General features: G+C 46.2%; 1 protein-coding gene and 1 long non-coding RNA gene across 2 annotated transcripts; both read right to left on the bottom strand.

Annotated features, from left to right (window-relative positions):
* Positions 1-15,657: 15,657 nt before the first annotated feature.
* On the bottom strand, positions 15,658-52,859 carry LOC116969476 (vespryn-like). The gene is made up of 5 exons (XM_033016364.1): positions 52,840-52,859; positions 52,649-52,767; positions 27,446-27,728; positions 19,658-19,690; positions 15,658-15,679 (listed from the first exon to the last, which is right to left on the bottom strand). Exons 1-5 carry the CDS (start codon positions 52,857-52,859, stop codon positions 15,658-15,660), a joined length of 477 nt encoding a protein of 158 aa, XP_032872255.1.
* Positions 52,860-62,552: 9,693 nt separating this feature from the next.
* Positions 62,553-65,504, bottom strand: LOC116969473. Its single transcript, XR_004410773.1, has 3 exons — positions 65,449-65,504; positions 65,263-65,358; positions 62,553-62,612 (listed from the first exon to the last, which is right to left on the bottom strand). It is a non-coding gene; the product is annotated as an uncharacterized LOC116969473 (long non-coding RNA).
* Positions 65,505-72,089: the final 6,585 nt, after the last annotated feature.

The raw sequence follows: 72,089 nt of genomic DNA, 5'->3' as shown, positions 1-72,089 counted from the left end.
GACTCTGCCCCAGGTCTCAACTCTTGCTGTGTGCCAGTTCCACACTAGGCCCCAATTCTCCAATATTACAACCAACATCCTGCCTGCCTTTATAAATACTTCCTGTTACGATTTATCTCAATCCGCTACTTGATAATCTGATTCCCTCTCCACCACCTAACAGCGAGAGCTCACAAAACCCTGTCCAACAGCTCCAAATGCCCACCCGCAATCTCTCTCTCTCTCTCTCTCTCTCTCTTTCTCTCTCTTTCTCTTTCTATTTACACACACAATTCCCACTCCGCCGCCCGACCCGCTCCTGCAATCCACGAGCCTCCCCTTTCCTTGGAGTGAAACGCGGTGAAAGGGTTGTGTGGTCCATCTCACGTGATTGGGTGGCACCCTGGGCAATGTTTCAGGTGTCCGCCCACCTGTGCCCGAGTCTCCCCCCCGACCCCCGGGGACTCTCTGATTCTCTGCTTCTCCCCCCAGTCTCCGTCACCCTGGATGTGGAAACAGCGCATCCGCTGCTCGAGGTGTCTGAGGATCGGAAGACGGTGAGATGGACACAGACCCGGAGCAGTCTCCCTGACACCGGGAAGGGGTTTACACACTGGGCATGTGTGCTGGGATCAGAGGGAAAGGTGGCGGGGAGTGAGCGGTGGAGTCTGGGAGTCGCCGTAGAGTCTGTGGAGAGGAGGAGACGGGTCGACCTGACCCCAAAGACTGGAGTCTGGAGAATCAGGCGGATTGATGACATGTTTGAAGCAGTCACCTCCCCTCCATCCCCTCTTCCCGCCCGTCCCATCCCCGGGAGAGTGGGAGTTTATCTCAGTTACGAGTCCGGGACAGTTTCATTTTACGACGCGGACACCAAGTCCCATCTCCACATCTTCACTGGGAATAAATTCACGGAGAAACTGTATCCTTTCTTCAGGACTTGGACTGTGGGGCAGAAACCCGGTGAACAACAGGGCGGCGCTGACCGGCTCCTATTTAAACCCCCAAATTCCGCTTCGTGAAACCCCAGTGAGCGCGGAAATAAATCCAGGGGGAATGTAAATGTGTGAAGAGTGAAATAAACAGCAACTTACATCAGAGCTGTCTGTCAATCCGTTCATTTTTATCAGTTAACCGCGTCCGGCAACAGAACAGAAATTACTTTTGTGAAAATATAAAGATTGAAACAATCTCCCTTCCCGCGGGTTCAGCAGCAGCCGCGGGCGGCGGGTCCTGAGCTCCGGGCTTCACCGGGTCCTAAAGTTCGTCGAGATAACGCGTTTACATTATGTCTGCAGCATTTCCACTTTCAACACCAGATACATTTACCTTGGAACGGATGTTTCCAAGAATAGGTGTGTAAGAAGTTCCAGGTTCCCGGTGAAAACCCGCAGAAATTCCAGGTTCGAGGAAAACCCGCAGCTCCGCCTTCCATGTGTCTATCTTCAGTCTGAAGCAGCATCTGCAGATCCTTCCTGCACATTGTGCCCAGTGTGTGTGGGGTGTGCAGTGTGGATGGAGGTCTCTGTGGTTTCCCTGTTTACACAGTCTGTGTTTGTCTCCCACAGACCCCGGTGCTGCCTCCCACCATCACCGATCAGGTGCGGCTCTGGGAACTCGAACATGACCGGCTACAGTTCAGGGGGGGAGAGGGAGGAGGGAGAGGGAACAGGGAGGGGGTGTCATGTTGAGGGATGGGGGGGAGGAGAGAAGGGGACGGATGGAGAGAGGGAGTGGGGAGGAGATGGGGATGGGGAGAGAAGGGAGGGCAGAAAACATCCTCAAGATCTCACGGTCAAGTTTAGGGTGATCTCCCCCTTCTCATTGTACCTCTCCTTACTTCCCCCCATCCACTTCTCCCCCCCTCAACCCCCCCCCCCCCCTCTCTCCCCCCACTGGTGTACTGTACAACCAGTTCATAGAAACATAGAAATTAGGTGCAGGAGTAGGCCATTCGGCCCTTCAAGCCTGCACCACCATTCAATATGATCATGGCTGATCATCCAACTCAGTATCCTGTACCTGCCTTCTCTCCATACCCCCTGATCCCTTTAGCCACAAGTTCCACATCTAACTCCTTCTTAAATATAGCCAATGAAATGGCCTCAACTACCTTCTGTGGCAGAGAGTTCCAGAGATTCACCACTCTCTGTGTGGAAAAAAAAAATCTCATCTCGGTCCTAAAGGATTTCCCTTCTATACTTAAGCTGTGACCCCTTGTCCTGGACTTCCCCAACATCGGGAACAACCTTCCTGCATCTAGCCTGTCCAACCGCTTAAGAATGTTGTAAGTTTCTATAAGATACCCCCTCAATCTCTTAAATTCTAGCGAGTACAAGCCGAGTCTATCCAATCTTTCTTCATATGAAAGTCCTGACATCCCAGAAATCAGTCTGGTGAAACTTCTCTGCACTCCCTCTATGGCAACAATGTCCTTCCTCAGATTTCGAGACCAACACTGAAAGCAATACTCCAGGTGTGGTCTCAACTGCAGTAGAACCTCCCTGATCCTATACTCAAATCCTTTTGCTATGAACTGCTAATGTTCCTGTTGCAGGTGGATTTTGAGTTGCTGCATGACTATGCGCGGGACCTGGGGGTGCTGGTGTGGGAGAATCCCCCCCATGCGGCTGATGGTGGTCACCCCCACCGGCCACCCTGACGTCAAACGCTTCAGGAAACGGCAGAAATACAACTGACCACCCGGGGAATCTCCCCCCTTCCCGCCCCCCTCACTCTCCCCCATTCCTGCCCTCCCACCCCCACCACCCCAAAACCCAGACTGGAGTAACCCTCACTGCTTTGTCTCCCCCTCCCGCACATTCAGTCTGATGAAGGGTCTCGACCCAAACCGTCACCTGTTCCTTTCTCTTCAGAGATGCTCGCAAGATATAGGAGTAGATTTAGGCCATTCGGCCCATCGAGTCCACGTCTTTGGAGTGTGGGAGGAAACCGTAGATCTCGGAGAAAACCCACGCGGTCACGGGAAGGTCGTACAAACTCCGTACAGACAGCGCCCGTAGTCGGGATCGACCCCGGGTCTCCGGCGCTGCATTGGCTGTAAGGCAGCAACTCTACCGCTGCACCACCGGGACCGATTTGTGGAATTCTCTGCCTCAGACGGCAGTGGAAGCCGATTCACTGGATGCGTTCAAAAGAGAGTTAGATACAGATCTTAGTGCTGGTATATAGAATAGAATAGAATAGTTTCTTTATTGTCATTGTAACATGAACCATGTACAACGAAATTGTAAAATGTCAGCCAGTCAGTGCACCATTCAACATTTCTAAAAGCTAACGATACATACAAGGTAAAATATTTAAAAAAAGATAAACAACTAAAATAAATATCATAAAAAATAGCACGCATAAACACCCAGCCCTACATCCTTCTGTTGATTTCACAGTCTCTTAGTACGTATCGCCCCTGCGTTCCTTGGCGGCTACATTTAGTGCCTTTATAGTGGACGACAGATGGCACAATAGGCTAAGTGTTCGGCTGGCAACCGGAAGGTAGCTGGTTCGAATCCCGCTTGGAGTGCATACTGTCGTTGTGTCCTTGGGCAAGACACTTCGCCCACCTTTGCCTGTGTGTGTCCTTGGGCAAGACACTTCACCCACCTTTGCCTGTCTGTATGGAAGTAATTGTGTGAAGCACTTTGGGGTCAATGCAAGTTGACTAAAAATGTGCTATATAAATAAAGACATTATTATTATTATAGCAGTGGGGTAAAAACTGTTTTTAAGTCTGTTTGTCCTTGTCCTTGTAGATCTGTACCGTCTGCCTGACGGTAACAGTTCAAACAGGGAGTGTCCGGGGTGGGAAATGTCCTTTATAATACTCTGGGATTTTTTGATGCAGCGGGAACTGTGTAGGTCCTCCAAGGTAAGGAGAGGGCAGCCGACAATCCTCTGGGCGTTGTCAATGGCCCTCTGGAGCGCTTTCCTCTGAGCCGCTGTGCAGCTGGTGTACCACACGCATACACAGTATGTTAGGAGGCTCTCAATGGAGCACCGATAAAAGGACAGCAGCAGTCTCTGAGTGATGTTATTGGTATTTGTAGATGGGACATTGAAACATGTGAAGCTCCCACTGTCGGTCCCAGCTTTGGTTGCGTCACCAAGTCACGGGTTCCCAGGAGGAGAAGGCAGGAACGGGGAACTGATTGTGGATGATCAACCATGATCACATTGAATGGCGGTCCTGGCTCGAAGGGCCGAATGGCCTACTCCTGCACCTATTGTCCATTTATCGATGTATCCCATCTTGCCCCGCCCCTAAACCTTTCCTCTTCCCCCCACCCCTCCTCCCCTCCCCTCTCCGCTTCCCCACCCTCCTCCCTTCCCACCCCTCAGCCAACCCCCCTTCCCTTCCCCTTCCCCTCCCCCCCCTCACCTCCCCCCGTTTCCCTTCACTTCTCCCCGCCCCCGACACGTGACACCAGACCGCCATTCACCCGCCCCCGACACGTGACCTCCATTCACCCGCCCCCGACACGTGACGGCCGAATGACGTAACTCACGGCGCTCCCATTGTCCTGCCCCCCCCCCCCCCCGACACGTGACAAGGGCCCCGCGCCCAGCATCATCCCGGCTGCAAAGATTGGCAACTCTGTGAAGCTTTGGTCATGGGGGTGACACAAGTTACAGAAGTGAAGATCCAGGAAGTTATCCACAGTGACATTCAACAAAACTGTTGTGTTTAGTTCTAAATCATTCTGTTCAGTCAAAAGGGACAGACAGACAGACAGACAGCAGTGTTTAAACGTGTTCATTCATTAATTTCAAAATTCTCCTGGGAACCCGTGACTTGGTCACCCAACCTAAGCTGGGACCGACAGTGGGAGCTTCACATGTTTCAATGTCCCATCTACAAATACTACAACACTCACTTTGTCCAACTCATTGGTGAGGCTGCACTCGAGAATATTATGTGTAAAAGGACACAAAGTGCTGGAGTAACTCAGTGGGTCACAAGTGATAGGAGCAGAATTAAGTCAGAAGGCCCATCGTCTACTCCGCCATTCAATCATGGCTGATCTATCTCTCCCTCCTAACCCCATTCTCCTGCCTTCTCCCGATAACCTCTAATACCCATATTAATCAAGAGTATTTCTATTTCTGCCTCAAAAATATCCACTGACTTGGCCTCCACAGTCTTCGGTAGGAAAGATATCCACAGACTCACTTCCCTCTGACTAAAGAAATTCCCCCTCGTCTCCTTAAAACAATGTTCTTTAATTCTGAGGCTATGACCTCTAGACCTAGCCTCTCCCACTGGTGGAAACATCCACTACACTCCTTTCGTTATTCACTACGTTTTGATGAGGTCCCCCCACATTCTTCTAAACTCCAGCGAGCACAGGCCCAGTGCAGTCAAACACTCATCATGCAGCATCTCTGGAGAACATGGAGAGCTGACGTTTCGGGATGGGACCCTTCAGACTCAATCCAAAACATCAGATATTGACGTTCTCCAGCGATGCTGCCTATTCAATTATTGAAATATTCCTTACACCAAGATGTTAATTTTGGTGTAAGGCCTGATGCAGCAATTAAGTCATAGTGTGGAAACTGGGCCTACAGCCCAACTTGCCCATCCCAACCAACATGCCCCGTCTACACTGGTCCCACCTGCCCCACATTTAGCCCATAACCCTCTAAACCTTTCCTGTCCATGTACCTGTCCAATTGTCTTAAATTTTAGATTTACAGCGTCAGGGTTCAATCCCGACTCCGGGTGCTCTCTGTACAGAGTTTGTACGTTCTCCGTGTGACTGCATGGGTTTCCCCCGCGTGCTCTGGTTTCCTCCCACACTACAAAGACGTGCAGATTTGCAGTTCAATTGCCTTCGTTAAGAATTGTAAAACGTCCCCAGTGTGTATGATAGTGCAAATCTCCGGGTTGATTGACAGTCGGCACGGTCTAGGTGGGCCAAAGGGCCTGTTTCTGAGTTGTATCTCTGAACTAAACTAAACTATACAAAACTAATTCCATCCAATAGAGCAGATGCCACTGAGTTTAACAACTCAAGTTCAAGTTCAAGTGAGTTTATTGTCATGTGTCCCTCTATAGGACAATGAAATTCTTGCTTTGCTTAAGCACACAGAAAAAATAGTAGGCATTTACTACAAAACAGATAAATGTGTCCATATACCATGATATAAATATATACACACATGAATAAATAAACTGGTAAAGTGCAAATAACAGAAAGTGGTTATTAATAATCAGAGTTTTGTCCGAGCCAGGTTTAATAGCCTGGTGGCTGTGGGGAAGTAGCTATTCATGAACCTGGTTGTTGCAGTCTTCAGGCTCCTGCACCTTCTACCTGAAGGTAGCACTATCGACCAGTGGCACTAACGCCGGTGGTGATGAAGTGCTTTGAGAGGTTGATCATGGAGCAAATCAACTCCTACCTCGACAAAAACCTGGACCCACTGCAGTTCGCGTACCGCCACAACAGATCAACGGTGGATGCGATCTCGCTGGCCCTCCACTCTGCACTGGACCACTTGGACAACAAAAACTCATATGTCAGGCTGTTATTCATTGATTACAGCTCGGCATTTAACACAATCATCCCCTCCAAGCTGGTTACCAAACTCGCAGAACTGGGTCTCTGCGCACCCCTCTGCAACTGGATCCTCGACTTCCTCGTCCACAGACCACAGTCTGTTCGTATTGGTGGAAATGTGTCAGCCTCGATAACAATCAGCACGGGAGCACCTCAAGGCTGCGTGCTCAGCACCCTGCTGTACTCACTCTATACCCATGACTGCGTAGCGAACCACAGTGCGAACTCCATCATCAAGTTCGCTGACGACACCACTATTGTGGGGCGTATCACTGATGGGGATGAGTCAGAGTACAGAAGAGAGATCGAGCAACTGTCCATATGGTGCCAGCAAAATAACCTGGCCCTCAACACCAGCAAAACCAAGGAACTGATTGTGGACTTTGGAAGGAGTAGGAGGGGGACCCACAGCCCCATTTATATCAACGTGTTGATGATTGAAAGGGTCAAGAACTTCAAATTCCTGGGCGTGCACATCTCTGAAGATCTTTCCTGGTCCGAGAACACTAACGCAATTATCAAAAAAGCTCATCAGCGCCTCTTCCTCACCAACAGATCACAGAGGGTGTTAGTGAACCACACCTTGTCCGACACCCTCTTCACCTTCACTGGCTCTCCACAAGGCTGTGTCCTTTCCCCACTTCTCTTCATTCTCTACACTGATGACTGCAGATCCACCCAGCCAAACTGCCACTTTGTAAAATTTGCTGATGACACAGTTCTCCTGTCTTCTTCCCAGCCATACACAACATCACAGCTCAGCCCTGCAGGACTTTATAGTATGGTGTGAAAAGTCTTGTCTTGAGCTAAATATAAGCAAAACCAATGACATGATTGTGACTTCCCCCCCCCCCCCCCCAACAGAGACAGATGGCTGAGGCAGCCACCACTATCATCCAGCAGGAGCCAGTGGAGATAGTGGAGGTATACAAATACCTGGGAACAGCCTTCGACAACCTGCTAAGGTTTTCCTCTAACATAGAGGAAATCCTTAAAAAGTGCCATCAGAGACAGTATCTACTCAGGAAGCTGAAGTCATTTGGGATTAACAAAGACATTCTCACCACATTCTACTATTCATTCATTGAAAATGTAATAACCTTCTCTTTCACTAGCTGGTTCCACTCCATCACCCTGCAAAACAGAAACCGCCTGTTGAATGTGGTCAAGGTCAGCTCAAAAATCATTGATCAGCCCGTCCGAACTCTCACTGCCCTATGCGACCAACAGTCTGTAAAGTTAACACGCAGGATTCTTCACGACCCCTCTCACATCCTGTTTCCTGAGTTTGAGTGGCTCCCCTCAGGACGCAGACTCCGCTGTCCGGGTTGCCGGACACAGAGGAGGAAGGCAACCTTCATCCCCAGGGCTGTCCAGCTTTTTAATGCTGATCACTGACTCATGAACATATGAAATGAAATAACCTTCTATATGCACTTTTTAATTGAAGCACTTAGGAAGCATTTTAAAAACTATTACTATGTGTTGAATGTTGATGTGCGGTGTGTGTTGTGTGATTGTGCAGTGTGTCTGTGAAATGCGTGTGTTGTGTGATTGTGCAGTATGCGTGCTGCTTATGTTTGTTGATTGTGTCCCTTTTTAAAAAGCTACTGTAATGCGCCCTTTTAAATTGCCCCTCGGGGACGAATAAAGTGCTTTTAATTGAATTGAATTGAATTGAATATACTCCCTGAGAAGATTACGGACAGTCGGATTGTCAAGGAAGACTCTCTCTAACTTCTACAGGTGCACAGTAGAGAGCATGCTGACCGGTTGCACCGTGGCTTGGTTCGGCAATTTGAGCGCCCTGGAGAGGAAAAGACTACAAAAAGTAGTAACCACTGCCCAGTCCATCATCGGCTCTGACCTTCCTTCCATCGAGGGGATTTATCGCAGTCGCTGCCTTAAAAAGGCTGGCAGTATCATCAAAGACCCACACCATCCTGGCCACACACTCATCTCCCTGCTACCTTCAGGTAGAAGGTACAGGAGCCTGAAGACTGCAACAACCAGGTTCAGGAATAGCTACTTCCCCAGTTATTTATTCATGTGTGTATATATTTAGATCAGGGTATATGGACACATTTATCTGTTTTGTAGTAAATGCCTACTATTTTCTGTGTGCTTAAGCAAAGCAAGAATTTCATTGTCCTATACAGGGACACATGACAATAAACTCGCTTGAACTTGAACTAGCAGGGAGATGAGTGTGTGGCCAGGATGGTGTGAGTCTTTGATGATACTGCCAGCCTTTTCCTCCTGGTTTTATTTCCGCGCTCACTGGGGTTTTACGGCGCGGAATTTGGGGATTAAATGGGAGCCGTTCAGCGCCGACCTGTTGTCCACCGGGTTTCTGCCCCTGAGCCCCTGAGCCCCGCTCCTGACGCCGGTCCCGGGACCCGACCCTTTTATACATCCGGAGCGGAACCGGAGCAGATTCTCAGCCACTGGTTGTAATCCCGAGTCCAGAAGAAAGGATAAAGTTTCTCCGTGAATTTAATCCCAGTGAAGGTGTGGAGATGGGACTTGGTGTCCGCGTCGTAAAATGAAACTGTCCCGGACTCGTAACTGAGATAAACTCCCACCCTCCCGGGGATGGGACGGGCGGGGAGAGGGGATCGAGGGGAGGTGAGTGCATCAAACCCGCCAACCCACCGCCTGATGCTCCAGACTCCAGTCACCGGGGTCAGGTCGCCCCGTCTCTTCCTCTCCACAGACTCTGCGGCGACTCCCAGCCTCCATCACTCACTCCCCGCCACCTCCACCTCCCAGTAATGTCTCCCCGATGTGAATCCCTCTGATCCCAGCACACCCGGACTGCCTGTAAACCTCTTCCCGGTGTCAGGGAGACTCCACACGGTCAAGGTCCGTCTCACCGTCTTCCGATCCTCAGACACCTCGAGCAGCGGATGCGCTGTTTCCACATCCAGGGTGACGGAGACTGGGGGGAGAAGCAGAGAATCAGAGAGTCCCCGGGGGTCGGGGGGAGACTCGGGCAGCGCGGCCCCGGGACCGGGGGAGAAGCCGCTCGGCCTCAGGCACAGGCGGGCGGACAACTGGAACATTGCCCGGGGTTTCACTCCAACCACATCGGTGAGTTTTTATCCAGGGAAGGAGAGGAGAACTTTGTGAGGTGGGGGAGGGTGGACGGGGAGGACGAGTGCGGAGAGTGAGGAGGATTGCGAGATTGCGGCGGGGATGGAGGAATGAAGCGGGCTATTCAAATATGGAGGCAGATCGGAGAAAGAGGATATTGAGGTGAGTGGTAGTTTGAGGTTGTTAAAGAGGAGGTAGAGGTGTGGGGTGGAGTCGCCATGACCATAGTGAATGGGAGGGAGAGACATGAGCGGCCAGAGAACCTGCCCCTGTTTCTTTGAGTGGAGGGTGAGAGAGACGGAGGGGTGGCTTGGACCATGGAAGGAAGCAGAGGTTGAATGATCGGGTGTTAGACAGAATGAGTGGGGACTTGTGGTTGTAGGGTCGCTGAAAGAGAGGGGATTCACGGGTGGATTTGATGGGTGTGTACAACCAAGAACACACTGAACTCATTGTGAACCAATATATGAACTTCACTGAGGGACTTGACAATGTTCCACATGTAAGGCTGGTCCAGAAAGTGAAGGCAGGTGGGATCCAAGGCGAGCTGGTGAAATGGATCCACAATTGGCTTGGTGGTTGGAGGTAGAAGGTAGCGGTAGAAGGATGAGTTTTCTGCTTGGAGGTCTGTGACTGGTGGAGTGCAGCAGAGATCAGAGCTGCAGCAGGGATATCAAATCAAGAGTACAGGTTTATCTTGAGAGCAAGGAATTTTAAAGTGGATCTGAGTAGGAAGTTTTCTTTACACTGAGAGTGGGTGATATCTGGAACATGCTACAGAGGAGGCGGTGGTGAGATCTACTCATTATATTTGAGGCACTTATCTAGGTGAGGTGCAGAAGAATACCAATGTAATCTGGGCAAATCGATTAGTAAAGATGGGAAATAGGTGGACATGGACATGATGGGCCAAACGGCCCGACGCTGTAATGTACAACCATGGCTGTCAGCTCCAAGAGCACTGAATGACCGAGTCTCCACAGCCCCCTGTGCAGGGAATTCCAAAGGTTCCCTAGTCTCTGCGTGTAGTAATGTCTCCTTATCTCTGTCCTACATGTTGCAGCCCACATTCTGAGAGGGTGCCCATTCTCCACACCCCACAGACAGGGGAAACATCCTCCCTGCATCCAGCCCACTGAGCCCTGTAATAACTTTGTGTTTCACTGAGATCTCCTCCTATACACCCAAATTCTCGAGTACATAGGCCTAGTCTACTCAATCTCACCCCGCACAACAAAATCATTGTTCCAGGAACAAGTATTGTTAATCTTTGCTTCAATTCCTCTGTGTCAAGTCTGTCAATTTATCGGTACACAGGAGCATAGGAACACAAGAAAACAGGAGCAGGATTAGAATCCGCTCCTCAGGCTTGCCCCTCCATTCAATGTGATCATGGCTGATCTAAGCTGGCACCAATTCCTCTTCTGTGTGAGTTCCCCATAATCTTAAATATTCGATCTATCAAATATTTATTTGTAGCCAAGTTGCACATATCCAATAACGCAGCTTTTTACCACCACCTTGGGCACAACATCCTAGTTATTCACTGCCCTCTGAGATGCATCTTCTACACACCGCATGAGAGGCCGCTCTGGAAGGTTGGATCTCATGGAATCCGGGGTGAATTAGCCGATGGAATACAACATTTACCTGAAGGTCGCAGACATAAGATGTTGGTAGAGGGTCGTGTTTCAGACTGGAGGCAGAGTCCACTGTTGTTCCTTATTTATATACACGATTAACCATATAACAATTACAGCACGGAAACAGGCCATCTCGACCCCTCTAGTCCGTGCCGAACACATAGTCTCCCCTAGTCCCATATACCTGCGCTCAGACCATAACCCTCCATTCCTTTCCCATCCATATAACTATCCAATTTATTTTTAAATGATAAAAACGAACCTGCCTCCACCACCTTCACTGGAAGCTCATTCCACACAGCTACCACTCTCTGAGTAAAGAAGTTCCCCCTCATGTTACCCCTAAACTTCAGTCCCTTAATTCTCAAGTCATGTCCCCTTGTTTGAATCTTCCCTACTCTCAGTGGGAAAAGCTTTTCCACGTCAACTCTGTCTATCCCTCTCATCATTTTAAAAACCTCTATCAAGTCCCCCCTTAACCTTCTGCGCTCCAAAGAATAAAGCCCTAACTTGTTCAACCTTTCTCTGTAACTTAGTTGCTGAAACCCAGGCAACATTCTAGTAAATCTCCTCTGTACTCTCTCTATTTTGTTGACATCCTTCCTATAATTAGGCGACCAAAATTGTACACCATACTCCAGAATTGGCCTCACCAATGCCTTGTACAATTTTAACATTACATCCCAACTTCTATACTCAATGCTCTGATTTATAAAGGCCAGCACACCAAAAGCTTTCTTTACCACCCTATCTACATGAGATTCCACTTTCATGGAACTGTGCACAGTTATTCCCAGATCCCTCTGTTCACCTACATTCTTCAATTCCCTACCATTTACCATGTACGTCCTATTTTGATTTGTCCTGCCAAGATGTAGCACCTCACACTTATCAGCATTAAACTCCATCTGCCATCTTTCAGCCCACTCTTCCAACTGGCATAAATCTCTCTGTAGACTTTGAAACTCTTCTTCATTACCCGCAACCCCATCTATCTTAGTATCATCTGCATACTTACTAATCCAATTTACCACACCATCGTCCAGATCATTGATGTACATGACAAACAACAGTGGACCCAACACAGATCCCTGTGGCACCCCACTCGTCACTGGCCTCCAACCTGACAAACAACCATCCACCATTACTCTCTGGCATCTCCCATTCAGCCACTGTTGAATCCATCTTGCTACTCCACCATTAATACCCAACCATTGAACCTTCTTAACCAACCTTCCATGAGGAACCTTGTCAAAGGCCTTACTGAAGTCCATATACACAACATCCACTGCTTTACCCTCATCAATTTCCCGAGTAACATCTTCAAAAAATTCAAGAAGATTAGTTAAACATGACCTTCCAGGCACAAATCCATGTTGACTGTTCCTAATCAGACCCTGTTTATCCAGATTGTGTGTGTATGTAGGTTGCACGGTTAGTCAGTTTGCAGAGGGAACTAAAATTGGTAACATTGTGGAGAGTGAAGAAGGTTATCTGAGAGTAAATGTGATCCCTGTGAATGGGGCCAATGGGCTCAGGAACGGCAGGTGGGATTTATTCATGTGAAGGTGAGGTGATGCACTTTGCATCTTTGCACTTTGCTGAGACAAACCAGGGCAGGACATACACAGTAAACGGGGAACTTTATAGAACTGAGAGATCTCGGGCTGCAGGTACACAGTGCCATGGAAGATGCAACAGTGACAGGCAGGGTGGTGAAGATTGTGTTTGTCACTCATGCTTTCATAGGTCAGGATATTAAATTTGACACAATATGGTTGTTAGTAAATTAGAGAGGGTGCAAAAGTATTTACGATAATCTCATCAGGTCTGAAGGGCTGTGTTATAAGGAGATGTTGGACAGGCAGGAACATTTGTCTTTGGAGCCCGTCCGGGTGTCTTTATAGATGTGTATAAGATCTATATAAGGTACACAGATAGGGTGAATAGCCACAGTATTTCACCCAAAGCAGGAGAGTATGAACGTCTGACTCGGTGATGCTTCCCAGCTGATGGGTTTAGTGGTAGATCCAATTTCCCTTCAGTCCAAAAGACCATTAATGTTTTCATCTAGGAATTGCTTAAAGATATCAGAAACAAGAATAATGGTGAAGGTACAAGCTTTACCTCGTTTGAAGTCATCAGATGTTTCTCTGAATGCCGTGTTGAACGAAACAGGGCAATGAAACTTTTCAATCGGCAAGGCTTCATCTACCACCGACAGTGGTTTGGCTTCATCACTAACCCTGCAAATATTGAACAGCTGGTTATAAACTGATCATTAGAAATGTTTTAAGGTGTTCCACAAAACACTTACACTGTTTCCTTCAGGACAATGTCCTACCTTCGCTTGCGACCAGCTTCCCCCTGAAAGAAATAAAACACAAATCTCAATTGACTGAGATGGACCGTCCTCATCCCGACAGCAGGAATTTCACCAAATTTCTACAACGCTCTGATAATTCCCATTTCCCAACTCTTATCACCACTGTCATGCAGAGAGAAAGCGGATATTGCCGCAGAGATGTAGAACGATGGGGGAAAGCACAAGGAATGTTCATGAGAATGACGCTATAACTGAGAGGATGGAACTTAATGAAAAGACTGGGCAGGTCATGGGATTTCATCTGGAGAAGTTTTCAGGAATGATGAGAGGGAATTTAATATTATTGGTGGATTTAAATGTGTGGGGATGAAATAATATCTCAAATTGAAGGGGAGACTAATAATCAAAGTTGAAATGTAACGTGGTCTTCAATAAATACCTAAAGGAATGCAGTCATGAGAACATGGACCTCACTTGCATTGGAGGGGCTGAAGCCAACAGCAGAGATACATTTAAATGCAAGCGGTGATAATTGCTCGGTTCTAAGCTTCCCCCCAGTCTAGTTTCAGTAAAAGCACTGAATCAAGCACTTGAATCAATTAATTGTATTCTACCAAAAGCGAGTCACAGATCACACACTGTACCTATCCCACCGTGGGTTTGATCCCTGCTTCTATCTGTTCAAGCCCTCTAGGCCTCGCACAGTCAGAGGCACTCCAGAAGGGTACCTGGTCCTGAGCGCTCTTCCAGAAGATGGGCCCTGAGCCTCGTGACCAGGGACTTTTATATGCCCCGCAAACTCGGGGGGCCGAACCACACGGGGGTTGTCTCTTAATCACCCAATTACAAATATCGATTAACCCCATACATAACAGGCATTTCCCTAACCCAATGATACAACAATTCAATACATTGTATTCACAACCGACTTCAAGATGAAGTCAACTTGGAAACATTTACCCTGATGAACAGAACTCTCAGACAAGGCTCAACACCCCATCCAATCAACACTTAGCAGAGTCAGACTCTGCAACATTATTTACAAGCTATTTACAAGGTATATGTCTGGTTAGCAGCCATCCAATCCATTCTATGCATTTTGTACCAGATTGACAGGATTTGCAAGGCTTCCCATTCTTTGCTTGCAAATTGTATCTAAGTTCCAGACGTCCTGGCATCTCTCGCAGCCAGTCCCAGAGAGCAATTCCAATTTGACCAAATCTCCCAGCAAACCCTGAAACTGAGCCCCATTTTGAAGTCCTGGCTGGTCCAATTTAGCCAGGATTAACAGTGGGGTAAACACATTAGGGCTCATGGAATTTGGGATATAGTTGTGGAGAATAGATAGGAGGGATGATGAGCGGAGCAGAAATCTTGACTGGATAGGATGGGCCAAATGGCCTGTCTATGATATAGAATGGGATGTCATTCTATGGTGAAACAAGGTGGACAAAACAAACAGAGGAAATTCCCTCAAGGTGACCACCCACTGCTGATGGGAACTGGATATAGATGATGTGGGCGCCACATTTTAGATTTCAATGTTAATCCCCACAATGTGGTCATGGCTGATCTAGCCCAGGACTGAACTCCTCCTCTTTGCCCCATTCCCTTCAATTACAATCCTCCGAATTTTCAAAAATGTATCTGCCTCTGGTTTAAATACGTCTTACATAGAAACATAGAAATTAGGTGCAGGAGTAGGCCATTCGGCCCTTCGAGCCTGCACCGCCATTCAATATTACCATGGCTGATCATCCAACTCAGTATCCCGTACCTGCCTTCTCTCCATACCCTCTGATCCCTTTAGCCACAACGGCCACATCTAACTCACTCTTAAATATAGCCAATGAACTGTGTGGCCTCGACTACCCTCTGTGGCAGAGAGTTCCACAGAAAAAGTTTTTCTCATCTCGGTTTTAAAGGATTTCCCCCTTATCCTTAAACTGTGACCCCTCTCAGAGTCTCTTGGTTGGAGAATCCCAGAGATTTACTGCCCTCTGTCCATTCGTGGTCCTTGGGATCAGATATAGGATCACCAGTCGTTGTTCCGAACGCTACAGAATACAAACACCTCTCTACATTCCGGCCAGGCATTCCTGAGATCCCATAGATTATACGGGAGGCCAATTAGTTTGGGAATAACAACAGCTGGAACAGATTAAACATTTACCCAGTTCTCAATTACTGGTAAATGCAGCATTTATTTCTGAAATGTCACCCACCATTTTGTGACTGCACTTTCACTTCACCAAACTGTAGTGTAACCCCTCACCTTCAGAAACACCACACTGTCTTTTTGATCCATCTGTTGCTGCAACTTTAACAGTTCCTCCTGAATGGATTTTAAATTCTCTTGAATGTTTCCAAGATTTGTCTCCATTGTATTTAGAATCTTCCTCTCTTCCTCCCGGATATCTGCCAGTGTGCGCTGCTCTTTCTCAGTGAGAATCTGGTGCAGTTCAGCATACTGGGATGTGATCTTGGACTGAAGGTCGTGTGACTGTTCCTATGAAATAAAAGGTGAAGATTAATATATAATGTCACTGGTTGTGTTTCCTCACGACTTTAACGGTGACATTTGGCCTGTGCATGTTTTATTTCCTTTGGCAATTCAATAGTTTGTCTAACGTAGACAAAAATGCTGGAGGAACTCAGCGGGTGATGCTTGAGACCCTTCTTCAGACTTCACGAAATGTCGTGAGGGTAATGTTATAACCCATCAATCCTCTACCCCCAATACAATTCCCTGCTGCCTATTCCTTTTCACCTGCCCATTAATTCCCATTTATCCATCCACCACCCACTTTCCCAGGGATTATAACAGTCACCGATTGACCATTGAACCAGCGTGTATTGGGGACGTGGAAGGAATCCGACGCGGTCACAGGGAGAAGGCATGAACCACACGGGCAGCACCCGAGGTCAGGATCGAACCCGCTCACCAGAACTAGGAGACAGCAGCACTACTTGTGTCACTGCGCTGCCCTATTATTACACGCATCACAGGGATCAAATCTACACAAGATCAGGAAATCGCAACTTAAAAGCCTCACCAGAACTCCAGAAATCTTCTATTTCTGTTGCTGCTCCATTCGCTGGATCCCTGATTTCTTTTTTGTAAGAGACTGGATGGAAGATTTCGTCTGATCCTGGGATTGTGATTGAAAATCAGAGAATAAAAGTGTTAGATTATAAAGATGGAATTAAACAATGATGCGATCAAAATCGGTTTGCTTTTACCTTGTAGGTTTCAACAGCTTCTTTAACCGGCATGAAGTTGTGAGACTTGTGTTCCCGCCCAGCTGCACAAATCACACAGATCAGCTTCTTGTCAGTTTCACAAAACAGCTTCAGTTCTTCCTGATGTTCCTCGCACTGAAGTTTACTTTCCTTCTCTGTCCGATTCAGGCTCAGTGTTCGAGCTTTCTCAGACAGTCTCGCCAAGGCCCGACTCACCCTGAGGGTGCGGTCTGTAAACTGCTCTCTACATTCCGGGCAGGAGTTTCTCCCCTCCCTGTCCCAACTCTGTGTGATACAGGAGCGGCAGAAGTAGTGCCCACACTCCAGTGATACCGGATCGGTGAAGAAATCCAGGCAGATGGGACAAACTGCCTCCTCGGTTAAACTTTCGACCGGGTCTTTCGCAGCCATTTTAACTTTTGATTTTAACCATCCACTGGTTGAAAACGCATTCCCATTTGCTGAAACTGCTGACGCCCTGCAGTAATTGATTGGAGCGCCGGAGGCTGAAGTGCATGGGATCAAGAGGTGAATGGATTGGGTAGTTTTCCACTGAGCGCGCTGCCGTCTCGTGGAATTAATGTTATTTAGCTGCAAGTGTTGAGTGTTCAGTGGCCTGGCCGCTCTCAACTAATCTCACATGAGGGAGGGGTCAGATAAACATTAAACTGCATCTGCCCACTCACCCAACCTGTCCTAGTCACCCTTCATCCTCGTAGCATCCTCCTCATAGTTCGCACTGCCACCCAGCTTTGTGTAATCTCCTTTATTTCTCACCTCCTATCTCTCCTAGGAGTAAACGGGTCCTTTTCACAATGGCAGGCAGTGACTAGTGGTGTACCGCAAGGCTCAGTGCTGGGACCCCAGCTATTTACAATATATATTAATGATCTGGATGAGGGAATTGAAGGCAATATCTCCAAGTTTGCGGATGACACTAAGCTGGGGGGCAGTGTTAGCTGTGAGGAGGATGCTAGGAGACTGCAAGGTGACTTGGATAGGCTGGGTGAGTGGGCAAATGTTTGGCAGATGCAGTATAATGTGGATAAATGTGAGGTTATCCATTTTGGTGGCAAAAACAGGAAAGCAGACTATTATCTAAATGGTGGCCGACTAGGAAAAGGGGAGATGCAGCGAGACCTGGGTGTCATGGTACACCAGTCATTGAAAGTGGGCATGCAGGTGCAGCAGGCAGTGAAGAAAGCGAATGGTATGTTAGCTTTCATAGCAAAAGGATTTGAGTATAGGAGCAGGGAGGTTCTACTGCAGTTGTACAGGGTCTTGGTGAGACCACACCTGGAGTATTGCGTACAGTTTTGGTCTCCAAATCTGAGGAAGGACATTGTTGCCATAGAGGGAGTGCAGAGAAGGTTCACCAGACTGATTCCTGGGATGTCAGGACTGTCTTATGAAGAAAGACTGGATAGACTTGGTTTATACTCTCTTGAATTTAGGAGATTGAGAGGGGATCTTATAGAAACTTACAAAATTCTTAAGGGGTTGGACAGGCTAGATGCAGGAAGATTGCTCCCGATGTTGGGGAAGTCCAGGACAAGGGGTCACAGCTTAAGGATAAGGGGGAAATCCTTTAAAACCGAGATGAGAAGAACTTTTTTCACACAGAGAGTGGTGAATCTCTGGAACTCCCTGCCACAGAGGGTAGTCGAGGCCAGTTCATTGGCTATATTTAAGAGGGAGTTAGATGTGGCCCTTGTGGCTAAGGGGATCAGAGGGTATGGAGAGAAGGCAGGTACGGGATACTGAGTTGGATGATCAGCCATGATCATATTGAATGGCGGTGCTGGCTCGAAGGGCCGAATGGCCTACTCCTGCACCTATTTCTATGTTTCTATGTATGTTTCCCCTTCCCCCACTGACACATCGCCTCCACCCCTGACTCATCCGCCCCGCCCCTCTCCCCGCCTCCCTCGCCACTGCTTCTCCCTCCCTCTCCCCGCTCTTCCCCCGCCCATCTCCCCGCCTCCCTCGCCACCGCTTCTCCCTCCCTCTCCCCGCCGCTCCCCGTCGCTTTCGCCGCTTCTCCCGCCCCTCTCGCCGCATCTCCTTCCCCTCCCCGCTTCTCCCTCCCCTCTCCCCGCCTCTTCTAGCTCCTGTCCCTGCTTCTCCCGCCCCTCTCCTACTAGGGACAATTTATATATTCACCAAGCCAATTATCCAACAAACCTGCACGTCTTTGGAGTGTGGGAGGAAACAAAAGATCCCGGAGAAAACCCACGCAGGTCAGGAGGAGAACGTGCAAACTCCGTATGGAGAGCGTCCGTAGTCGACCCCGGGTCTCCGGCGCTGCATTCGCTGTAAGGCAGCAACTCTACCGCTGCTCCACCGGGACCGATTTGTGGAATTCTCTGCCTCAGATGGCAGTGGAGGCCGATTCACTGGATGCGTTCAAAAGAGAGTTAGATAGAGCTCTTAGTGCTGGTGAAATCAAGGGATATGGGGAGAAGGCAGGAACGGGGAAGTGATTGTGGATGATCAACCATGATCACATTGAATGGCGGTCCTGGCTCGAAGGGCCGAATGGCCTCCTCCTGCACCTGTTGTCCATTTATCGATGTATCCCATCTTGTCCCCCTCCTCTAAACCTTTCCTCTTCCCCTCCCCTCCTTCCCCACCTCTCTTCCCCCCCACCCCTCCTCCCCTCTCCGCTTCCCCACCCTCCACCCTTCCCACCCCTCAGCCATCCCCCCTTCCCTTCCCCATCCCCTCCGTCCCCTTTCCCTTCACCTCCCCCCTCACGGCGCTCCCATTGTCCTGCCCCCCCCCCCCCGCACGTGACAAGGGCCCCGCCCCCAGCATCATCCCGGCTGCAATGATTGGCAACACTGTGAAGCTTTGGTCATGGGGATGACACAAGTTACAGAAGTGAAGATCCAGGAAGTTATCCACAGTGACATTCAACAAAACTGTTGTGTTTATTTATAAATCATTCTGTTCAGTCAAAAGGGACCGACAGACAGACAGACAGTGTTTAAACGTGTTCATTCATTAATTTTAAAAATCTCCTGGGAACCCATGACTTGGAAACCCAACCTAAGCTGGGACTGACAGTGGCAGCTTCACATGCTTCAATGTCCCATCTACGAATACTACAACACTCACTTTGTCCAACTCATTGGTGAGGCTGCACTCGAGAATATTATGTGTAAAAGGACACAAAGTGCTGGAGTAACTCAGTGGGTCACAAGTGATAGGAGCAGAATTAAGTCAGAGGGCCCATCGTCTACTCCGCCATTCAATCATGGCTGATCTAGCTCACTCCTAACCCCATTCTCCTGCCTTATCCCGATAACTTCTGATACCCGTACTAACCAATCTATCTATTTCTGCTTGAAAAATATCCATTGACGGCCTCCACAGCCTTCTGTGGCAAAGAAATCCATAGACTCACTACCCTCTGACTAAAGAAATTCCCCCTCATCTCCTTCTTAAAACAACGTTCTTTAATTCTGAGGCTATGACCTCTAGACCTAGACTCTCCCACTGGTGGAAACATCCTCTCCACTCTATCCAAGCCTTTCATTATCCAGTACATCTCCCCGCATTCTTCTAAACTCCAGCGAGCACAGGCCCAGTGCAGTCAAATGCTCATCATGCAGCATCTCCGGAGAACATGGAGAGGTGACGTTTTGGGTCGAGACTCTTCACTCAATCCGAAATGTCACCTAATGTCACCTATTGAGATTCTCCGGCGATGCTGTCTATTCAATTATTCAAATATTCCTTACACCAAGTCAAGCCTGATGCACCAATTAAGTCATACAGTGTAGAAACAGGCCCTACAAGCCCATTAAGGGCTTTGTATACATATAGGAGGAGCTTGAAGTTGATTGACTCTCTCCCTATTTGGATCCACAGCCCCGGAAGGCCATCCCAGCTGAGAAGGATGTGGTGAAGAGGCTTCTGCTGTTTCTGCTCTCCATTGTTGCTCTGCAGGCCTACCTCACGCCAGTGGCCCACCTGGATGAGCGATTGCCGGTCCCACTAGTTGGGACTGAAGTGCGAGAGCTTCCTCCACCCTTGGCCACTCTGGATGGGCTATTCCACCACCAGCGCTTTGTGTAGCTCACCACAATGAGTCCAGGTGAATATTACCTGCCTGACCATCCACCCTTCCCACAGGTGTACCTGAAGGCCCAGTCCTGCAAGTGATCAACAGCAGGAAGAGTTGACTGTCATCTTCAGAATCTACTGCCCTCTTCCCATCACAAAGCAATCTTCACAGAGGGAACGTCTCATGGAAGACGGAATGGCTTTTTGATTTTGTTTCGTTAATTGTCACATGTACCGAGGTGCCGTGAGAAACTATTATGTTTCGTGCTATCCAGTTGGCGGAAAGACAATACAAGATTACAAGCGAGCCGTTTACAGATACATGATAAGGGAATCGTGTTTAGTGCAAAGTAAAGCCAGCAAACTCTGATCGAGGAGAGTCCATGGGTCACCAATGAGGTAGATAGTAGTTGAGGATGGCACCACATCCTGGTTGTGGTAGGATGATTCAGTTGCCGGATAACAGCTCTGGGAAGAAACTGTCCCTGAATCTGGAGGCGTGCGTTTTCACATCTATATCTTTTGCGTGGTGGGAGAGGGGAGAAGAGGGAGTGGCCAGGGTGCGACTCGTCCTTGATTATGCTGCTGGCCTTGCTGAGGCAGCGGGCGGCTTTTGTTGATTAAAGGGCCAGTCCCACTTGGGCGTCATTTGCGCATCATTTACGCAAAATCATTTATGCGTCACGAGGCACGACGTGCGCAAGGCGCATGGTGAGACGTGGTGGCGTAGGCAGTGACGTGTGGTAGCGCGGCACACCAGGATTTTGCGATTCCCAAAATCCTCGCACGACATGTCTGAGACGCTACATCTTGAAGATATGAGACTCGTCTTAGCAGGAAAATCAGAGCAATTTTTAAAGACATGGACTCCTTTAATTGATTCATTACAAGTGTAGTATGGTGCAACACAACTCTGGAAATCAACCGATTCACGAACTGGGTGATGGGTGTGGTGAGATATAAAGCAGGTATATCCACACATAAGGGTCCCTTTTTTCTTCTTTTCTCCTTTCTTTTTTTTCGCTTTTTAAAAATTATTTTATGGATTTCCTTCTTTATTTTCCTATAGGCTATCACTTGCTCTCCCCTGGTCTGCACATCAGGCAGTCCAGAGGTTTACACATCTGGAAAGTACTGCAGAGGGTCGTGAAAATTGCCCAACGCATCACCGGTTCCACACTCCCCTCCATTGAATCTGTCCAGAGCAAGCGATGTCTGCGAAGGGCGCTCAGCATCGTTAAGGACTGCTCTCACCCCAGCCACAGTCTGTTTACCCTCCTCCCATCCGGGAGGTGCTACAGGTCTCTCCGTTGCCGGACCTGCAGGTCCAGGAACAGCTTCTTCCCTGCGGCGTATACATTACTTAACTCTGTACCTCGGTGAATGCCAGTCACCCCCCCCCCCCCCCCCTCCCCCCGGAAAAATTGCACTACTACGACTGTATGTACGTACATATATTTATTGCTCATTATTCTATGTTCGCTCTTCTGGGTGAGATGCGAACTGCATTTCGATGTCTCTGTACTGTACACTGCACAATGACAATAAAGTTTGAATCTGAATCTGAATCTGACATCACTACTTCCTTCACTCTTTCTCGTTCTTTCTTTCTCATTCTATTTCTTTCTTGTTAAATTTAAAATAGAAGTTGTACACAAAATGTATTTTGTCGTATGCCGCGGTTTATACTACTGTAGATTGCTTCTAATAAAAATACAAAAAAAAATCCTAGCACACCACCTTCGTTCTTGGTTCTTGGTTTCTTGGTCCTCCAAAATATTCCAAATGGAATTTAAACTGGAGGTGGTGAAGGGAGGGATTAAGCCAGAAAGGGTTATTGGGAAGAAAGAGCTACTTTAAATGTAGTTGCATCTGGTTGGGTAACTATAGTTGGGTGGAGGTTATTCCATGCTTTAATTGTGCGGGGGAAGAACGAATTGCTGTACACATCTGTCTTTGTAGCTGGGATCACAAATTGGATCGAATGCCCTCGTCTGCTCCTAATTGGTTTGGGTTTGGTGTAGGTCTTGTAATCTATGTCGAGCTGACCATTTAACATTTTGTAAAAATGTGTGTCTGTCTTGTAGAGGGTTCCACCCCAGAGAATTCAGAAGTTTGGTGACACTCGCTTCTCTCTCATCGATGTTAGTAACAAATCGAGCTGCCTGTCTTTGGACACGTTCGATGGATGAAATGTTTTTATTTGTGTACGGGTCCCATGCTGCAACTGCGTAGTTCAAATGAGGTCTAACGAGGGTGAAGTATAGCTTCTCCTTGACAGAAATTGAACAATGATGAAAGTTGCGCCTCAGAAAGTTTAGGACACCTGTTGCTTTCACCTGTGTGACGCGCAAATGATGCCCAGGTGGGACAGGCCGTTAAGGGATTGGAGCCAGCTTCATATCCCAAATAACTGCCTGTTACTTTGGATTTATCACACTTGGATTTTCCTGAGGTTTGTGTCACATCATAGGGGGAGTGGGTTTGTTAAACCCAAGGGTCTCACTGTTATCCAAACTGCTATAAAATAAAAGCATTCAGCTGGACTTAAGAACAATGTTCGATGTTATTAAAAAAAATTCACACAACGAAGATATTTGGGAACATAAATCTGGAGAAATCTGGAGAAACGCGGGTCAGCCAGCTTCTCTGGAGAAAAGGAATAGGTGATGTTTTGGGTCGACACCCTTCTTCTCAACTGAGATTCAGGGGAAAGGGAAACAAGAGATATAGATGGTGATGGAGAGAGATATAGAACAAATGAATGAAAGATATGCAAAAAAATAACAATGATAAAGGGAACAGGCCATGGTTAGAAAAAGGCTAGATGCTGGAAATATGTTCCCGATGTTGGGGGAGTCCAGAGACAAGTGTCACAGTGTGAGACTAAGTGGTAGTCCATTTAAAACTGAGATGAGGAAAAACGTTTTCACCCAGAGAGTTGTGAATCTGTGGAATTCTCAGCCACAGAAGGCAGTGGAGGCCAAGTCACTGGATATATTCAAGAGAGAGTTAGATGATCAGCCATGATCATATTGAATGGCGGTGCTGGCTCAAAGGGCTGAATCGCCTACTCCTGCACCTATTTTCTATGTTCTTGGTTCTTGCTTCTTGGTTTCTTGGCCCTCCAAAATATTTCAAATGGAATTTAAACTGGAGGTGGTGAAGGGAGGGCTTAAGCCAGAAAGGGTTATTGGGAAGAAATTTCCACGTTAGCTGCGGGCTGGATGCGAATGAGTTACAGACAATGAGACTCAACAAGACGGCTTTGAAGCTGGTAGAAGTACTTGTGTGGGGAAGGGACTGAGAGAGAGGGGATGCAGGGGTTACGGTGCTAGAGGCATCAATATTCATATCGCTGGGTTGTAAATTGGACTTTTTTATTGTAATTTAAAAACGAATGATATTTTACTGCCATCTAGTGTATTCATTCGCCATTGTTGTAAGGGATTGATAATGAAAATTCCTGGTACTATATTTTAAATTTCATAATTGTGTAAAAAATGTGTAGCATATTTAATTAATTTTGGTGTAATGCTTTTATTCACGTTTGTTGTGCCATGTCTGGCCCTGGTTTTGTAATCTGTTTAATTTGGTTTCGAGATACAGCGCGGAAACAGGCCATTCGGCCCACTGAGCCCGTACCGACCAGCGGTCCCCGCACATCAACACTATCCTACACACACTATGGACAATTTACATTTATACCAAGCCAATTAACCTACAGACCTGTACGTCTCTGGAGTGTTGGAGGAAACCGAAGATGTCAGAGAAAACCCATGTAGGAATGTACAAACCTCGCACAGACAAGTACCCGTAGTCAGGATTGAACCCGGGTCTCTGGCGCCGAAAGGCAGTAGATCTAACGCCAGTTTAGTTAGTTTAGTTTACTGTCACGTGTACCGAGGTACAGTGAACATCCTTTGTTGCGTGCTAACCAGTCAGCAGAAACACAACACATGATTACAATTGATCCATTTAGAGTGTACAGATACATAGTGCAAGGTATAGCCAGCAAAGTTCGATCAAGGGTCATCAAAGAGGTAGATGGTAGTTCAGCACTGCTCTCTGGTTGTGGTAGGGTGATTCAGTTGCCTGATAACAGCTGGGAAGAAACTGTCCCTGAATCTGGTGGTGTACGTGTTCACTCTTTTCGCACTATGCCACAATGCCACCTTAAAGATGCTTTAATAGATATTTTATTTTTGCTCCAGTAAAATTATTATTATTATTTTTATTTTTTTTTAGAAGTACATTACATTAATACAAGCCAAATATAACTTATTACATTTCTTGTACCACTTCATTTTTTAAGCTTTAAAAAGAGAAAAAAGTAAAGAAAGTGAGAAAGTCGTGATTGTGTGAAAAAGTGTTCAAGAAAAAAGACCCATCACGCGAAGAGTTCGAGAAAAAAGTTAAGAAATAGGCCGTAGAAAAGACAAAAGAGAAAATGAAACAAAAGCTCTATTAAGAAGACAGAGCAGAAAGGAATATACCAAATCCGTATTTTTCATCCCCCCTTACCAGATCCTGAAACCATTTCTTTTCAGAGTAATGTTGCACCTTATACTTGTAGTAAGTCGATAAATGCAGACCACGTCATTCGGAAGTGGTCTAATTTGCCTGCAAGAAGGAGTCTCATATCTTCCAGGTATAATGTTTCGAACATATTTGAAATCCACATATTTATTGTTGGTATACGGTTTTTCCAGAAATTAAGTATAAGTTTTTTCCCCGTAATTAAATAGATTCTTTTGAAACACAGTTAGTTCAGGGCTGTCCTCCATTGTTCCAAAAATAATCAATTCTGCTTTTGGTATCAATTTTATTTTAACTAATTTTGTGAAGATTTCAAAAATTTCAGTCCAAAATTTTTGACTTTTTATACAAAAAACAAATGAGTGCGTACAGTTTTGGTCTCCTAATCTGAGGAAAGACATTCTTGCCATAGTGGGAGTACAGAGAAGGTTCACCAGACTGATTCCTGGGATGGCAGGACTTTCATATGAAGAAAGACTGGATAGACTCGGCTTGTACTCGCTAGAATTCAGAAGATTGAGGGGGGATCTTATAGAAACTTACAAAATTCTTAAGGGGTTGGACAGGCTAGATGCAGGAAGATTATTCCCGATGTTGGGGAAGTCCAGAACTAGGGGTCACAGTTTAAGGATAAGAGGGAAGTCTTTTAGGACCGAGATGAGAAAATCATTTTTTACACAGAGAGTGGTGAATCTGTGGATTTCTCTGCCACAGAAGGTAGTTGAGGCCAGTTCATTGGCTATATTTAAGAGGGAGTTAGATGTGGCCCTTGTTGCTAAAGGGATCAGGGGGTATGGAGAGGAGGCAGGGATGGGATACCGAGTTGGATGATCAGCCATGATCATATTGAATGGCGGTGCAGGCTTGAAGGGCCGAATGGCCTACTCCTGCACCTATTTTTCTATGTTTTCTATAGTAGCTCCAGCAAAATTATGGGGTGAAATGATTCTCGGAATAGTTTGCATGATCCGGTGTTGTGCAATGTGTTGGAGAATTGAGTAACGGACGAGGTGACGCCAGGTGGCAGCCTGTTCGAACTTCCTCATTCGGGAGGAAATGGATGTACTTGTGGATACAAAGTGCTGGAGTAACTGAACGTTTTGGGTATCATTCTTGGGGGAAACCAGCTGAGTTACTCACTTTGCGAAATTGCTCGCAATTTGTTTAATTTGACGACACAGAGTGGAAACGAGCCCCTCGGTCCACCAAGTCTACGCCGACCAACAATCTCCGCACACTAACACCATCCTACACGCACTTCCCGTAACTCAATTCAACCTCCCTCATATATACCAATTTCTAAAACACCTCTATCCATCTATCCGCTATAAATATTATGTCGGATCTTATTTGTAAATACATTTTAGTTTATATCTATATCAAAAGTAAGATCTTGACCACTTCCGACGTTATTCCGCCCTTCTATCTCCACCTATCCCCAAACTCGCCTTTACGCCGCTGTTGATTTCCGCACCAACACCGCTTGTGTCGCGTTGTTACTCGGGGGGAGTTTAGGACCCAGGGAGCCCGGAGCTCAGGACCCGCCGCCCGTGGCTGCTGCAGAACCCGCGGGAAGGGAGATTGTTTCAATCTTTATATTTTCACTAAAGTAATTTCTGTTCCGTTGCCGGACGCGGTTAACGCGTTAAAATGAACGGATCGACAGACAGACAGCTCTGATTTCTGTTGCTGTTTATTTCAACTCCCACATTTACATTTTTTACACACCCGGAGCGGCACCGGAGCAGATTCTCAGCCAGTAGTTTACATCCCGAGTCTCGAAGAAAGGATAAAGTTTCTCCGTGAATTTATTCCCAGTGAAGGTGTGGAGATGGGACTTGGTGTCCGCGTCGTAAAATGAAACTGTCCCGGACTCGTAACTGAGATAAACTCCCACCCTCCCGGGGATGGGACGGGCGGGGAGAGGGGATGTAGGGGAGGTGTATGCATCAAAGTCGTAACTCCACCACCCGATGCTCCAGACTCCAGTCTCCGGGGTCAGCTCGACCCCTCCCTTCCTGTCCACAGACTCTACGGCGACTCCCAGACACCACCACTGATTCCCCGCCACCTCCACCTCCCAGTAATGTCTCCCCGATGTGAATCCCTCTGATCCCAGCACACACCGACTGTCTGTAAACCTCTTTCCGGTGTCAGGGAGACTCCTCTCGGTCCAGGTCCGTCTCACCCTCTTCCGATCCTCAGACACCTCGAGCCCCGCATGCGCTGTTTCCACATCCAGGGTGACGGAGACTGGGGGGAGAAGCAGAGAATCAGAGAGTCCCCGGGGGTCGGGGGGAGACTCGGGCAGCGCGGCCCCGGGACCGGGGGAGAAGCCGCTCGGCCTCAGGCACAGGCGGGCGGACAACTGGAACCCTGACCGGGGTTTCGGCCACAACAACATCGGGTGGACAACGGACATCTTTCCCAGTGTTTTTTTCCAGGGGAGGGGAATTTTGTGAGGTGGGGGAGGGTGGACGGGGAGGACGAGTGCGGAGAGTGAGGAGGATTGCGAGATTGCAGTGGGGATGGAGGAATGAAGCGGGCTATTCAAATATGGAGGCAGATCGGAGCAAGAGGATATTGAGGTGAGTGGTAGTTTGAGGTTGTTAAAGAGGAGGTAGAGGTGTGGGGTGGAGTCACCATGATCATAGTGAATGGGAGGGGGAGACATGAGGGGCCAGAGGACCTGCCCCTGTTTCTTTGAGTGGAGGGTGAGAGAGAGGGAGGGGTGGCTTGGACCATGGGAGGAAGCAGAGGTTGAATGATCAGGTGTTGGACAGAATGGGTGGAGACTTGTGGTTGTAGGGTCACTGAAAGAGAGGGGATTCACGGGTGGATTTGATGGGTGTGTACAACCAAGAACACACTGATCTCATTGTGAACCAATATATGAACTTCACTGAGGGACTTGACAATGTTCCACATGTAAGGCTGCTCCAGAAAGTGAAGGCAGGTGGGATCCAAGGCGAGCTGGTGAAATGGTTCCACAATTGGCTTGGTGGTTGGAGGTAGAAGGTAGCGGTAGATCGATGATTTTTCTGCTTGGAGGTCTGTGACTGGTGGAGTGCAGCAGAGATCGGTGCTGCAGCAGGGATATCAAATCAAGAGTGCAGGTTTATCTTGAGAGCAAGGAATTTTAAAGTAGATCTGAGTAGGAAGTTTTCTTTACACTGAGAGTGGGTGATATCTGCAACATGCTACAGAGGAGGCGGTGGTGAGATCTAATCATTATATGTGAGGCACTTATCTAGGTGAGGTGAGAAGAATACCAATGTAATCTGGGCAAATCGATTAGTAAAGATGGGAAATAGTTGCACATGGATATGATGGGCCAAAGGTTCTGACGCTGTAATGTACAACCATGGCTCTCAGCTCCAAGAGCACTGAATGACTGAGTCTCCACAGCCACCTGTGCAGGGAATTCTAAAGGTTCTCCAGTCTCTGCGTGCAGTAATGTCTCCTCATCCCTGTCCTACATGTTGCAGCCCACATTCTGAGAGGGTGCCCATTCTCCACACCCCACAGACAGGGGAAACATCCTCCACGCATGCAGCACACTGAGCCCTGTAAGAACTTTGTGTTTCATTGAGATCTCCTCCTATACACCCAAATTCTCGAGTACACAGGCCTAGTCTACTCAATCTCACCCCGCACAGCAAACTCATTGTCCCAGGAACAAGTATTGATAATCTTTGCTTCAATTCCTCTGTGTCAAGTCTGTCAATGTATCGGTACACAGGAGCATAGGAACACAAGAAAACAGGAGCAGGATTAGAATCCGCTCCTCAGGCTGGCCCCTCCATTCAATGTGATCATGGCTGATCTAAGCTGGCACCAATTCCTCTTCTGTGTGAGTTCCCCATAATCTTAAATATTGGATCTATCAAATATTTATTTGTAGCCAAGTTGCACATATCCAATAACTCAGCTTTTAACCACTACCTTGGGCACAACAACCCAGATATTCACTGCCCTCTGAGAGATACAACTTCTGCACACCGCATGAGAGGCTGCTCTGGAAGGTTGGATCTCATGGAATCCGGGGTGAATTAGCCGATGGAATACAACATTTACCTGAAGGTCACAGACAGAGGATGTTGGTAGAGGATCGTTTATCAGACTGGAGACAGAGTCCACTGTTGTTCCTTATTTATATACACGATTGGGTGTGTATGTAGGTTGCACAATTAGTCAGTTTGCAGATGGAACTAAAATTGGTAACATTGTGGAGAGTGAAGAAGGTTATCTGAGAGTAAATGTGATCCCTGTGAACTGGGTCAATGGGCTCAGGAACGGCAGGTGGGATTTATTCATGTGAAGGTGAGGTGATGCACTTTGCTGAGACAAAACAGGGCAGGACATACACAGTAAACGGGGAACTTTATAGAACTGAGAGATCTCGGGCTGCAGGTACACAGTGCCATGGAAGATGCAACAGTGACAGGCAGTGTGGTGAAGATTGTGTTTGTCACTCATGCTTTCATAGGTCAGGATATTAAATTTGACACAATATGGTTGTTAGTAAATTAGAGAGGGTGCAAAAGTATTTACGATAATTTCATCAGGTCTGAAGGGCTGGGTTATAAGGAGTCGTTGGACAGGCAGGAACATTTGTCTTTGGAGCCCGTCCGGGTGTTTTTATAGATGTGTATAAGGTAGAAACATAGAAATTAGGTGCAGGAGTAGGCCATTCGGCCCTTCGAGCCTGCACCGCCATTCAATATGATCATGGCTGATCATCTAACTCAGTATCCCGTAGCTGCCTTCTCTCCATACCGCCTGATCCCCTTAGCCACAAGGGCCACATCTAACTCCATCTTAAATATAGCCAATGAACTGGCCTCGACTACCCTCTGTGGCAGAGAGTTCCAGAGATTCACCACTCTCCGTGTGAAAAAAGTTCTTCTCATCTTGGTTTTAAAGGATTTCCCCCTGATCCTTAAGCTGTGACCCCTTGTCCTGGACTTCCCCAACATCGGGAACAATCTTCCTGCATCTAGCCTATCCAACCCCTTAAGAATTTTGTAAGTTTCTATAAGATCCCCTCTCAATCTCCTAAATTCTAGAGAGTATAAACCAAGTCTATCCAGTCTTTCTTCATAAGACAGTCCTGACATCCCAGGAATCAGTCTGGTGAACCTTCTCTGCACTCCCTCTATGGCAATAATGTCCTTCCTCAGATTTGGAGACCAAAACTGTACGCAATACTCCAGGTGTGGTCTCACCAAGACCCTGTACAACTGCAGTAGAACCTCCCTGCTCCTATACTCAAATACTTTTGCTATTAAAGTTAACATACCATTCGCTTTCTTCACTGCCTGCTGCACCTGCATGCCTACTTTCAATGACTGGTGTACCATGACACCCAGGTCTCGCTGCATCTCCCCTTTCCTAGTCGGCCACCATTTAGATAATAGTCTGCTTTCCTGTCTTTGCCATCAAAATGGATAACCTCACATTTATCCACATTATACTGCATCTGCCAAACATTTGCCCACTCACCCAGCCTATCCAAGTCACCTTGCAGTCTCCTAGCATCCTCCTCACAGCTAACACTGCCCCCCAGCTTAGTGTCATCCGCAAACTTGGAGATATTGCCTTCAATTCCCTCATCCAGATCATTAATATATATTGTAAATAGCTGGGGTCCCAGCACTGAGCCTTGCGGTACCCCACTAGTCACTGCCTGCCATTGTGAAAAGGACCCGTTTACTCCTACTCTTTGCTTCCTGTTTGCCAGCCAGTTCTCTATCCACATCAATACTGAACCCCCAATGCCGTGTGCTTTAAGTTTGTATACTAATCTCTTATGTGGGACCTTGTCGAAAGCCTTCTGGAAGTCCAGATACACCACATCCATTGGTTCTCCCCTATCCACGCTACTAGTTACATCCTCGAAAAATTCTATAAGATTCGTCAGACATGATTTACCTTTCGTAAATCCATTCTGACTGTCCAATGATTTCACCACTTTCCAAATGTGCTGCTATCCCATCTTTAATAACAGACTCTAGCAGTTTCCCCACTACCGATGTTAGACTAACTGGTCTGTAACCCCGTTTTCTCTCTCCCTCCCTTCTTAAAAAGTGTGGTTACGTTTGCTACCCGCCAATCCTCAGGAACTACTCCAGAATCTAAAGAGTTGTGAAGATTATTACTAATGCATCCACTATTTCTGGAGCTACTTCCTTAAGTACTCTGGGATGCAGCCTATCTATGCCCTGTGGATTTATCGGCCTTTAATCTATTCAATTTACCCAACACCACTTCCCGACTAACCTGGATTTCACTCAATTCCTCCAACTCCTTTGACCCGCGGTCCCCTGCTATTTCCGGCAGATTATTTATGTCTTCCTTAGTGAAGACGGAACCAAAGTAGTTATTCAATTGGTCCGCCATATCCTTGTTCCCCATGATCAACTCACCTGTTTCTGACTAGAAGGGACCTACATTTGTTTTAACTAATCTCTTTCTTTTCACATATCTATAAAAACTTTTGCAGTCAGTTTTTATGTTCCCTGCCAGTTTTCTTTCATAATCTATTTTTCCTTTCCTAATTAAGCCCTTTGTCCTCCTCTGCTGGTCTCTGAATTTCTCCTAGTCCTCCGGTATGCTGCCTTTTCTGACTAATTTGTACGCATCATCCTTCGCTTTGATACTATCCCTGATTTCCCTTGTTATCCACGGATACACTACCTTCCCCGATTTATTATTTTGCCAAACTGGGATGAACAATTTTTGTAGTTCATCCATGCAGTCTTTAAATGTCTTCCATTGCATATCCACCGTCAACCCTTTTAGAATTAATTGCCAGTCAATCTTGGCCAATTCACGTCGCATACCCTCAAAGTTACCTTTCTTTAAGTTCAGAACCATTGTTTCTGAGTTAACAATGTCACTCTCCATCCTAATGAAGACCTCAACCATATTATGGTCACTCTTGCCCAAGGGGGCACGTACAACAAGACTGCTAACTAACCCTTCCTCATTACTCAATACCCAGTCTAAAATAGCCTGCTCTCTCGTTGGTTCCTCTACATGTTGATTTAGATAACTATCCCGCATACATTCCAAGAAATCCTCTTCCTCAGCACCCCTGCCAATTTGATTCACCCAATCTATATGTAGATTGAAGTCACCCATTATAACGGTTTTGCCTTTGTCGCACGCATTTCTAATTTCCTGATTGATACCATCTCCAACTTCACTACTACTGTTAGGTGGCCTGTACACAACACCCACCAGCGTTTTCTGCCCCTTAGTGTTTCGCAGCTCCACCCATACCGATTCCACATCCTCCAAACTAATGTCCTTCCTTTCCATTGCGTTAATCTCCTCTCTAATCAGCAACGCTACCCCACCTCCTTTACCTTTCTCTCTATCCCTCCTGAATATTGAATATCCCTGGATGTTCAGCTCCCAGCCTTGGTCACCCTGGAGCCATGTCTCCGTGATCCCAACTATATCATAGTCATTAATAGCTATCTGCACATTCAACTCATCCACCTTATTACGAATGCTCCTTGCATTGAGACACAAAGCCTTCAGGCTTGTTTTTACAACACTCTTACCCCTTATACAATTATGTTGAAAAGTGGCCCTTTTTGATTTTTGCCCTGGTTTTGTCTGCCTGCCACTTTTACTTTTCACCTTGCTACCTATTGCTTCTACCCTCATTTTACTTCGGAGTCACGTGAGTGACTACGTGAAGAACCCGCTTCCAACGCATGCGTGTCATATCGCTACACGCATTGCACGAGTCAACAGAAGGGCGGAGGACATCCCCCAGTAACGGGAGAAGGAAAAAAGGACCAGCAAAAGGCAGGTAAGGACTCTGCGTTTTTATTCACAGCAAAATGGACAGAGTGAAAAGGAAGCGGTCTGCTAAAAAGCTGCCCGAGAAACGCGTTGTAAACGTGGATGAACGGCAGAGACATCAGCCGTCGGCTCTAGAGGCCTCGGTAGAGGAATCAGCTGTGCCAGAAATCATTCTGGCACCGATGAAACTTACTCACCGGCCGGGAGGCAAAGTTCAAACTAAAACGCACCATCTAGAAGAGCCCGACTTGGAGCAGCAGCGGGCGACCAGCCCATATCAATATCGGACCAGGGCTGAACGGGTGCGGGAGACGGAACAAACCCGCTATGAGTGGCTGCATACGGAGCAGCCAGGAGAAACAGCTGACCGGGAACAGACGTGGACCGACAGTCAGGACCGGTGTGGCCAGCGGCGGGACAAGGAAAGCCCGCAAACCAGCACCCGTGAGTACCGGGGACGGGAACAGCTGGGATACAGAGAAGAGCAGCACACTGCTGAAAGGCTGCAAGAATGGGAGCAGCCAAAAATAGCAAGTGCAGCTCAACACAAAGACCGTCTAAAGGAGCTGCTGGAGGAGCTCCTTCACAGTGGCAGTCCCATGAATGTGGAGACTAGCCACAGTGGGCAGGCAAGCCCCATATGGGTACCCCGTGAGGGACCCCCTGAAATCTCGACCTCTTCGGAGGAGAGTGGGCAGGACCCTGATGGGCCAGACCCCGATCACACAGCTTCCCATGATCCTGAATCTGCAGAAAAACATACACTGCTGGACATGGTGGCTGATTACTACAAACTAAGTCAAACAGGGGCAGACTTGGATTCCAGGCCATCAACTCCAACAACAAATATTCACAGAGACACTGGCCAGACATCTGCCACCTGGTAACTGTGATGCATTACAAATCCCCAGTGTCAACCAATGCATTTGGAAGCATATAGGGAGGGACATCAGGAACCATGATCTCAAAATCCAGAAAGCCTTAAAGGGGCTTACGGCAGGGATCACAGCTTACATCCGCACCCGGGACAAAACAGAGCAAACTAAAGGCCACCAAGACGCACTAGCCCTGTTCTGTAATGTACAATATGAGCTGAATAGCATGCGGAGGGCTGCTATTCAGCCAGCACTGTATCCTAAATATGCAACAATTTGCAAACAAAGAGCCGTTAAAACCCCAACCCTTTTGTTTGGGGAAGCCAAGACACTGGGGCTCATCAAAACCAGCGCAAAGGCTTATTTTGGATCACGGTACCAGCCACATGGAAAACCGAAAAGTGTGGCTTATATCAGTGGCAGTGCCAGAACCCAATATAACCCGCAGCAGCCTTCTTTTAGGGTATGGCCAGGGACGGCCACCCTGGAAGATGCGGAAGCCTCAACCTCCAGTACAACCACGAACACAAATAAAAACAAAACCCCCTTTTTTCAAAAAACAAAGAAAATAATACAACCACCAGTAACCATGGAGGTAGGTGGGTGTGGTTCTTTTGTAAAAAAGGGACCCACGACGGTGGGAGGGAGGTTGCAATACTACAGTGACGAATGGTGTAAAATCACTACAGACTCGTATGTTCTAAGCAGTATTCAGGGTTATCTGATAGAATTTACTCATCCCAATAACCCCCCAGTACAACATACACCAGAAAGGCATTTCGTCCTTACAAAAACCGAACAATCTAAAGCCCACATGGAGCTACAATGATTGTATACAAAAGGTGTGATTGAGCATACTACTCATGGACAATTAAAATTTGTATCAAACATATTTATTAAAAATAAAAAAGATGGGGGTTGCAGGATTATCATTGACCTTTCAACCCTAAACACATTCGTTCAATATGTTCATTTTAAGATGGATACCTTTATCACTGCTAAATAATTAGTATCAGCTGGTTTCTATATGGCAAGCATTGACTTAAAAGATGCATGCTATACAGTACCCATCAGCAGGGAACACAGACGGTAGTTAAGTGTAAATTGATACCAGAAACTAATATGGATTATCTAGGATTCACCATTAACACGGTCAATATGTTAGTAACTTTACCAATAAATAAAGCCGCAGCCCTACAGGAGGATTGCAGCGAGCTTCTTAACACCAACAGACCCTCCATTAGAGGGTAGGCCGGATAATTGGGAAGATTGTGGCTACATTCCCGGCCACACATTTTGGGCCATTACATTATCAAAATTTGCAAAGAGCAAAAATTAGAGCACTCAAATTTAACAAAGGTCATTTTGATAGACCTATGGAACTGCCTACGGAAGCTATAATTGAACTACAGTGGTGGGAACATAGCATTAGGTATTGCTCCAACCCCATCATTATGGACATCCCGTCTATGGTATTACAAAATGGTGTATCCAAAGAAACATTTGGATATCGGCAACATACCTACCAGGTAAGCTAAATTCAGTGGCAGACACCAGGTCACGCAAATTTAATGAAAACACGGAATGGATGTTAAATAAAAATGTATTTGCTGAAATTACAGTAAAATATGGTAGACCAAATATTGATATTTTTGCGTCCAGGTTGAATCACCAATTACCAAGGTATGTGTCCTGGGAACCAGACCCTGGGGCAGAAGCTACAGATGCTTTCTCACTGCATTGGGGGAAATGGCGTTTTTTTTAATGCTTTTCCCCCATTCTGCCTCATCAATCGGGTACAAAGGAAAATTCAACAATATTCGGCATCTGGGATTCTCATAGTACCCGATTGGCCTACTCAACCGTGGTATTCGGTCATACAGGGGATGGTGTTAGAACCATGTTCCATTATTGGACATAGCCCGAATTTATTAATTCATCCAGTAACTGGGGGGGGGGGCAGTCACCCATGCCATAAGACTATGGATTTGTTGATTTGTAGAGTCTGAAAGACCCAGTACACGGCATGGGGCTGTCAGACAGGACAATGAATCTCATCACATCCGCACAAAGACTGTCAACACGGAAGCAGTACCTCGGACACATCAAGAAATGGGGCATATACTGCTTTGACAACAACCTCGACCAAAGGGCCAAGAACATTCCGGCCGTATTGGAATTCTTAACAAACCTCCATTATGATAAACGATTGGGCTACAGTGCCATCAATAGTGCCAGAAGTGCACTCTCCAATTACCTATCACAAGGAACGGAGCGGCACACGGTGGGAACGCACCCCCTGGTAACACAACTTATGAGGGGCATATTCAATGCAAATCCCCCTAAAACCAGGTCCTCCAAAATCTGGGATGTGGGTGTCGTTTTGAACATGCTGAGGAGCTGGTCACCCATAACAGCATTATCACTGCAGAAACTGACCATGAAGATGGTTATGCTCATGGCATTAGTTACTGCACAACGAGTCCAGTCATTAAGCAAACTGAGCCTGGACTCCTTGATCATCTCACCAGAGAAACTGGTGTTTGTCATACATGAGTTAATAAAACAAACAGACCAGGTTCATCGGGTCAAGTGATTGAATTTATGGCATATCCATATGACGAACGTCTGTGTATAGCAAGACACATTGAATATACTAAGAGCATTCGAGGTCAGGAAATGGCTTTGTTAATTTTTTATAAGAAACCGCACAAAAGGGTCACGACCCAAACTATCTCAAGGTGGCTCAAATGTGTCCTAAAGATGGCAGGAATAGACACTAATGGTTTTAAATCTCATTCCACCAGGGCTGCAGCAACATCCGCAGCAAAAATTCTGGAGGTACCCACGGACCAAATCCTCAGAATAGCAGGATGGTCATCCGAAAGGACTTTCCAAAGGTTTTATAATAAACCAGTTTTGGAGCCATCATCATTTTCGGAAAGCATTTTACGTTCAATATTATAATTTGCTCGAAGGGTTACAGGGCTATGATTTCAATTAATAAATTTATTTTTCTCGTTATATCACACAAGTCTTTGTATAAGTGTGTCTAAAATTGCTAATGATACTCTCTCCCGATACCCAAGGCAGTTGTGAAGCATGGACTCGTTCCACGGCATGAGGTCACAGAGCTTTGAAATCTTCACGTAGTCACTCACGTGACTCCGAAGTAAAATAGTAAGATTAAACGAGAACTTACCAGTTTGAAGTTTGATCTGTATTTTATGAGGAGGAACGTTGAGGGAATACGTGCCCTCCGCTCCCACCCTCCTATGATCATATCAAAACTGGTATCTCTTTGATAATCTTACTATGTTAGGTCATTATAGTTTGTGACCTCACACCGCTGCTTTGAAGAATGAAACGCATGCGTTGGAAGCGGGTTCTTCACGTATTCCCTCAACGTTCCTCCTCATAAAATACAGATCAAACTTCAAACTGGTAAGTTCTCGTTTAATCTTACTATTTTACACCCCTCTGTCTCTACGCTCACACATTTAAGAAACCCTTTCCCTTTAACTCCATCCTCCACTATCCCATTCGATACCCCACCCCCCTTATTCAGTTTAAAACCACCCGTGTAGCAGTGGCAAGCCTGCCTGCCAGAATGCTGGTCCCACACCTGTTAAGATGCAATCCGTCCCTTTTGTACAGTTCCCCCTTACCCCAAAACAGATCCCAGTGATCTAAGAATCTAAATCCCTGCCCCGTGCACCAGTTCCTCAGCCACACGTTCAGGACCCATATCTCCCTGTTCCTGCTCTCGCCAGCACGAGGAACTGGAAGCAAACCGGAGATAACAACCCTGGAGGTCCTGCTTTTCAGCATTTTTCTGAGCTCTCTAAAGTCACGCTGCAGAATATTCATCCCCTTCTTTCCGACATCATTTGTGCCGACATGCACTACCATTTCCGGATGTTCACCTTCGCCCTTGAGGATTTTCTGCACTCTGTCCATGACATCCTGGATCCTGGCACCAGGAAGGCAGCACACCATCCTCGCATCCCGTCTGTTGCCGCAGAAACCCCTGTCCACACCTCTCACAATGGAGTCTTCCTGCTACAATGGCGTTGTCTGCCTTAGGCCTTTTTGGTTTTGGCTCAACAGCCCTATTCGCATCGCATGCCAGTCCGCCGCTCAGTGTAAACAAGTCTTCTGTCCCAACAGCTTCTAAGCGGGTGAACCTGTTCACAAGAGGTACAACACCCGGGGACGTTGGCATTCCATGCTTCCCTCCCGTTCTCACTGTCTCCCACCTTCTCTCTTCCAGTACCTTAGGTGTAACAATCGTACTGTAGGACTTGGCGAGGAACGACTCCGTTTCTCGGACGAACCGGTGGTCATCCACTTGCTTCTCCAGTTCCCCAACACGGCCCTTCTGGAGCTCTACCTGGATGCACTTCTCGCATTTGTAGCAGCCAGAGGCACCAGCGGTGTCCTTGACCTCCCACATACTGCAAGCATCACACTGAATCAGCTTGCCTGACATCTCCTTCTTTCGTCTCTACCTCTCAAGCGTATTGCGTGGTCTCCTCTCCTCAGAAGACTCTCGAGCCAAAGACTCACACTTCCCTCACAAGGCCGCTCACTCACTGCCGCTCGCTAAGAGCCGTCTTGCTTAAATTGACTGATAAATTGCCTGATTTACCAATTTACAAACTAAATTCCTCCGTTTTCCACTGTTTTCCCGGCACTGACTCACTTCTCTCCTCCCACTCGGGCTAGAGCCAATCAGTCGTATCTCTTGCTAAACTCCTGCTGCTGTTGCTCCCAAATCTACAGCAGTTCTGAGTAGTCTGCCTGTGCTTGGCTTCTACTTTTCAACTGTTTTCACCCCTCTGACTCACTTCTCTCCTCCCACTCGGGCTAGAGCCAATCAGTCGTATCTCTTGCTTATCTCCTGCTGCTGTTGCTCCCAAATCTATATAATAGCAGTTCTAATATAAAATAACTATATAAGGTGCACAGATAGGGTGAATAGCCACCGTATTTCACCCAAAGCATGAGTGTGAACGTCTGACTCTGTGATGCTTCCCAGCTGATGGGTTTAGAGGTATCTCCAATTTCCCTTCATCCAAAAGACCATTAATGTTTGCATCTACGTATTGCTTAAAGATATCAGAAACAAGAATAATGGTGAAGGTACAAGCTTTACCTTGCTTGAAGTCATCAGATGTTTCTTTGAATGCCGTGTTGAACGAAACAGGGCAATGAAACTTTGCAATCGGCAAGGCTTCATCTACCACCGACAGTGGTTTGGCTTCATCACGAACCCGGCAGATATTTAACAGCTGTTTATAAACTGGGCATTAGAAATGTTTTAAGGTGTTCCACAAAACACTTACACTGTTTCCGTCAAGACAATGTCCTACCTTCGCTTGCGACCAGCTTCCTCCTGAAAGAAATAAAACACAAATCTCAATTGACTGAGATGGACCGTCCTCATCCCGACAGCGGGAATTTCACCAAATTTCTACAACCCTCTGATAATTCCCATTTCCCAACTCTTATCACCACTGTCATGCAGAGAGAAAGCGGATATTGTCGCAGAGATGTAGAACGATGGGGGAAAGCACAAGGAATGTTCATGAGCATGACGTCATAACTGAGAGGATGGAACTTAATGAAAAGACTGGGCAGGTCATGGGATTTCATCTGTAGAAGTTTTCAGGAATGATGAGAGGGAATTTAATATTATCGGTGGATTTAAATGTGTGGGGATGAAATAATATCTCAAATCGAAGGGGAGACCAATAATCAAAGTTGAAATGTAACGTGGTCTTCAATAAATACCTAAAGGAATGCAGTCATGAGAACATGGACCTCACTTGCATTGGATGGACTGAAGCCAACAGCAGAGATAAATTGAAATGCAAGCGGTGATAATTGCTCGGTTCTAAGCTTCCCCCCCAGTCTAGTTTCAGTAAAAGCACTGAATCAAGCACTTGAATCAATTAATTGTATTCTACCAAAAGCGATTCACAGATCACACACTGTACCTATCCCACCGTGGGTTCGATCCCTGCGTCTATCTGTTCAAGCCCTCTAGGCCTCGCACAGACAGAGTCACTCCACAAGGGTACCTGGTCCTGAGCGCTCTTCCAGAAGATGGGCCCTGAGCCTCGTGACCAGGGACTTTTATATGCCCCGCAAACTCGAGGGGTCGAACCACACGGGGGTTGTCTCTTAATCACCCAATTACAAATATCGATTAACCCCATACATAACAGGCATTTCCCTAACCCAATGATACAACAATTCAATACAGAGGAGGAGGAGCCATCTTGGTGAACGGCTGCTAGCAGCAGCCGTCCGTCTTAAATTCGTTTTTTTTCTAGTTTTTAGTGAGTCCTGTTTTTTTGTTTGTAGGGGATATGGTCTTTTAATGTGGGGGGGTAGGTGTTACTTTATTTATAGGTCCCTACCTGGTCGGTGTGGCAGCCTTTTTTCCGGGCTGCCCGTCGACCCGTCGTCGTGGCCTACCAGCGGGCTTGGAGCGCCGTTTCTTGGCGGGAACCACCCAGCACCTCGGCCTGCGTGGCGGCACTGCATTGGAGCGCTGGAGCGCTGGAGCGCTGGAGCGGGCGATGCCTTGCCTGGGTCGCCGCGCTGGAGCTCTGGCGAGCTGGACCGCCGTAAGCAACATCTCCGGGCTGCGGGTTTGCAGAGCGGAGAGGCGGCGTGCGGAGAGGCGGCAAGGCTGCAGTGAGGAGAGCGGTCGCCGACTTTAACATCTGGAGCCTAGGAGCGCCAAACCGGCGCGGCCTTGTCGGCTTCGGCAGCCGCGGGCTCCAACCAAGAAGCGGCCGTTCCAAGTGGCCCAGCCGCCGAAAGGACTCTCCCGACGCCGGGGCAAGACCACCCGGTGAGAACGGCCAGGGACATCGGGCCTCCGTAGAGGCAACTGCGGTGGCCCCAATAGGCCTGACTTTGGGGTGAACATGGGGTGGGGACTGGACATTGTGCCTTCCTCCACAGTGCTATCCACTGTGGGGGGATGATTTTTTTTGTCTAACTGTAGTCCTGTAGGTCTGTGTCCAAGATGGCTGCCGTGAAGGGAGAGTGGACGCTGGCACGAATTGGTTGCCGCTGCTCTCTCTTCACACTGTGTTTTTGATTTTCTGTTTTTGGATTGAATTCTGTTTTTAATTTGTGTCATTGTGATGTCTTTAATTACTTGTTTTACTCCGATTATATGTTTTAATTTCGATTACTATGTAAGGTGTCCTTGAGATTTTGTATGAAAGGCGCCCATTAAATATAAAATTTATTATTATTATATTGCATTCACAACCGACTTCAAGATGAAGTCAACTTGGAAACATTTACCCTGATGAACAGAACTCTCAGACAAGGCTCAACACCCCATCCAATCAACACTTATCAGAGTCAGACTCTGCAACATTATTTACAAGCTATTTACAAGGTATATGTCTGGTTTGCAGCCATCCAATCCATTCTATGCATTTAGTACCAGATTGACAGGATTTGCAAGGCTTCCCATTCTTTGCTTGCAAATTGTATCTAAGTTCCAGACTTCCTGGCATCTCTTGCAGCCTGTCCCAGAGAGCAATTCCAATTTGACCAAATCTCCCAGCAAACCCTGAAACTGAACCCCATTTTGAAGTCCTGGCTGGTCCAATTTAGCCAGGATTAACAGTTGGGTAAACACATTAGGGCTCATGGAATTTGGGATATAGTTACCGGGTGTGGAGAATAGATAGGAGGGATGATGAGTGGAGCAGAAATCTTGACTGGATAGGATGGGCCAAATGGCCTGTCTATGTAGAATGGGATGTCATTCTATGGTGAAACAAGGTGAACAAAACAAACAGAGCAAATTCCCTCAAGGTGACCACCCACTGCTGATTGGAACTGGATATAGATGATGTGTGCGCCACATTTTAGATTTCAATGTTAATCCCCACAATGTGGTCATGGCTGATCTAGCCCAGGACTGAACTCCTCTTTGCCCCATTCCCTTCAATTACAATCCCCCGAATTTTCAAAAATGTATCTGTTTCTGGTTTAAATACGTCTTACATACAAACATAGAAATTAGGTGCAGGAGTAGGCCATTCGGCCCTTCGAGCCTGCACCGCCATTCAATATGATCCTGGCTGATCATCCAACTCAGTATCCCGTACCTGCCTTCTCTCCATACCCTCTGATCCCTTTAGCCACAAGGGCCACATCTAACTCCCTCTTAAATATAGCCAATGATCTGGCCTCAACTACCCTCTGTGGCAGAGAGTTCCAGAGATTCTCCACTCTCTGTGTGAAAAAGGTTTTTCTCATCTCGGTTTTAAAGGATTTCCCCCTTATCCTTAAGCTGTGCCCCTCTCAGCGTCTCTTGGTAGGAGAATCCCAGAGATTTACTGCCCTCTGTCCATTCGTGGTCCTTGGGATCAGATATAGGATCACCCGTCGTTGTTCCAAACGCTACAGAATACAAACACCTCTCTACATTCCGGCCAGGCATTCCTGAGATCCCATAGATTATACGGGAGGCCAATTAGTTTAGGAACAACAACAGCTGGAATAGAGTGAACATTTACCCAGTTCTCAATTACTGGTAAATGCAGCATTTATTTCTGAAATGTCACCCACCATTTTGTGACTGCACTTTCACTTCACCAAACTGTAGTGTAACCCCTCACCTTCAGAAACACCACACTGTCTTTTTGATCCATCTGTTGCTGCAACTTTAAGAGTTCCTCCTGAATGGATTCTAAATTCTCTTGAATGTTTCCAAGATTTGTCTCCATTGTATTTAGAATCTTCCTCTCTTCCTCCCGGATATCTGCCAGTGTGTGCTGCTCTTTCTCAGTGAGAATCTGGTGCAGTTCAGCATACTGGGATGTGATCTTGGACTGAAGGTTGTGTGACTGTTCCTATGAAATAAAAGGTGAAGATTAATATATAATGTCACTGGTTGTGTTTCCTCACGACTTTAACGGTGACATTTGGCCTGTGCATGTTTTATTAGCTTTGGCAATTCAATAGTTTGTCTAATGTAGACAAAAATGCTGGAGGAAGTCAGCGGGTGATGCTTGAGACCCTTCTTCAGACTTCACGAAATGTCGTGAGGGTAATGTTATAACCCATCAATCCTCTACCCCCCAATACAATTCCCTGCTGCCTGTTCCTTTTCACCTGCCCATTAATTCCCATTTATCCATCCACCACCCACTTTCCCTGGGATTATAACAGTCACCGATTGACCATTGAACCAGCGTGTATTGGGGACGTGGAAGGAATCCGACGCGGTCACAGGGAGAAGGCATGAACCACACGGGCAGCACCCGAGGTCAGGATCGAACCCGCTCACCAGAACTAGGAGACAGCAGCACTACTTGTGTCACTGCGCTGCCCTATTATTACACACATCACAGGGATCAAATCTACACAAGATCAGGAAATCGAAACTTAAAAGCCTCACCAGAACTCCAGAAATCTTCTGTTTCTGTTGCTGCTCCATTCGCTGGATCCCTGATTTCTTTTTTGTAAGAGACTGGATGGAAGATTTCGTCTGATCCTGGGATTGTGATTGAAAATCAGAGAATAAAAGTGTTAGATTATAAAGATGGAATTAAACAATGATGCGACCAAAATCGGTTTGCTTTTACCTTGTAGGTTTCAACAGCTTCTTTAACCGGCATGAAGCGGTGATCTCTGTGATCCCGCCCAGCTGCACAAACCAGGCAGATCAGCTTCTTGTCAGTTTCACAAAACAGCTTCAGTTCTTCCTGATGTTCCTCGCACTGAAGTTTACTTTCCTTCTCTGTCCGATTCAGGCTCAGTGTTCGAGCTTTCTCAGACAGTCTCGCCAAGGCCCGACTCACCCTGAGGGTGCGGTCTGTAAACTCCTCTCTACATTCCGGGCAGGAGTTTCTCCCCTCCCTGTCCCAACTCTGTGTGATACAGGAGCGGCAGAAGTAGTGCCCACACTCCAGTGATACCGGATCGGTGAAGAAATCCAGGCAGATGGGACAAAGTATCTCCTCGGTCCAACTCTCGACCGGGTCTTTCGCATCCATTTTAACCTCCACTTTCTGGTTCAAAACGCATTCCCATTCGCTGAAACTGCTGACGCCCTGCAGTAATTAATTGGAGCGCCGGAGGCTGAAGTTCATGGGATCAAGAGGTGAATGGATAGGGTGAATGCACAGTCTTTTACCCGGAGTAGTGGAGTCGAGAACTAGAGGACACAGGTTTGTGGTGAGAGGTGCAAGATTTAATCGGAACCTGAGGAACAATATTTCCACACAGAAGGTCGTGGGGAAATGGAACAAGCTGCCAGAGGAGGTAAGTCAGGCTGGACAACAACGTGTGGACGGGCTTTAGGACCCGGGGGAGCCCGGAGCTGTGGAACAATCAATGAAAGGGGCGGGGCAAGGCTGAGGGGAGGCGGAGCTCAGCCCCGTCAATCACAGCCCTGACCAGAAAGCCGATGTCATTTGTAATCAGCTTCGGGTAAATTTCATTCCCTTAAACTAAAGTTGTTCCAGTTAAATGGGTGATTGGAACATGAGTCTGACCATAAAATGCCAACAAAAATACAGAAAGCGTTGTCGGCATTCAGCAGGTCGGGCAGTGTACAGTATCTGGAGAGGGAAGGGTTAATATTTCTGAGGTAATATGGAGCAGCAGATTGAACCACTGCCTCACGGGGCCAGAGACCCGGGTTCGATCCTGATCATGTTCACTGTTCGCAGCGTGCACTTTCTCCCTGTGACCGCGTGGGTTTCCTCCGGGTGCTCCGGTTTTCTCCCACATTCAAAAGACATGCGGGTTTGTAGGGTAATTGGCCCTCTGTAAATTGCCCCAAGTATGTTGGGAGTGAACGGGAAGGTGGGATAACAGAGACCAAGTGATTCGTGACCAATTGGTGATCGATGGTCGATGTGGACTCGGTGGGCCGAAGGGCCTACTTCCATGCTGTATCTCTAAAGTAAAGTAAGCTCCACTGGTCAGAAAATCAACCTTGCACTGCCGCTCAACAGAGAAAACAAGACGTCATCAATACTGCACAGGAACAGGCCCTTCAACACACAATGTCTAGCTTATGGAAGGATCATTCAGAAGCCTGATAACAGAGGGAAGGAGGCTGTTCCTGAGACTGGTAAGATTCTGTACCTTCTGCCCGACAAGAACAGTGAGAAGAATGAATGACCGGGGTAGAACAAGTATTTGATTATGTTGGCTGCTTTTCCATGATGAGGGATGATCTTAGAAGAGATGTAAAAAAATCATGAGAGGAACAGATCGGGTAGTCGCACAGAGCCCCTTGCCCAGAGGAGGGGCATCAAGTACCAGAGGACATAGGGTTAAGGTGAAGGTGGAAAGGTTTAATAGAAACCTGAGGGGTAACTTTGTTCACACAATGGGTGGTAGGTGTATGGAATGAGCTGCTGGAGGAGGTATACGAGGCGGGCACTATCGTAACGTTTCAGAAGCATTTAGACAGGTACATTGATAGGTACACACAATTGCTGGGGAAACTCAGCGGGTGCAGCAGCATCTATGGAGCGAAGGAAATAGGCGACGTTTCGGGCCGAAACCCTTCTTCAGACTGATGGGGGGTGGGGAAAGAAAGAAGGAAAAGGGGAGGAGGAGGAGGAGGAGGAGCCCGAGGGCGGGCGGATGGGAGGGTGGGAGGAGACAGCTAGAGGGTTAAGGAAGGGGAGGAGACAGCACGGGCTAGCCAAATTGGGAGAATTCAATGTTAATGCCATAATGACGCAAGGACCCCAGACGGAATATGAGGTGCTGTTCCTCCAATTTCCGCTGTTGCTCACTCTGGCAATGGAGGAGACCCAGGACAGAGAGGTCGGATTGGGAATGGGAGGGGGAGTTGAAGTGCTGAGCCACCGGGAGGTCAGGTAGGTTATTGCGGACTGAGCGGAGGTGTTCAGCGAAACGATCGCCCAACCTACGCTTGGTCTCACCGATGTAAATGAGCTGACATCTAGAGCAGCGGATGCAGTAGATGAGGTTGGAGGAGATACAGGTGAACCTTTGTCGCACCTGGAACGACTGCTTGGGACCTTGAATGGAGTCGAGGGGGGAGGTGAAGGGACAGGTGTTGCATTTCTTGCGGTTGCAACGGAAAGTGCCCGGGGAGGGGGTGGTGCGGGAGGGAAGGGAAGAATTGACGAGGGAGTTGCGGAGGGAGCGGTCTTTGCGGAAGGCAGACATTGGGGGAGATGGGGAGATGTGGCGAGTGGTGGGGTCACGTTGGAGGTGGCGGAAATGGCGGAGGATTATGTGTTGTATTTGCCGGCTGGTGGGGTGAAAGGTGAGGACCAGAGGGACTCTGCCCTTGTTGCATGTGCGGGGATGGGGAGAGAGAGCAGTGTTCCACTCAGTCCGCAATAACCTACCTGACCTCCCGGTGGCTCAGCACGTCAACTCCCCCTCCCATTCCCAATCCGACCTCTCTGTCCTGGGTCTCCTCCATTGCCAGAGTGAGCAACAGCGGAAATTGGAGGAACAGCACCTCATATTCCGTCTGGGGTCCTTGCGTCCTTATGGCATTAACATTGAATTCTCCCAATTTGGCTAGCCCGTGCTGTCTCCTCCCCTTCCTTAACCCTCTAGCTCTCTCCTCCCACCCTCCCATCCGCCCGCCCTCGGGATCCTCCTCCTCCTCCCATTTTCCTTCTTTCTTTCACCACCCCCCATCAGTCTGAAGAAGGGTTTCGGCCCGAAACGTCGCCTATTTCCTTCGCTCCATAGATGCTGCTGCACCCGCTGAGTTTCCCCAGCAATTGTGTGTACCTTCGATATTCCAGCATCTGCAGTTCCCTTTTGAACAGGTACATTGATAGGACAGGTTAGAGGTATGGGGGCCAAACGCAGGCAGTACAGGTCGGTTCTAGAATCTAATGGTTGTGGGTAAGGAGCTGAGAATGGGAGCTCTAATGAACCTGTCGGTTTTGTTGAGGGCCACATAGAACCAGAACAGTTCCTTCAGCCCACATCAGACTGCAATGCCTCCTCCGTATGTGCCTCGACCACCACTCCAGCGGCGCGTTCCAGGCACCCACCACCCTGTGTGATAAAACATGCCCCGCACATCTCCTTGAAAGATCCCCTACTGTGCTAAAATCTATGGCGTCCGGTCATTGACTTTTCCACGCTGGGAAAATAGCCCTGAATCATTTCAAGCCGAGAACAACCGGGCGGGGGCAGCCGAGAACAAAGGGGGAGCCGGCGCGGGTGGCGCCTGCTGCCTGGTGCGGCGGGGCCTGGTTCGCCGCTGCGGGGAAATATAGACTGTTCCATGAACTTCTCGCAACCTAGTCGGGGGGGGGGGGGGGGGGGGGAAGAAGAAAGGAAGAGACGGAGACAGTGGGATGTGAGAGAGCTTGGAAGGGGAGAGGCCAGCAAGGACTACCTGAAATTGGAGAAGTCAATGTTCATACCGCTGGGGTGCAAATTACGCAAGTGAAATATGAGGTGCTGCTCCTCCAATTTGCGGTGGGACTCACTCTGGCCATGGAGGAGGCGAGGTCTGTATTTTACCGGATTGCATGCAAAAGAAAATAATCCCACAGTCACGAGGTACACGTGACAATAGAGTATAATTGAATCATTGAATTCAAGTTTACACATGAGATTATTAAATAAAAATCGAGCGTATAAGAAGGAACTGCAGATAGACACAAAAAGCTGGAGTAACTCAGCGGGACAAGCATTATCTCTGGAGAGATGGAATGGGTGACGTTTCGGGACGAGGCCCCTTCTTCATTGCAGTGTATGGTATTGAAGTGATGTTATTGTGCAGAGTCTGAGACCAAGCGTAGGCTTGGCGATCGTTTCGCCGACCACCTCGGCTCGGTCCGCATTAACCAACCTGACCTCCCGGTGGCTCAGCACTTCAACTCCACCTCCTATTCCGTATCCGACCTCTCTGTCCTGGGTCTCCTCCATGGCCAGAGCGAGCACCAGCGGAAATTGGAGGAGCAGCACCTCATATTCCGCTTGGGGAGTCTGCATCCTGGGGGCATGAACATTGAATGCTCCCAATTATGTTAGCCCTTGCTGTCTCCTCCCCTTCCTATTTCTCCATCAGCCTTCGGGCTCCTCCTCCTCCCTTTTCCTTTCTTCTCCCCGCACCCCACCCACCATCAGTGTAAAGAAGGGGTTCGGCCCGAAACGTTGGCTATTTCCTTCGCTCATTAGAGATGCTGCTGCATCCGCTGAGTTTCTCCAGCTTTTTTGTGTACAGACAAATTACAACCTTTGCACGCGTGTTAACGTTTTCCCACGAGTACTCTCTGGAACGATAGTTGATGAATGTACAGAAGTCGAAGTCACCGCATGAATAAATAACACTATTAAATGTACAGATACTGACCATGTGTGAATGAATAGCTTGCACGGTTGTTTGTTTTTTTGTCTGTCTCTGGGTCTATAACTCAGCGGAACAGGTCAGGCATAAAAAATAGCCAATGGAGAGGTTGAGAAGGAGTTTCTTCCCAGAGGCCATTCGGACTGTAAACTCCTATCTTACCAGGGACTAACTTTACTGAACGTTTTTCCTTCCAATATGTAATATGTAAAATAATATGTGTGTGTTTATGATTGTGTTTATAGTTTGTTTGGTTGTTTGTCTTTTTGCACAAAGTCCGCGAGCATTTGCCACTTTTCATTTCACTGCACATCTCTGGGTCTGTGTATGTGACGAATAAACTTGACTTGACTTGAGATCCCTGGAGAGAAGGGATGGCGCGGGCCAATCACGCGGTCAGCTGGAGGGGGGGGGGGGCGGGGCTATCCTGGTCTGGGCCGACCAATCACGCGTCAGTGGGCGGGACATGGTGATCTGGACCGACCAATCACGCGACAGTGGGCGGGCCATCATGATCTCAGCCGGCCAATCACGCATCCGGGGGCGGATCATAGTGATCTGGACCGACCAATCACGCTTAAGGGGGCGGGCCATCCAGATCTGGGCCGACCAATCACGCGTCAGCGGGCGGGCCATCGTGATCACGGGCGGCCAATCACGCGTCAGCGGGCGGGCCATCGTGATCACGGGCGGCCAATCACGCGTCAGTGGGCGGCCCGGTGACGTCAGAGAGAACAAATGATTTTGTGAATGGAGCTTTAACTGGAGCGCGCTCATGAGTGACGGCAGGTTAACAAGGCAGTGTTTACGAGGCCTGTCCCACCTGTATGCGACTGACTCCATGCGGCAGCAAAGATCCCATCTCGGAGCTATAGGATCTTTGGTGAATGTTATTTGTTTAAGAAGGAACTGCAGATGCTGGAAAATCGAAGGTAGACAAAAATGCTGGAGAAACGCAGCGGGTGCAGCAGCATCTAGGCAGCGAAGGAAATGGGCAAGGTTTCAGGCCGAAACCCTTCTTCAGACTGGTGGGGGGCGGGGAGAATAGCGGATAAAGGAGGAGGAGACAGTCAGAGGGCTGAAGGAGAGGTAGGAAGGGGAGGAGACAGCAAGGGCTAACAAAATTGGGAGAATTCAATGTGCGTGCCCCCATCAAGCAATGTTACAAATTTTTGAGATTTTTAAAATCAAGTCTGCAATTTATCCCAACAGATAAAGCAAAAAAAGAAGTTTAATTTGTCACCTAATTCACTTTCATATCTTCAGTATTAAAAAAAAGTCATAGAAACATAGACATAGAAAATAGGTGCAGGAGTAGGCCATTCGGCCCTTCGAGCCTGCACCGCCATTCGATATGATCATGGTGATCATCCAACTCAGTATCCCATCCCTGCCTTCTCTCCATACCCCCCTGATCCCTTTAGCCACAAGGGCCATATCTTAAATATAGCCAATGAACTGGCCTCAACTACCTTCTGTGGCAGAGAATTCTACAGATTCACCAGTCTCTGCGTAAAAAATGATTTTCTCATCTCGGTCCTAAAAGACTTCCCTCTTATCCTTAAACTGTGACCACTAGTTCTGGACTTCCCCAACATCGGGAATAATCTTCCTGCATCTAGCCTGTCCAACCCCTTAAGAATTTTGTAAGTTTCTATAAGAATATGTGGCCATTTTCATACTCGGAAATTAGCATCTTGTTCCCTATTGCTTTTCCATTGACTTAACACAAAAGCTGTGATCGAGGACAGTCAAATGGCCATAACTTTCTTAAAAATTAAGAGAACTAAAATAAATGTTCAGTTATTATAGATTGAAGCATTCTGAAACAAACATGAAACAATCTTACTTAGATAACTTGAAATTAAAGCATATAATTAGTTAGTTACCTAATTCTAGCTAATTACAAAATTCAATTACCAGATCTAAACATCTATCAATTTCTTACGAATACATTAACATTTTTAGTTATGGAGGGTGCGGTCTTTGCGGAAGGCAGACATGTGGGGAGATGGGAAGATGGGGCCAGTGGTGAGGTCACGTTGGAGGTGGAGACACTGACAGAGTTGTAGACTGTCACGCTGGTGAGTTCCCTGCCAGCCCTCAGCTGTTTTTCAGTCCTCCGAGCGCTGCGGTCCTCGCTCTGGTCCACGACGCCGGCAGCCTAGCTTGGGCCCGGTGCCCGATGGGGAGGCTTGTGCTCCATGACCGGTAGCTGCTGCCTCTACCCCCTCCCCGTGGCAGAGAAAGCGAGAGAGGTGGGGGGGAAGAGGGGGGGGGGTGGAGGAAGTGGGGAGAGAGGGGGTGGAGAGGGGGTGGGGGGGGGGGGTGTGGATGCCTTGTGCCTATCAAACCCTCAACTCCCCCCAGTTAGGCAATTCAGGGACTATTTGGGGAATCTGGTAGGACCAAGGCAATGGGTGATTTTGTTTTTCCAAGGCTGTAATTGACCATGTAAACCTGGTTTTAACTGGTATCTTTAATATCTAGGCTAGCCTAGATGGGCCCAAGGGTCCATTTAGGGTGTCTGGTAGACCCAAGGCAGCAGATAATTGTTCATTTATAGGTCATAGGTCAGCAGATAGGGTCATTTTATACCCCCCCCCCCATCCCCCTTGGTGTGATAGATCATTTAAACTTGGTTTTAGCCTCAGGGTTTCGGCCCGAAACGTTGCCTATTTCCTTCCCTCCATAGATGCTGCTGCACCCGCTGCGTTTCTCCAGCATTTTTGTGTCCCTTCGATTTTCCAGCATCTGCAGTTCCATCTTAAACACTTCTTAACCACTTACAATATTGTAGGTTTGTAGATTAATACAACATACACTTAATACCCTGATGTTGAATTTGGATAATTCGCATCACCAGTAACATTCACAAGAACTGAATAGAAAGATTTATATGAATTCTGTGCTTGGTGCTTCTAATACTACAATTGAAATAAACCCAAATCACTTCGCACTGTATAGCATCTTTTTAAACTCCTTTTGTGTGTTCCTGTGTACAAATTGACTCCTGCATTTCAGTTGCCATTTGTGGCTGCTCTTCAAAGAGACTTATGCCCCTGTCCCACTTAGGAAACCTGAACGGAAACCTCTGGAGACTTTGCCCAAGGTTTCCGTGCGGTTCCCGGAGGTTTTTGTCAGTCTCCCTACCTGCAACCTCCGGCAACCACCTGCAACCTCCGGTATTGATATCCCTGCATGACAATAAGGTTTCGATGATCGAGCCTATATCCTTCTGCAGACTTTGACAGACTACCTTGCTATCCCCAACATTACCCATTCGCCACAAACTTAGTAGTCACACCTCCTACATTCACATCAAAGCCATGAAAACATAAAATGAACAGCAATGGTTGTTAATACCTGGAATATTTTGCCATAGGAGGTGGTGAAATCAGATGTAACCACTATATTTAAGAGGCATTGCGATTTGGCAAACGAGGTGTAGAATAAGGTACACAAAAATGTTGGAGAAACTCAGCGGGTGCAGCAGCATCTATGGAGCGAAGGAAATAGGCAACGTTTCGGGCCGAAAACCCTTCTTCAGACTAATATGGTTCTAATGTGGGCAAATGGGATTTGTGTGGCTGGGGAAAAGGGTGGACATGGAGGTGATGGGCCCAATGGCCTGATTCTGTAATGTACAACCATGGCTCTCTGGCTCCAAGAGCACTGAATGACTGATTATGCACAGCCACCGGGTGTGCAGTGAATTCTAAAGGTTGCCTAGTCTCAGCATGCAGTAATGTCTTCTTGTCTCTGTCCTAAATGGTGCAGCTCACATTCAGAGGGTTTCCGCTGGCTCCAGACCCCCTCAGACAGGGGAAACATCCTCCCTGCATCCAGCCCACTGAGCCGTGTAAGGACTTTGTGTTTCACTGAATTCTCCTCTAATACACCTGAACCCTCGAGTACACAGGCCTAGTCTACGCAATTTCACCCAGCACAGCAAACCCATTCTCCCAGGAACAAGGATCTGTTCAAATGCAAACAATCTTTGCTTTGTCTTTGTGATACTTCCCCCCAGAGTCCATTAATACCATTAATCTTCACATATAAGTATTGCATAAAGATGTCTTAAAAAAGATCAATGGAAAAGGTATCAGTTTTACCTCGTTTGATGATATCAGATGTTTCGCTCAATGCTATGTTGTAGAAAAGGGTGCGATCATACTTTTCAATGGGCAACGCGTTATCTATCACCAACATTGGTTTGGTTTCATCAATAACCCTGCAAATATTTAACAACTGGTTAGAAACTGAGCATTAGCTGGTTTTTTTTAGCAGTACTGTAAAAACGTACATTGTTTCAGTCAAACACATGTCCTACCTGCTCTTGCGACCAGCTTCCTCCTGAAATAAATAAAAACACAAATCTCAATAGACTGAGATGGATCGTCATCATCCCGACGGCGGGTATTTCACTAGATTGCTACAAAATACCCTCTGAGAATTCCCAACGCTTTGTCGCTGTCACACAGACAGTAAGTGGATATTGTCGTAGAGACATCGAACACGGGGGAGAGAGTATTAGGAATGTCGATGAAAATAACTGCGAGTATGCAACTTACGAGTAAGACCGGGCAGGTCGTGGGATTTTATCTGGAGAAGGGAGGACAAAATGGAGATACAAGGGAAAGAGAGTAAAAGAAAAGAGAAGACACCAGAATTAACGGGGCAGAACGCCCAGGAAGGGATAGGGGAGTAAAGCCAAGTGAAATGGGCATCAATGTGAATGGTGCGGGGAGTAATGGATTAAAAGTTTTATCTATGACAAGGACGCTGCTGACAACCTTCTACCGCTGCACCACAGAGCATATTAACGTATGGCATCTCTGTGTGGTATCTCAGCTGCACGGAGGCGGAGAGGAGCGTCTTCCACAGAGTGCAGAAGATTATTGGGACACTGCTACCAGCCTTGGAGGGCATCTACCACACACGGTGCCTCAGGAAGGCCGTCAGCATCCATAAAGACTCCTCACACCGCTGTAACGGACTGTTCGAACTACTTCTCTCCGGCAAACGTTACAAGGCCTTCTACGCCCGAACCTCCAGACTCAGGAACAGCTTCATTCCCAGAGCTATAGCGACTCTGAACCAGCCCTGCTGAGTGCCCCCCATCCCCCCTGGACTGTCTCCCTCGGATGGTCACGTCGCACAGACACATCTGCACTTTAGTCTGTTTGAACTGTTTTGACTATTTTCTATTCTTTTACAAACCATGTTCTCGGGATATCTAAATTGTATTAGTTATTCAAGTTATGACATCGGATGGAAGCTGCATACCAAATCTAGTTGTGCTTATGTGCAATGACAATAAAATATATTATTATTATTATTATTATTATGAATGCACGAAGTATAAGAAATAAAGTGGATGAGCTTGAGGCTCAGTTAGAAATTTGTTGTGGGAATTACAGAGACATGGCTGCAAGAGGACCAGGGCTGGGAATTGAATATTCAAGGGTATACGTCCTTTCGAAAAGACAGTCAGGTGGGCAGAGGGGGTGGGGTAGCTCTGTTGGCGAGGAATGAAATTCAGTCCCCAGCACGGAGTGATATAGAATCAGGAGATGTATAGTCAGTATGGATAGAACTGAAGAATTGTAAAGGTAAAAAGACCCTAATGGGACTTATCTACAGTCACCCAAATAGTAGCCTGGATATAGGGTCCAAGATGAATCAAGAGTTAAAATTGGTCGCAAAATGTCCCAAAGCTAATGCTACGGTTGTTATGGGAGATTTCAACATAGAAACATAGAAAATAGGTGCAGGAGTAGGCCATTCGGCCCTTCGAGCCTCCACCGCCATTTGATATGATCATGGCTGATCATCCAACTCAGTATCCCATCCCTGCCTTCTCTCCATACCCCCTGATCCCTTTAGCCACAAGGGCCACATCTAACTCCCTCTTAAATATAGCCAATGAACTGGCCTCAACTCCCTTCTGTGGCAGAGAATTCCACAGATTCACCACTCTCTGTGTAAAAAATGATTTCCTCATCTCGATCCTAAAAGTCTTCCCTCTTATCCTTAATCTGTGACCCCTAGTTCTGGACTTCACCAACATCGGGAATAATCTTCCTGCATCTAGCCTGTCCAACCCCTTAAGAATTTTGTACGTTTCTATAAGATCCCCCCTCAGTCTTCTGAATTCCAACGTGTACAAGCCGAGTCTATCCAGTCTTTCCTCATATGAAAGTCCTGCCATCCCAGGAATCAGTCTGGTGAACCTTCTCTGTACTCCCTCTATGGCAAGAATAATAATAATAATAATAATAATAATAATACATTTTATTTGTATAGCGCTTTTCAAGGACTCAAAGTCGCTTTACATGGTGAGTCAAGAACAAAACAAAATAGAGCAGTAAGACAGAGATGCAAAGGGGAGGAGGACATGGGACTAAGGGTATGCAGAGGTGAAGAGATGGGTCTTGAGGCGGGACTGGAAGAGGGTGAGGGACTCAGAATTTCGGATCAATTGTGGGAGGGAGTTCCAGAGCCTGGGAGCTGCCCTGGAGAAGGCTCTGTCTCCAAAAGTGCAGAGGTTGGATTTCAGAATGGAGAGGAGACCGGCTGAAATGGATCTGAGGGACCGTGAAGGTTGGTAGGGGGAGAGGAGGTCAGTGAGATAAGGGGGGGGGGGGGCAAGTGGTTGAGGGCTTTGTATGTGAGGACCAGGATTTTGTAGATGATCTGGTGGGAAATGGGAAGCCAGTGAAGTTCTTTGAGGACTGGGGTGATGTGGTGCCAGGATTTGGTGTGGGTAATGAGTCGGGCGGCTGCATTCTGGACCAGTTGGAGTCGGTTGATGTTGCTGGAATTAATGCCAAAGAGAAGAGAGTTACAGTAGTCCAGTCGGGAGGAGATGAAGGCATGGATGAGTCTTTCAGCAGCGGGGGGTGTGAGAGAGGGTCTGATTTTGGCGATGTTGAGGAGGTGAAAGGAGGAGGTTTTGACAACATGGCGGATGTGAGGCTCAAGGGAGAGGGTTGAGTCAAAGATCACACCCAGGTTGCGGGCCTGAGGAGATGGGGAGACAGTGGTGCCGTCAATAGTGAGAATGGGTTTGTTGTTAATTTTGGTAAGTGTTGATTTGGAGCCAATGGGGAGAAATTCTGTTTTGTTACTGTTTAATTTAAGGAATGTCTTTCCTCGGATTAGGACACCAAAACTGTACGCAATACTCCAGGTGTGGTCTCACCAAGACCCTGTACAACTGCAGTAGAACCTCCCTGCTCTGATACTCAAATCCTTTTGCTATGAATGCTAACATACCATTTGCTTTCTTCACTGCCTGCTGCACCTGCATTCCTACTTTCAATGACTGGTGTACCATGACACCCAGGTCTCGTTGCATCACCCCTTTTCCTAATCTGCCACCATCCAGTCTACTTTCCTGTTTTTGCCACCAAAGTGGATAACCTCACATTTATCCACATTATACTGCATCTGCCATGCCTTTGCCCACTCACCCAACCTATCCAAGTCACCTTGCAGCCTCCTGGCATCCTCCTCACAGCTAACACTGCCCCCCAGCATCGTGTCATCTGCAAACTTGGAGATGTTGCATTCAATTCCCTCATCCAGATCATTAATATATATTGTAATATATTTTTTTATTAAAGGTAATCAATTACAATGCTTCAAACAACTTTATATCAAATTAATTCAATTTGCATTAAGTAAAACACTAATAATACTTATCTACTATTTTTTTTTAGAAATAATGATAGAAAAAGAATAGAACAGTTATAAATCATTAAGAGAGTGATTAAATAATAATTTGATTATATATAAGAAAGAAAAGAGAAACGAAAAAAAAAAAAAAAAAAAAAAAATGAAAAACCGCAATATGTATTGTTAATAACACTACTACAAGTGATAGTATCAATAAAGACATATATGTTAATTCCAATATAAAAATGAATTATTCTCACCAAATCCCGCAGGGTGCACGCCGAGCTGTGTTGCCAAGAACAGCTACTTCTCTAAATACTGTATATATGGAGACCATATCTGTTCAAAAGAATTATACTTGTCCAATAGGACAAATCTAATTCTTTCCAGATGTAACGTCTCCATCATCTCTGCTGCCCACATTTTGGTTGTGGGGGATAATGTTCCCTTCCAAAATTTCAATATGATTTTTTTCCCAATTATCAAACAGTAATCAAAGAAATTTCTTTGATTTACTGTAAGTGATAGATGTAAATCCGGAATTCCAAATATTATTAGCTTTGGGTTAGGGTCCAATTTAACTTTGATGACTTCAGAAATAACTTTAAAAATTTCTGTCCAGTAATAATTCAATTTAGGACATGTAACGAAACTATGTATTAAATTTGCCTCTGCTTTCTTGCACTTATCACAAATAGCGGAGAGATTCGGAAAAATACTATTTAATTTAGTTTTCGAATAATGTAACCTATATAATACTTTAAATTGTATCAATATATGTCTGGCGTTTAATGAACACCGGTGTATTCGTTGTAGACTTTCTTCCCAGTTTTCTTTTGTTATAGCCAATCCCATTTCATTTTCCCATGCTTGACGATATATTTCCGTTATTGGATTCTCCTTATCCAAAATGATGTTATATATATAGGCTATTAATTTTTCTGTATTTGGATATAAATTAAACAGTTCGTCTAACAGTCCTGCTTCTTTATTTTTATAATCTTGTGTATTGGATTTAATATAATCTCTAATTTGTAAATACCTAAACAAATGTTGTGGAGACAATCCATAAATATCTTGTAACTCCTGGAATAAAAGAAATTTTCCTTTTCTATAAAGGTGTTCTATCCTTGTAATTCCTAAATCATCCCATTGTTTAAACCCCCCATCTAATATAGCAGGTTTAAACAATGGGTTATTCATAATTGGTAATCTAAATGAGAGATTATCCAAATGTATAGTCTTAACTATTTGTTTCCAAATACGTCTATTATTATATATTATTAGGTTGTCTTTATAATTTTTTTTTGTACTTCCGTTGGTGCAAAAATTATCGAACCTACATTGAAAGGTAGACAGTCTTCCTTTTCTATATTTAACCATGTCGGTTCATGATCCATATTTACCCACCAGAAAATCATATTCTTAATCTGAACAGCCCAAAAATAATATAAAAAGTTTGGAAGTGCTAATCCTCCATTTATCTTAGCTTTGCATGCCTACTTTCAATGACTGGTGTACCATGACACCCAGGTCTCGTTGCATCTCCCCTTTTCCTAATCGGCCACCATTCAGTCTACTTTCCTGTTTTTGCCACCAAAGTGGATAACCTCACATTTATCCACATTACACTGCATCTGCCATGCCTTTGCCCACTCACCCAACCTATCCAAGTCACCTTGCAGCCTCCTAGCATCCTCCTCACAGCTAACACTGCCCCCCAGCTTCGTGTCATCCGCAAACTTGGAGATGTTGCATTCAATTCCCTCATCCAGATCATTAATATATATTGTAAATAGCTGGGGTCCCAGCACTGAGCCTTGCGGTACACCACTAGTCACTGCCTGCCATTCTGAAAAGGACCCGTTTACTCCTACTCTTTGCTTCTGTCTGCCAGCCAGTTCTCTATCCACATTAATACTGAACCCCCAATACCATGTGCTTTAAGTTTGTATACTAATCTCTTATGTGGGACCTTGCCGAAAGCCTTCTGAAAGTCCAGATATAACACATCCACTGGTTCTCCCTTATCCACTCTACTAGTTACATCCTCGAAAAATTCTATAAGATTCGTCAGACATGATTTACCTTTCATAAATCCATGCTGACTTTGTCCAATGAACTCACCACTTTCCAAATGTGCTGCTATCCCATCTTTAATAACTGACTCCAGAATTTTCCCCACCACCGACGTTAGACTAACTGGTCTGTAATTCCACGTTTTCTCTCTCCCTCCCTTTTTAAAAAGTGGGGTTACATTAGCTACCCTCCAATCCTCAGGAACTACTCCAGAATCTAAAGAGTTTTGAAAAATTATCACTAATGCATCCAATATTTCTGCGGCTACTTCCTTAAGTACTCTGGGATGCAACTTATCCGGCCCTGGGGATTTATCGGCCTTTAATCCATTCAATTTACCTAACACCACTTCCCGGCTAACCTGGATTTCACTCAGTTCCTCCATCTCATTTAACCCCCGGTCCCTTGCTATTTCCGGCAGATTATTTATGTCTTCCTTAGTGAAGACAGAACCAAAGTAATTATTCAATTGGTCTGCCATGTCCTTGTTCCCCATGATCAATTCGCCTGTTTCTGACTGCAAGGGACCTACATTTATTTTAACTAATCTTTTCCTCTTGACATATCTATAAAAACTTTTGCAGTCAGTTTTTATGTTCCCTGCCAGTTTTCTTTCATAATCTATTTTCCCTTTCCTAATTTGTCTTTTGTCCTCCTCTGCTGGACTCTGAATTTCTCCCGGTCCTCTGGTAGGCTGCTTGTTCTGTCTAATTTGTAGGCTTCCTCTTTTGTTTTGATACTATCCCTGTTTCCCTTGTTATCCACATATGCACTACCTTCCCGGATTTATTCTTTTGCCAAACTGGGACGAACACTTGATGTAGTTCATCCATGTAGTTTTTATATGCCTTCCATTGCATATCCACCGTCAACCCTTTAAGAATCATTGGCCAGTCTATCTTGGCCAATTCACGTCTCATACCCTCAAAGTCACCTTTCTTTAAGTTCAGGACCCTTGTTTCTGAATTAACAATGTCACTCTCCATCCTAATGAAGAACTCAACCATAGTATGGTCACTCTTGCCCAACATGCAGGTAGATTGGGAAAATCAGGTTGGTGCTGGACCCCAAGAAAGGGAGTTTGTGGAGTACCTCCGTCATGGATTCCTAAAGCATCTTGTACTGGAGCCTGCTAGGGAGAAGGCAATTCTGGATTTAGTATTGTGTAATGAACTGGATTTGATAAGGAAACTCGAGGTAAAGGAGCCATTAGGAGATAATGACCATAATATGATATGTTTTAATCTACAATTTGAGAATGAGAAGGGAATATCGGAAGTGTCAGTATTACAGTTGAACAAAGGGGACCATGGAGCCATGAGGGAGGAGCTGGCCAAAGTTGACTGGCAAGATACCCCAGCAGGGATGACAGTGGAACAACAATGGCAGGTATTTCTGGGAATAATACAGAAGGTGCAGGATCAGTTCATTCCAAAGAGGAAGAAAGATTCCAAGGGGAGTAAGGGGCGACCATGGCTGACAAGGGAAGACCAGGACAGTATAAAAATAAAAGAGAAGTATAACGTAACAAAGATGAGCGGGAAGCCTGAGTGAGGATTGGGAAACTTTTAAAGGGCAACAAAAGATAACTAAAAAGGTAATACAGGGGGGGGGGGGGAGATAAGGTACAAAGGTAAGCTAGCCAAGAACGCAGACTGTAACAGGTGAATTTATTATAGGGAACAAAGAAATGGCAGATGAGTTGAACAGGTACTTTGGATCTGTCTTCAAGTTCAAGTTCAAGTGAGTTATTGTCATGTGTCCCTAATTCTTGCTTTGCTTAAGCACACAGAACACAGTAGGCATTTACTACAAAACAGATAAGTGTGTCCATACACCATAATGTACATATATACACACATGAATAAATAAACTGATAAAGTGCAAATAACAGAAAGTGGTTATTAATAATCAGAGTTTTGTCCGAGCCAGGTTTAATAGCCTGATGGCTGTGGGGAAGTAGCTATTCCTGAACCTGGTTGTTGCAGTCTTCAGGCTCCTGTACCTTCTACCTGAAGGAAGACACATACAATCTCCCTGATGTACTAGTGGCCAGAGGACCTAGGGTGACAGAGGAACTGAAGGAAATTCACATTGGGCAGGAAATGGTGTTGGGTAGACTGATGGGACTGAAGGCTGATAAATCACCAGGGCCTGATGGTCTGCATCCCAGGGTACTTAAGGAAGTGGCTCTAGAAATCATGGATGCATTGGTAATCATTTCCCAGTGTTCTACACATTCAGGATCAAATTCTGTGGATTGGAGGGTCGCGAATGTTACCCCACATTTTAAGAAAGACGGGAGAGAGAAATCAGGGAATTATAGACCAGTTAGCCTGACATCAGTGGTGGGGAAGATGCTGGAGTCAATTATAACAGATGAAATAGCGGCACATTTGGATAGCAGTAACAGGATCGGTCTGATTCAGCATGGATTTACCAAGCGGAATTCATGCTTGACTAATCTGGAATTTTATGAGGGTGTAACTAGGAAAATGGACAAGGGAAAGCCAGTGGATGTAGTGTACCTGGACTTTCATAAAGCATTTGATAAGATCCCACATAGGAGATTAGTGGGCAAAATTACAGCACATGATATTGGGGGTAGGGTACTGACATGGATAGAAAATTGGTTGGCAGATAGGAAACAAAGAGGAGGGATTAACGGGTCCCTTTCAGAATGGCAGACAGTTACTAGTGGCGTACCGCAAAGCTCGGTGCTGGGACTGCAGCTATTTACAATATACATCAATGATTTGGATGAAGGGATTCAAAGTAACATGAGCAAATTTGCAGATGACGCAAAGCTGGGTGACAGTGTGAACTGTGAGGAGGATGCCATGAGGATGCAGAGGGACTTGGGACAGGTTGGGTGAGTGGGCAGATGCATGGCAGATGCAGTTTAATGTGGATAAATGTGAGGTTATCCACCTTGGTGACAAGAACAGGAAGGCAGATTGTCTGAATGGTGTCATTGGGGAAAGTAAAGTACAAAGAGATCTGGGGGTCCTTGTTCATCAGTCACTGAAAGTAAGCACACAGGTCCAGCAGGCAGTGAAGTAAGCTAATGGCATGTTGGGCTTCAAAACTAGAGGAATTGAGTACAGGAGCAAAGAGGTCCTTCTGCAGTTGTACTAGACTGAAGTGAGACCAAACCTGGAGTATTGTGTGCAGTTTTGATCTCCAAATTTGAGGAAGGGCATTCTTGCTATTGAGGGAGTGCAGCTTAGGTTCACAAGGTTAATTCCCGGGATGGCGGGACTGTCATATATTGATAGAATGGAGCAGCTGGGCTTGTATAGTCTGGAATTTAGGATGGAAGGGGATCTTATTGAAACATATAGGATTATTAAGGAATTTGACACGCTAGAGGCAGGAAACATGTTCCTGATGTTCAGGGAATCCAGAACCAGGAGCCACAGTTCAAGAATAAGGCATAGGCCATTTAGAGATGAGGAAAAACATTTCACCCCGAGTTGTGAATCTGTGGAATGATCTACCTCAGAAGGCAGTGGAGGCCAATTCTCTGGATGCTTTCAAGAGAGAGTTTGATAGATCTCTTAATGATAGCGGAGTCAGGGGATATGTGGAGAAGGCAGGAATGGGGTACTGATTGTGGATGATCAGACATGATCATATTGAATGGCTCGAAGGGCCTACTCCTGCACCATTTGTCTTTTATTGTAACATGTCAGAGATAATGTGATGGAACATTTTAAGATCAGCGGCAGATTTAAATGTGTGGGGGTTGGAAATATTGTCACTACTTATGGGGAGAAGAAAAATAAAACCTGAAATGTATGATGGCCTTTAATAAATTCTACAAGAATAACAGTAAAAAGAATGTGGAACTCACAGGGTGGCCTGAAGACAATATTGCAGATAAATTTAAGTTGAAGTAGGATAAATACATGAAGTTTCCTGGAATTTGGGGCATTATTGTCGGATGTGGTGAGTAGTTCGACAGATGGAACATTGACCTAGTACTGAAATACTGGTAAATGCAGCATTTATTTCAGAAATTTAACCCACCATTTTGTTACTGTGCACTTTCACTTTGCCAACTGTAGTGTAACCCCTCACCTTCAGAAATATCACACCGTCCTTGTGGTCTATCTGTCCCTGTAATTTTGAGAGTTCCTCCTGAATGGAATTTAAATTCTCTTGAATCTCTTGAAGATTTTTCTCCAATGTTTTTACAATCTTCTCCTCTTCTTCCCGGACATCTCCGAGTAAGCGCTGCTCTTTCTCAGTGAGAATCTGGTGCAGTTCAGCAAACTGGGATGTGATCAGTGACTGAAGGTTGTGTGACTCTTCCTGTCAGATGAAAGATGCAAATCAATATAAACCACGTCAAAGCAAAACTGGCAAAGTCTATAGCAAAATTGGGAAAATCAAGACACATTCTGGACCACAAATTATTACATACTCTGTATAATACACTCATATTGCCATATCTGAGTTACTGTGTGGAGATATGGGTTAACACCTACAAAACCAACCTACAGCCGTTATGCACATTACAAAAAACAGCAATAAGAATTATCAATAACGTTGGATATCTTGAACATACCAATTTATTATTCTTAAAGTCACATACACTGAAGTTCACTGATCTGGTTAAATTTAAGACTGCGCAAATCATGTACAAAGCAAGAAATAATTTACTTCCAAGAAATATACAAAAACTGTTTATGGAAAGACAGGGTGGGTATAATTTGAGAGGGGAACATAATTTAAAAAAACTCTTAAACAGAACAACTCTTAGAAAGCAGTCGTCTTTCTTACAGTATGGCTTTCTTCCCAACCAATTGTTCAAGCGCTTTTGATTGCAACATGCGCCTTAATTTAGTTCAACAAAGAAACTGACAAGTTACTAAAGAACTATGTGCATAGCAATCAGTTTAAAAAGATGTACAAAAACACTTGTTTAAAGGGGTATTGGAATGAGGATAGGTGAGTGGGATATTTGTTATACTGATTGTATTGGGAAGGGTGATTATAGAGTGATGGGTTGTATATATGACTAAGATACTGTATAGTATATGCGGGTTTTTTATTTTATTTCTCTTTTTTGTATGGCTTTGTAAATATTTGATTAGTGTTCAAATGTAACTAATTTGGTGTACATATAGTGGATGGTGTACATATGGTGTACATATAGCAGCTAAATTTGTATAAGATAATTACAAGCAGTTGAATAAGGGGTGGGAATTAATAAGCTTTGGCTTCTTCCTGCTGCTTTTCGGACACATATGATTTCATTTATTTATAGATATTGTTTATGACACTTTATAAATATTCTTGTTTTGTTTTTTGTATGCTGTTTCACATTTGCTTTTTATTCTTTTATTCTGTTCGAAATAAATAATAAAATTAAATAAAAAAAATATATATAATGTGTCACTCTGCCGTGTTTCCTCATGACATGGAATGTGACAATCAGCTAATCAATGTCGAGTTCTGGAGTGCAGAAATATGCCATTCGGCCCAACATGTCCATGCTGGGCTCTGTACGTATCTACACTAATCCCATTTACATGTATTTAATCCATAGCTTTCATTACCTTGGCAATTTAAGTACTCGTCTTGATAATTATGAAATATTATGTGAAAGTAACGCACAATCAAATAATTCCCATTTCCCCAGTATAATTCCCTGCAGCCTATTCCATTTCATGTGTCCATTAACCCTCAGTGGACAGAACCAGGTCATCAGAAGTAGCAGACACCAGCACCACTTAGAATGACAGACTTCATAGAGTCACACAGCAAGATTGATTAGTAGGACTGGGTGTTACAATCCCTAAGATTTTCACTACAATTGACATTCATGGGTATGACCACCAAGTGAATTTGGTAACAATCAGACACATCTTCAGTTGTGTACCTCAACGTCACTGGGTGTTTCGGCCTTTTATCACAAGACATCCTCAGTCGAGGCAGGCCCACCGCAGGGTGATCAGACCTGGGTGTGTGTCTTATTGCTGGTCTCTAGATGGTCACGTGGCAGCCCAGACAGCATCTATCCTCTTCAGCCACAGCCAGTGACTGCTCCGTTCGGCAGCATTGGCAAGTTCTTTTCTTGCCCTCCTTTGTGCCTGCCCTCTGACTCCTACTTCCCTCAGGAGCCTTGCGGTGGAACTGGCTACAAAGCCCCTGCACCCCACCGCCACTGGACACACCCTTACACTCCAACCTCTCTCCTCTGCTGCAAGGTTTGAATATCAAAGCTTTTTCCTTTCATAAGCCTCATCTACGGCCTCCTCCCATGGGACCGTCAGCTCAATGATGAAAAAGTGTTAGATACCGACCAACACGCCCCATCTGCACTAGTTCCACTTGTCCGCATTTGGCCAAGACAGTTCTAAAACGGTGCTCTCCACAAATTTGTTTGAATATCTTTTAAATGTTGTTACGGTACCCGAGTATGCTACCTCATCTGGCAGCTCGTTCCATGTACCCTAGTACTTCCACAGTTGTCATTCACATTCATTTTAAATCTTTTCCCTCTCAGCTAAAACCAAAATGCTCCACATTCTCGATCCCCATACTAAGGGTACGAGATTGACCATCCAACATATCATTTCATTTCATGATATTATACACCTGCCACAGACTGCTGTGGTCCAGGGAGTAAAGTCATTGGCTGCTCAACCTCTACCAAGAGTTCTGGCTCTCAACTACTGAGTTCTATAAAGGTTCTTGATTCTTGGTTTCTTGGTCCTCCAAAATATTCCAAATGGAATTTAAACTGGAGATGGTACCTCATGGTGGTACCCCATCTCCCCCCTTCCCCCCACCTCTCTCCCTCTCCCCGCCCCTCCCCCACCACTCTCTCCTCCCCCTCTCCATCTCCCTCTCCTCACCCCTCTCCCACTCCTCCCATCCCTCTCTCCCAAATTATTGCACACATCACTGCATCAAATCCACACAAGAACATTAAATCGATAGCACAAAGCCTCACCTGAACTCCAGAAATGCTCTTTTTCTGTTCCTGCTCCATTTTCTGGATCTCTGATTCCATTTCTGTGAGAGATTCGAAAGAAGATTTCACCTGTTCCTGGGGTTGGGTTTCAGATCAGAGAATAAAAATGTCAGACAAGGAAGAAAAGATTAGACAATGATGTGATCAAAAGTGATTTGGTTTTACCTTGTAGAATTCAATTGCTTCTTCTATCAGCGTTAAGCTGTGAGACTTGTGTTCCCGCGCAGTTGCACAAATCAAACAGATCAGTTTCTTGTCAGTTTTACAAAACAGCTTCAGTTCTTCCTGATGTTTCTCGCACTGAAGTTTGCTTTTCTTCGCTTTGAGATTCAGGCTCAGTGTTCGAGCTTTCTCAGACAGTCTAACCAAGGCCCGATTCACCCTGAGGGTGCGGTTTGCAGAATCCTCTCTGCATTCCGGGCAGGAGTTTCTCCCCTCCCTGTCCCAACTCTGTGTGATACAGGAGCGGCAGAAGTTGTGCCCGCAGTCCAGCGCCACCGGATCGGTGAAGAAATCCAGGCAGATGGGACAAACTACCTCCTCGGTCCAACTCCCGGCCGGGCGTTTCGCAGCCATTTTATTATCTCCCTGGTTCAATATGTTTTCACTGACGTGTAGTTGCTGAATCCCTGCATTACAGCGAGTTGCCACCGCATTACCGCGTGTGTCCACTGCGCTCGCTGCCGTCCCGGGCAATGCATGTTATTCGGCTGCAAGTGTTCAGTGTGAAGGTGTCCTGGCCACTTCCAACCAAAGATTCTCTAGGACAGTGATTCCCAACCTGGGGCCATACCATGGCAAATTTCAGGGGGGCACAGAAAAAAATTGGGATTTAGGGGGCCACAGGTTCAATCAAGTCAAGTCAAGTCACATTTATTTATATAGGGAGGTTTCACGGCAGTCGGGTCACGACTCATGACCCGTACTGTTGCTACGCTACTCCAACTGGAGTACACGCGATGAACTGCAGGTAGGCACTTACCATTGTTTCCAGCGTAGCGGGCCCGTTAAAACCCCACCGCTGAAATTGTCAATTTTTGCGTGTAAATAATTATGGAAATCGGGATAAGCGTGAGAGACATTTAGCCAACTTCACAATTCCAAAAGTGAGGAGAAATGACGGCAGATAGAAGCGAGAGCTGGAGGGACAACAACAGCCAGAGTGCTTGGTGAACATTGGCCGTTTGCTCACTGCATTTCATCAACTAAGGTGTTTTTTCTTGATTCCTTTGGCATCTAAAAAGTTTCAGAAGTGATAAATCTGGCTGTAATTTTTTTTAATCGTCCATGGTTCTCAAGTGGGTTTTTAAATACAAAATGAAAACGCATCTGAAGAAAAATTTACAGCCAGATTGATCACTTCTGAGATTTTTTAGATACCAAAGGAATCAAGAAAAAACACAAATAATGCCTTACTGTTGATGAAATCCAGTGAGCAAACGCGATAATTCACAATATTTTCAATTCCGATATCTGCACGGCCAATGTTTACCAAGCACTTTAGCTGCTGTAGTCCCTTCAGTTCTCGCTTCTCTTTACCTTCATTTCGCCTCACATTTGGAATTCTAAAGTTGGGTACATGTCTCTCACACTTACCCCGACTCCCACAATTTTTTTCAGCGCAACAATTCAACATTTTGGCGGTTTTTAACAGGTAGGAACGTACGGGTTTTTAGCATTAACAACATATACCTGAAGTGACGAATGTCCTCCAGATGGATTTAGCGGCTCCGTGCGTCGAGCCCTCTGACCCAGTGACCTTTCGTGCAAGCTCCATATAGCACATTTAAAAAACTCTCGTTGGCCAAAGTGCTTTACATTTGTTATAAGAATAGCACAACAAAACAGACTACATACATATATACATGTAGCCCTCACTCAGAGGACGTCAGGAAAGGCTTGGGAGTATAGATAAGTCTTTAGTCTTGACTTAAAAGAGTCGATGGAGGGGGCAGTTCTGATGGGAAAGAGGATGCTGTTCCACAGTCTAGGTGCTGCAACCGCAAAGGCGCGGTCGCCCCTGAGCTTATGCCTAGACTGCGGGATATTCAGCAGCCCCATGTCGGCCGATCTGAGGGGCCTGGAGGTGGAGTGGTGGGTGAGAAGACTTTTAATGTAGGTGGGGGAAAGCCCATTGAGGGCTTTGTAGACATGGAGGAGTATCTTGAACAAGAACGCAGCTGCCCGACTCATCACCCACACCAAATCCTGGCATCACATCACTCCAGTCCTCAAACAACTTCACTGCCTTCCCATCTCCCACCGGATCACCTACAAAATCCTGATCCTCACCTACAAAGCCCTCCACCAACGGCCCCCCCCCCCCCCCCCATATCTCACTGACCTCCTCTCCCCCTACCAACCCTCACGGTCCCTCAGATCCACATCAGCCGGTTTCCTCTCCATCCACAAGTCCAACCTCCGCAGTTATGGGGACAGAGCCTTCTCCGGGGCAGTTCCCAGGCTCTGGAACTCCCTCCCCCAACTGATCCGCAATTCCGTGTCCCTCACCATCTTCCAGTCCCGCCTCAAGACCCATCTCTTCACCTCTGCCTATCCTTAGCCCCACGTCCCCCTCCCTTTTCATCTGTGCATTAATTGCCTCATATTGTGTTTTGAATTGAATTCTGTCTGTACTAGTCATGTCTCTACTATTTATTTCATTCCCCTTACATGTTTTTCCTCTACCTGCTAAATTTTTGTAAGGTGTCCTTGAGACTCTTGAAAGGCGCCCATAAATAAAATGTATTATTATTATTGAAGTTTATACGGAACCGCACAGGGAGCCAGTGGAGACAGGCCAGGATCGGGGTGATGTGGTCCCTTTTTCGGGTGCCCGTCAGGAGTCTCGCTGCGGCGTTTTGGACCAGTTGCAGGCGGGACAGGGAAGATTGGCTGATGCCAGTGAAGGGGGCCACAGAGCTACCACCCTGTTGCCTCCTAAATTTCAGTTCTAATAAATTAAAAATTTAGTTGAAATATTTTTGATGTTTGTGGAATAGAATAAAAGAGAATATATGTGCAATTAATAGACACTTATGGAAGGTATTATAATATTGAAATACTTTTTTTTCCGCTAATAATGTCAGGGCGGGGGGGGGGTGGGGGCACAGAAAAATTAAAAGATCCCAAGGGAACCATGAGCTAAAAAAGGTTGGGAACCACTGCTCTAGGATATTTGCTTCCAACTAATCTCACACGAGGGAGGGGATAGTTAGACATTAAACTGGCCTGAAAAAAGACAAAGCTGAGCAAGGGGCTTGTGAAAGACTAAGGCAGGACAGAAAGGAACGGAGCCTCGGGTGTAACCTGAGGAGATGTTACACCGGTGGGGCAGTGGGACCCGCCACCCGCATCTCCGTTCACAGCAACCCCCCCCGGAGACCTCCCTCCTGGATTATAAGGAGATGTTGGACAGGCAGGAACATTTGTCTTTGGAGCCCGTCCAGGTGTCTTTATAGATGAGTATAAGATCTATAAAGTACACAGATAGGGTGAATAGCCACAGTATTTCACCCAAAGCAGGAGAGTATGAACGTCTGACTCTGTGATGCTTCCCAGCTGATGGGTTTAGAGGTGGATCCAATTTCCCTTCAGTCCAAAAGACCATTAATGTTTTCATCTAGGAATTACTTAAAGATATCAGAAACAAGAATAATGGTGAAGGTACAAGCTTTACCTCGTTTGAAGTCATCAGATGTATCTTTGAATGCCGTGTTGAACGAAACAGGGCAATGAAACGTTTCAATCGGCAAGGCTTCATCTACCACCGACAGCGGTTTGGCTTCATCACGAACCCTGCAAATATTAAACAGCTGTTTATAAACTAAGCATTAGAAATGTTTTAAGGTGTTCCACAAAACACTTACAATGTTTCCGTCAAGACAATGTCCTACCTTCGCTTGCGACCAGCTTCCTCCTGAAAGAAATAAAACACAAATCTCAATTGATTGAGATGGACCGTCCTCATCCCGACAGCGGGAATTTCACCAAATTTCTACAACCCTCTGATAATTCCCATTTCCCAACTCTTATCACCACTGTCATGCAGAGAGAAAGCGGATATTGTCGCAGAGATGTAGAACGATGGGAGAAAGCACAAGGAATGTTCATGAGAATGACGTCATAACTGAGAGGATGGAACTTAATGAAAAGATTGGGCAGGTCATGGGATATCATCTGTAGAAGTTTTCAGGAATGATGAGAGGGAATTTAATATTATCGGTGGATTTAAATGTGTGGGGATGAAATAATATCTCAAATTGAAGGGGAGACCAATAATCAAAGTTGAAATGTAACGTGGTCTTCAATAAATACCTAAAGGAATGATGTCATGAAAACATGGACCTCACTTGCATTGAAGGGACTGAAGCCAACAGCAGAGATAAATTTAAATGCAAGCGGTGATAATTGCTCGGTTCTAAGCTTCCCCCCAGTCTAGTGTCAGCAAAAACACTGAATAATGCACTTGAACCAACTATATTTTATTCTGCCAAATGCGCGTCACAGATCACACACTGTACCTATCCCACCGCAGGTTCGATCACTGCGTCTATCTGTTCAAGCCCTCTAGGCCTCGTACAGACAGAGGCACTCCGGAAGGGTACCTGGTCCTGAGCGCTCTTCCAGAAGATGGGCCCTGAGCCTCGTGACCAGGGACTTTTATCTGTCCCGCAAACTCGAGGGCAGAACCACACGGGGGTTGTCTCTTAATCACCCAATTACAAATATCGATTAACCCCATAGATAACAGGCATTTCCCTAGCCCAATGATACAACAATTCAATACATAGTATTCACAACAGATTCCAAGGCTCAACACCCCATTCAATCAACACTTAGCAGCGTCAGACTCTGCAACAGTATTTACAAGCTATTTACAAGGTATATGTCTGGTTTGCAGCCATCCAATCCATTCTATGCATTTAGTACCAGATTGACAGGATTTGCAAGGCTTCCCATTCTTTGCTTTGATTGATTATTTTTTGATTATACCTTTAATAATCCTTTACAGGAAATTACAGTGCCACGACAGCTTCAAGACAGACATAACAACACACATTTCCTCAAATGGCTTCCATACTTAACAAGTTAAAATACAAGTTAAAATACAAGTTAAAATACAATTAATTTAAAAAAAAGTGCAGTTATTTATGCGCATTATATAACCTTATAGCAGCTGGTAAACAGGACTTCCTATGTCTCTCAGTTTTGCACATTGGTGCAATCAGCCTCTGACTGAAGATGCTGCTCTTGATCACCTTCAGGGCATGGAGTGGGTGAGTGGGGTTGGTCATTATAGAACCTAGTTTGTTCAGAGTTCTGGCCTCTGCCACCTGCTGGACCGTTCGTTGCTCAGCCCCGACCACTGAGCCGGCCTTCCTGATTAGCTTGTCCAGTCTGTTTTTATCCGCTATACGGGCGCCATCTCCCCAACAGGCCACAGCTTGCAAATTGTATCAAAGTTCCAGACTTCCTGGCATCTCTCACAGCCTGTCCCAGAGAGCAATTCCAATTTGACCAAATCTCCCAGCAAACCCTGAAACTGAACACCATTTTGAAGTCCTGGCTGGTCCAATTTAGCCAGGATTAACAGTGGGGTAAACACATTAGGGCTCATGGAATTTGGGGTATTGTTACCGGGTGTGGAGAATGGATAGGAGGGATGATGAGTGGAGCAGACATCTTGACTGGATAGGATGGGCCAAATGGCCTGTCTATGGTGTAGAATGGGATGTCATTCTATGGTGAAACAAGGTGAACAAAACAAACAGAGCAAATTCCCTCAAGGTGACCACCCATTCCTGATGGGAACCGGATATAGATGATCAATCTGATGTGCGCACCACGTTCTAGATTTCAATGTTAATCCCCCCAATGTGGTCATGGCTGATCTATCCCAGGACTGAACTCCTCCTATTTGCCTAATTCCCGTCGATTACAATTCCCCAATTTTTTTTATATGTATCCTCCTCTGGGTTAAAATATGTCTAACATGTAAAACCTCTCAGAGTCTCTTGGTTGGAGAATCCCAGATATTCACTGCCCTCTGTCCATTCGTGGTCCTTGGGATCAGATATAGGATCACCTGTCATTGTTCTAAACTCCACATAATATAAACACCTCTCTACATTCCGGCCAGACAGTCCTGAGATCCCATAGATTCAGCGGGAGGACAATTAGTTTCTGAACAACACAGCTGGAACAGAGGGAACATTTACTCAGTTCTGAATTAGTGGTAAATGCAGCATTTATTTCAGAAATGTCACCCACCATTTTGTGACTGCACTTTCACTTCACCAAACTGTAGTGTAATCCTCACCTTCAGAAACACCACACTGTCTTTTTGATCCATCTGTTGCTGCAACTTTAAGAGTTCCTCCTGAATGGATTTTAAATTCTCTTGAATCTTTCCAAGATTTGTCTCCATTGTATTTAGAATCTTCCTCTCTTCCTCCCGGATATCTGCCAGTGTGTGCTGCTCTTTCTCAGTGAGAATCTGGTGCAGTTCAGCAAACTGGGATGTGATCTTGGACTGAAGGTTGTGTGATTGTTCCTGTGAAATAAAAGGTGAAGAACAATATATAATGTCACTGATTGTGTTTCCTCACGACTTTAACAGTGATATTTGGCCTGTGCATTCTTTATTTGCTTTGGCAATTCAATAGTTTGTCTAAGATAGACAAAAATGCTGGAGGAACTCAGCGGGTGAGGCAGCATCTATTGAGAGGAGGAATAGGTCAAATTCCGTGTCAAGACCCTTCTTCAGACTTCAGAACAATTTAGACAGTTTGTCTAAAAGCTCT

Source organism: Amblyraja radiata, unplaced genomic scaffold (assembly GCF_010909765.2).
Source record: "Amblyraja radiata isolate CabotCenter1 unplaced genomic scaffold, sAmbRad1.1.pri S62, whole genome shotgun sequence".
In the NCBI taxonomy this organism is placed as follows: Eukaryota; Metazoa; Chordata; class Chondrichthyes; order Rajiformes; family Rajidae; genus Amblyraja; species Amblyraja radiata.
This window is presented reverse-complemented; position numbering and strand designations above follow the sequence as displayed.

Bases quoted from the DNA above. Each gene is read 5' to 3' on its own strand.
- LOC116969476 (XM_033016364.1), bottom strand. From the start codon at position 52,859: ATGTGTTTGACTGAAACAAT. The intron at 52,768-52,839 runs GTACGTTTTTAC...AAATATTTGCAG, and splicing joins ATGTGTTTGACTGAAACAAT to GGTTATTGATGAAACCAAAC. The intron at 27,729-52,648 runs GTAAAACTGATA...TTCTCCCCCCAG, and splicing joins ATCTGATATCATCAAACGAG to TCTCCGTCACCCTGGATGTG.